This window comes from Peromyscus eremicus, chromosome 8a (genome assembly GCF_949786415.1).
Source record: "Peromyscus eremicus chromosome 8a, PerEre_H2_v1, whole genome shotgun sequence".
Taxonomy (NCBI): Eukaryota; Metazoa; Chordata; class Mammalia; order Rodentia; family Cricetidae; genus Peromyscus; species Peromyscus eremicus.
This window is the reverse complement of record NC_081423.1, coordinates 60,054,753-60,126,841: the sequence shown is the minus strand read 5'-3', so window position 1 is coordinate 60,126,841 and position 72,089 is coordinate 60,054,753. Positions and strand designations below refer to the sequence as shown.

At 45.6% G+C, this 72,089-nt stretch overlaps 2 protein-coding genes across 2 annotated transcripts in view; both read right to left on the bottom strand.

Moving 5' to 3' along the window:
- Slc6a4 (solute carrier family 6 member 4) overlaps window positions 1-3,952 on the bottom strand; it is a 23,299-nt gene extending 19,347 nt beyond the window's left edge. The window contains exons 1-3 of the mRNA XM_059271245.1: window positions 3,504-3,952; window positions 184-318; window positions 1-49 (exon numbers count right to left, since the gene is read on the bottom strand). The exon at window positions 1-49 is cut by the window's left edge and continues 171 nt beyond it. Coding sequence (XP_059127228.1) covers window positions 1-49; window positions 184-318; window positions 3,504-3,849 — 530 coding nt within the window. The 5' untranslated portion in view covers window positions 3,850-3,952. The remainder of the gene's footprint in view (window positions 50-183; window positions 319-3,503) is intronic.
- A 23,927-nt stretch (window positions 3,953-27,879) lies between these two features.
- Blmh (bleomycin hydrolase) lies at window positions 27,880-71,298 on the bottom strand. The gene is made up of 12 exons (XM_059271244.1): window positions 71,099-71,298; window positions 70,552-70,749; window positions 66,981-67,090; window positions 66,058-66,199; window positions 64,640-64,728; window positions 63,342-63,434; window positions 49,807-49,962; window positions 48,814-48,972; window positions 48,646-48,713; window positions 47,017-47,134; window positions 43,699-43,768; window positions 27,880-28,779 (listed from the first exon to the last, which is right to left on the bottom strand). The coding sequence occupies exons 1-12, from the start codon at window positions 71,109-71,111 to the stop codon at window positions 28,628-28,630; spliced, it is 1,368 nt and encodes a 455-aa protein (XP_059127227.1). The 5' UTR covers window positions 71,112-71,298; the 3' UTR covers window positions 27,880-28,627.
- Between the last annotated feature and the right edge of the window lie 791 nt (window positions 71,299-72,089).

The following is a 72,089-nucleotide window of genomic DNA, read 5'->3' as shown; positions in this document are numbered from 1 at the left end:
TAGTAGGAGGCGATGTAGAAGGCAATGATGCAGATGGCGTAGCCAATCCCTGGACAGTGGGCGAGAAAGGCCATGTTCACAGGGCAGCTCACACCCAGAAAGCCAGAGAGATTGAAGAACTAAGTCCCAGGTCCCAGCCATTTATGTACGTTGCCCGGCACCTCCTCCCGACCCTTCAGTTACCTTTGAAAATCGGGCAGATTTTCCTCCATATAGAAATGCACCCATTTCGGTGGTACTGGCCCAGTGCGAGCTCCATGTAAAAGAGCGGGATCCCCCCAAAGATGGCCATGATGGTGTAGGGGAGGAGGAAGGCCCCTGTGGCAGAAGGGAGACAATTTTACTTCCTGCCCACATCCATCCCCAGATCAGCCCATTGATGTGGAGACGAGCTCACAGTAGGTCACCTGATCTTAGTGCTTTGTGGGAGATGGCAGTAGGCCAAGTGCCCAGCAGTAGGCCAAGTGCCTGGGTACTATCAAGTGTGAGCCCCTGTCTGGTTAGTTAGCATGACTGTTGACATTGTAGAGTCACCTGGGAAGGAAGTCCCGATGAGGAAGTCTTTTTGTTTGTTTTGGTTTTGTTTTTTGAGACAGGAGTTTCTCTGTGGAACAGCCCTAGCTGTCCTAGACCTCACTCTGTAGACCAGGCTGGTCTCAAAACTCAGAGATCTGCCTGCCTCTGCCTCCTGAGTGCTGGGATTAAAGGCATGCGCCACCACACCGGGGGAAGTCTTGATTGGATTGGCCTGTGAGAGACTTTCTTTTATTTTTATTTTTTTATTTTTTTTGTTTTTTTGAGACAGGGTTTCTCAGTGTAGCTTTGCACCTTTCCTGAAACTTGCTTTGTAGACCAGGCTGGCCTCGAACTCAGAGATCCACCTGCCTCTGCCTCCTGAGTGCTGGGATTAAAGGCATGCGCCACCACTGCCTGACTGAGACTTTCTTAATTGGTTTAATGGAGATGGGAAGCCCCACCCTGAATGCAGGCAGCACTCCTTCATGGGTTGGTCCTTGGACTTAATGGAAAGGAGACACTGAGCTGAGCCACCATGCGCACATGCACGTGACTAGCTGCCTCAAGTTCTGCCATCTAGAATTTTCAGTGGTGATGGACGGTAACCTGGCACCTTGAGCCAAATAAACCCTTTCTCTTGAAGCTGTCTTTGTCTTGGTATTTCACTGAAGCAACAAGAAACGAAACTCAGATACTGTCTCAGGGAAAAGCAAAAGCAAAAACAAGCCAAACAAAAGACAAACCAAGCGAACAGTCCAGAAAGAGGAGCCTGAGGGAGGAATGGAAAGAGGCTGGGCTGGAGTCAACAGAGCAGGGGCCAGGACTGTGGTGGGTCTGGGGTTGTTCAGGGAGTCACCAGTCTGACTCAAGTTTGGGTTTTAGTAAATTTGAGGCTTTCTATTTTAAAAAGTCTGGCCAGGACTAAACCAGGGAGAGTTCTCTAGGTAAGACCCTGGCTATTGTTAGCCAAAGGATTATAAAGGCAAAACCCACAAAGTTATAATTCTGGGGAGCCAAATGAACTCATATGCTGTTTGGGTGCGGGCAAGACTTGATTTTATAACAGACGTCCAAGCAGGTGCTTCAGCCATCCAAGCAAGCAGGCATTTCATACAACAGCAGAACTTAGCAGTTAGCCTCTTTAATTTTGTGACCCATTACCTTATAAGAATAGCTGAGTCAGTAAAATATTTTACAACAATCAGCAATTTTTTAAGAATAGCTCAGTTGCACCAGGAAGCGTCCATCTCGGGCCAGCTGATAGGGTACATTCAAGGGAGGAGCGACTTCCTCATGGCTTACACAAGTTACAAACAATTTAGATTTTTACAAGCCTAGCACAGTACATTTATCCTCTAAACATAAAGTTCACCATCACATGGAGACATCCACTTTTGTCTGAGCTCTGATTGCCTCTCACATAGGATGAAGGTGCCAGCAGAGTCACACATCACAGTCACAGGTGACTCTAAAAACTGACCTCCAGATTCAAGGGTCCACCCCAGGCCTCATGAAGAAGATGTCCAGGTGTGGGAACAATGCTGAAGTGTCCGGTGATCTACACAGATGTAACCATCTATAATTCATGGAACCCGATCCTCCTTCATGAGCATTACCTATGACTCTAGACTCTTGACCACTGATATTTTGACTGCACGTCCATAATTCCACTGAGCCAGAATAATTCCTCACAGGCCATCACTGTTTGAGAGCGTGGCTGAAAATGGTTGTTTCTCACAGAACGAGATTGCTCACCTGCAGCTTGAGATTTAGCCCAAAGGGCGAGTTAGCTATGATTTCCCCTGATAACCTTCCTGCCTAAAAAGTGCTTCACCCCTAAAAACCTAAAGTCAGTGTGACTCAGAAAGCTCCCTGTAATTACAGTCGCTTTGAGCAAACCCAGCTTGAGAATCAAAATCATACTGTGTTTTTATGGTGGCCCTCAACTCATCCAAAGGATTTACCCGATTGGCTTTATAGTAGGAAATGTCACCAAAGATCCAGCCCCTCGTATAGGCTCAGCCTAAAGGTCCTGCCAAACAGGAGATAAGAAGAATATGATTTCCAATCCCCCCACGCAAGAGATGTGCAACCTCCCACGACCCAAGGAACTGCCTTCGTAGCCAGAGCAGCCACTAAAAGACGAAGAAACTTTGTGTTAGGTCACAGAAGTCTGGATGACATAAATGAATTACCTCCCAGATCTCACTATAGTTGCCTCTCAAACAGCTTGTCAAAATACACGTCCACTGATTTGATCTTGCCCAGTGTCCACACAGAGGGTCAGTACCTACTCACCCATCTCCCCCAGTCTGCTCTGCTCTCTCTCTGGCTCCCCAGCTCACACATACAGTCAACATTGTAACTACTCTAGGGCCTTAGGGTCACTAGAATGGACAAGACAAGGCATCTACAACACAAGAGATGTAAATGTAGGTGTGCGTGCTCTGGGGTTGGCACTAACGTCATACTGAGGCTGGGTTCAGCTTTGGATCACATCAAGTCTGATAACTTAGGACTTTGGACCTACACTAGTGCTATTCTCTGACCTCACACAAGCCCAAAGTCCCAGCAGGGGCTGGAGCCTTACAGGCCCCTCCCAGTGTTTCTTCCCACAGGCCTTACACCTCGGGACTCTGCCAGCAGGACTTCAGCACAGCGCGGCGAGTGTTCGCTTGCTTCTGACTCACTAACGGAAGCCTGACCAATGCAGGACGAGAAGGAAAGTCCTTCAACAAATGTAGCACAGACAATAAACCCATGTGTGGGAGAGCTCAGGTCCGGCTCCACAAACCCAAAGCCCCACACAGGCTACCTTAGGCTTTTGGCTGAAAGGAGACTCGACTGGCGTGAAAGCCTAGGTTTCACATTCTCAGACTCATGTCAGCTACACAAGACAGTGAGGACATGACTTGTCTTAAGGCTTCCCAGGAGGGTCTACAGCCCACCCTGGGTGGGAGCCTCTGCTGGTGGCCCATGGTACTAACCTCCGCCGTTCTGGTAGCATATGTAGGGAAAACGCCAAATGTTGCCCAGGTCCACAGCATAGCCAATGACAGACAGGAGAAAATCCATCTTCTTGCCCCAGGTCTCTCGTTCCCCTTGGCGAATCTCAGCCACCAGGGTGGTGGTGGCGGCAGCTGGCATAGAGTGTGTAGCTTCGTCTCCTGCACTCGTGTTGGGAACTGCAGAGTACCCATTGGATATTTGGCCAGGCTCTGCCCTGTCCCCTGGGGTGGGGACGCCCTTCTGTAGAACACCATTTTCTTGACAGTCCTCTCTGTCCTTGCACGCTGACAGCACTTTCTGAGAATTCAAGGGTGTGGTCTCCATCCTGTTGGTCAGTAAATGATACCGATGCCCATCCGCCAAGGACCGGAACTAATTCTTACGTTTGGCTTTGAGTCCCCTCCCCGTGTTATGGTGATAAAACTGAGCTCTGTTGGAAAAGCATACAGAGAAAGGAGAGAGACATTGGGGATTTATTTGTTTGGGATCTTAATCATTCATGTTATTTTTCTGTTTGTTTAAGAAAGGTCTCACTCTGTAGCCCAGGTTGACCTTGAACTTGCAGCAGGAAGGCCTCCTATCTCCGCTTCCTGATTGTGGGGATTACAGGCTTAAGCCATCATAACAGCTCCATCGGATAGCTTAAATGATCTTAGGTGACAGGGTTACAAATGCTCTTATCTGTAAGCCCAGCCCATTTGCTCAGAGTCAATAAAAATCACCTAAACTTTTCAACAAATGGAGGGTGTCAAATCACCATCAAGTAATTTGAAAAGGAAACAAAACAAAAATAGCAAACCATCAAGACTGCGCACAGGCCTTACTTAGGAACCAGCACGTGCGTCACTCGGAAGGACACAAATGCCCCCTGTAGTTTATCAGTAACCCAGAGGAATGTCAGGAGAGGTTCCCTGCAGAGCCACAGAGCCCTGTCCTGGATGCCATGCCTGGAAACAGCAGCACGGCCAGAGCTTCTGTCTGTCTGTCTGTCTGCCTGCCTGCCAGAAGGGACAGTCCTCTCCATTTACACTGAGCACCTGATGTTAGATTTTTACACCCTAGGTGGTCTACAGAGGAGAAGAGAGGCAGAACACCACCCTTGGGCGGTGCCTGAAGCTCTTTATTCTGGGTCCTTTCTCACCCTTCCTGACTGGCTCCAGGAAGATTCCAGCTGCCATTCCACCCTTGTCCATTCCACCCTTGTCCATTCCACCCATGCTCCACCCTTCATCCTTCCCAGTGAGCCTCTGCGGGTCCCAGTGGCCCGGGTCTGTCCCTGCTCCTCACCATTCATACTTCTTGCCAGCAACTTCTGGGGCTAAGCCGCTTGCCACTGAAGCCATGAGCACGCCAGTGTGCTTGTCCAGAGGGTCAAGGAGAAAAGTGTGCAGGCCACTGAGCCCAGACTTGCCTGGTGACCCCGTTCTCACGCACCCCTGCAGAAGGCTGGACCCTGGCAGCTGTGCCTTTATTTCGGGGCCCAGGGGTGCAGGGAAGCAGCTGGGATCTCTTCTGGACCAAGGATGAGATTTCTACACGTGGAGTAGAAATCTGAGCCCTTTTGGACTTTAAACCTCCTGCCTGCTATAAACTTCGAAGCAGCCGAGACCTTCCAGGTCATTCTCATTCCTTTCACGCTTCTGACAGGAGTTTAGGAAGGAGACTATGCCTCTGCCTTGTTAAGATCATGTCATACCTTTCTAGAGATGGACTCAGCGCTTCTCACAATGGCAGAGATCCCACGCCAACCTCAAAGCCCAACTGTGGGAGGAGAGCAAAGGCTCAGCTCCTTTCTGCTAGGGTTTTCAGGAAACCTGGTAGTTTCCCTTTCTTTCCCTTGGCTTCCTTGACAGGCAACCAAAAGGCCCAGGCTGGCCTCGAACTTACCATGTATGTAAGGATGACCTTGAATTTGTCTGACTTTTCTGCACACTGGGCAAGCTCTCTACCAACTGAGCTACATCGTAACTCTCTACAGCCCATAACTCTCTCTACAGACAGATGTGAGGACAAAAATATCGCGAGGGGCTAGGCATATATCCGAGTAGTAGAGCATTTGCTTAGCAGACGCAGAGTTCCCACACACATACACAGAATGAAAAACCCAAACACACCGTGGATATAAATATTGGCAAAGATTAGACACAAGCACCCGGAGATGAGAGTCATTAGAGTTCTGTGCTCAATGTTTTGTTTTGTTTTTTAACTATAAAATGGAAAGTTTGGGTTTTAAAAGGATTGATTGTTGCCAAAAATATTTAAAGAAACAAGGGATAATTTGGTTACATGTAGATAGGGTATACATGCATATTGTATGAACATGTCTTTGGGTCTACCCTGCCCAACTGTTTGGCCCTCAGACTCAAGGATGCAAACACCACTGAGAAGAACAGGGATTTCTGACACACCAGTGTAGACAGAGCCTCATCCGGCTCACTGGTACCCATGTCCAGACTCTGCCTGCTCTCCACTGTGTGACCTAAACTAGACTTGATAAAGACCTTTTTCTTCGTGGTACTAGAGAGCAAACCACGGCTTCACATGTGCCACATATGTGCTTTACCACTGGAGCCCCAGCCCTGATGAACTGGAAACATAGCCACATATTTCCTCATCATCCACACATATATTTATATATAGATATTTGTACAAATATTTAGATTTAAATTTACTAAGCACATACATTTGTGTGTGTGTGTGTGTGTGTGTGTGTGTGTGTGTGGTGGGGAGGGGCGGGGAGAATGCTGCTATAACAATATAGTTAAAGAGAAAACTATGTTGAATTTGAACTTGGTTTTCCACCCTAAACACAGAAAAGCCTGAAGACCAAACAGGGGGTGTAGAAAGCGTCCCCGGGGGTGAGGACGGCCTAGAGCTGACAGCGCCTGCCCACGCGTGGCCCCTGACTCTCTTCTGTCTTGCCTAGAGGACTGCTCCCCAGCACCAAGGCCAGAACTTTTCTCACACTTAATTTCGGGATGGAGGGTGGGTCAGCTCAGAGGACAGACCCTGGGGAAGAGGGCAGCCACAGCCTCAAGAGCCAAATTGTGTTCCAGATCCCGCGTTTTTGGTTTTTTCCCCCTGGGCATCTTGTAGCAAGGATGGAAGCGTGTGGGTTGGTGCTTTCAGGGGCAATGTGTATTTCCCAGGGTGCCAGGGGCTCAGCCCCTAAGGTACGGTCTTCATTTCTTGGCAGCCATGACAAGCAGCTCCTGGAAGGATGATATCCTAGTCTCTATTTTTATCTCACCCATCATAAAGCTCTCGTTTCCTGAAATATCTGCCCAGTGCTTTCTAACTTGATAAAAATAAAATAAACCTGGTCTGAGCATTCCTCGGGCAACAAGAGATGCCAGGTTGCTTCTCCACGGGGGTCGGTCTCTATCCATCAGCTTTACTTTCTAGGGTTCGATTGCGCCCCTACTTTTGATCACAGCACCTGGGGTACAAAGTTACAACCCCTTGAAGGCACAAAACAAGCCCCCATCAACTCATTCCCCTGCCTTTCCCAGTCAGAGGAAAACTCCTTCCAGCTACCAGTCCGGCTCCCGAAGGCGCCTGGCCTGGGCTCCTTCCCGGTGGTCCCGACTCCCTTCTGACCTCACTGGTTGTCCAGAGCCCCCCTCTGCCTTTCCCAACACCTGCCTCCCGTAACAATGGTTGAGAGCAAGCTGGTCCAGGGTGGAGAAGTACAGGTCGTTAAGAAGGTTGGTTTCTAAGAATTCTCTCCTGAAAGCTTTTCTAAAAGATATTTTTATCCCGCGGGGTAGGGAGACAGCAAAGGAGGTCAGTATTACAGTGCAGACCTCCTCCTGACAGGCTTTGAATTCATCCACGGACAGAAAGTGCCCCAGAAGCTGCCCTCAGCACATAAGCGCTGTGATCCCAAGCTGAGCAGGTAGCCACTTGTGTGTGGCACCTCAGCACCCAACTGTGCCGTGAGGCTACGGTCTGCTCCCACCCCCACACCCCCACACCCTAACACCCCACACTCCCCACCCCAGGGACAGCTTGGCAGCTAGCTGATGGTTCACTTTCTGTTCACATTCCCATTTCTGACGAGTTCTCTCAGTTTGTCCCTAGTTAGTCAAAAAGACAAGTGTTTCTGGGCTGGGGGCTATGCTAAGTGGCAGAGTGTTTGCCTGCCTAGTATGAGCCACAAGGCCCTGGTTCCATCCCCAGCACTGAAAAAACCTGGTGGAGCCTGGGAGGGAGAGGCAGAACCTGTTTCTATTTAAACTTCTGATCAAATCTCCATTTTTCTTTTCACCAACTGTCTCTGTAGCCAGGGGAACTGGTATCTGAACAAGCAAGTAATTATAACAATTAGTCATAAAATACCCAACCCTCTGGAACTGGCCGTGACTCTTATGTTTAACGCTGATCAACACATTCTAAGTAAATATTCTGGGAGTTTCAGACTCTGACTTTACCTGTCAAGATCAAAGCGAGCTCACTTCTCAGGATACTCCATTTCCATTTTCAAAACCAAAACAAACCTTCAGCATGAATTATGGGTTGAACACTGAGATAAGATTAATTACAGGTCATCAAGCCAAGTGGAAATTTGCATTCTCTGCGCGGGAGGAGGCGCTTCCCAAGGTTGGCAGCACTGTGGGACTCCAGCACAATAAACATCGAGCCTACTCCAGAGGCACGGACTCTACCCAGCAGTAGAGTCCTACCATCCTCCAAAATGTAGGGCCATGTTCCGAGAGAAGCTGTCACTTCCTAGAGAAGCCAAGGAGCCCAGGGTTCCTGTCCCTCAGGCTAACTTATGCCACAGGACCTTGGAACTTCTTTGATTTCCCCCTCTCAGGCTCTAGGGTGCAAAGTGCTGGCTGGCATTTGTATCCATCCGGGGCTGTGGAGCATGCTAAGGTGGGTAGCGTCACTGGTGGAGGCCATAAGGACCCCCAACTTCCCCCTCAAGTGAAATACAGAGATGTGGAGTACCAACAAAATCTAGTTTAGATGTGACCTCCACGGTTACCGCCATCCTTATGCAAAGGAGTCCTTGTCCGAGAGACACCCTTGTTTTCTGGAATGGGATGGAGAGGGGACATTCCTTAGAGTGGTTTGGGGGACAGTTACTGGGGAAAAGTTCTGCACTGGCAACAGAAAAGGGGCATCCCAACTTCTCCACACAGTGTACAGAACAGAGGAGCCACCTGGATGGATCTAAATGTGCCCACGGGCAGCCAAAAGTGTAATGGGCTTGGCACGAACAGGCAAGCTTAGTCTCGGTGAGCATGAGCAGCCATGCCCAGACAGCTACCATCTCCAGTCATTTCACAGTTCTGTGGCCCAGGGTACTCCTTCCTGTCTCACACACCTACGCTGACAACCCAGAGCCATCACTTACTGGCTGTGTGACTTGGACCAGGCCGCTCAACCTCTCTGAGCGTCTTTTATTATTTCCTCCAGTTTAGAAGCAGAACATTGAAATTAAAAGGCTCTTGGGAGGATTACAGTACGACAGGTGCTGGATTTACACCACCAGCACACAGGCATTGAATGACGATGGGCATTTCCTGCCACCAACACACTGGACACCCATTCTGCTTTCTACTTCACATTCTAAGCAGGGAAACTAAGGCCCACGGGGCTTGTGACTGGGGGGACTGGAGGCTCACTGGCTTTGTGCCTCTCAATCGAGACACGTGGTCATCTGGGAAACTTGTAAACAGATACTTGGGCTGTGATCCTAGAAATCTGTGTTGGAAGGCACATTAAAAAAGCACCCCAAGGCCGGGCGGTGGTGGCGCACGCCTTTAATCCCAGCACTCGGGAGGCAGAGCCGGGCGGATCTCTGTGAGTTCGAGGCCAGCCTGGGCTACCAAGTGAGTCCCAGGAAAGGCGCAGAGCTACACAGAGAAACCCTGTCTCGAAAAACCAAAAAAAAAAAAAAAAAGCACCCCAAATTATTCCAGGGTGAGCCCCAGAACATGCCCATACATCTTCACACTATATCCTGGGAGGCCTGGTGACAGAAACTCCGCCTCTTCCATAAGGCTTCCTCTTCGCACCCTAGCCCAAGATAAGCCCTGAATCATTACTCACTTGTCCTGATGTCCTTGAAGATGTGTTTGTTTCAGGCCCTCTGGAAGCAGGGGCTATGGCCTCAGGTCTCTGCTCCAGCAACTGCTTACTGGAGTGAGCCTTACCCAGCTCTCCACCTGGAGGGCCGACCTCAGATTCCCCAGTGAGATTGCAGCTCCGTGCTGTGCTGTCCTGCAGCCCACTGGAGCCCAGAGGAAATGAGCGTTTCTTCCCCAAGGTAACTCGCACAGGCCCAGGGTCTCACCCTAAGGACCCTGCCTCTCCCACCCACCCCACCCCCATAGGATAGACCCACAGTGCATCCCTAAGTGGGGGAGAGAACTTCACAGCCACATTCCAAGGTTCCAACAGATCCAGGGCTGAAGAGTCAGGATTGGAGATGAGCCTGGAGGCTCTGGCTTTTTAAGACAAGCACAGGCAGGTAAGGCCTCCATGGCCTGTGCTCAGATTGCCCACTTGCCAGTTGGCTCTTTGAAACTGGGAGTGTATTTCCTACTCACAGAAGTAGACGTTATTGAAACAACCCCATAAAACACAGCATGCAGCTGCCAGAACCCACCAGAAACCAACTGCTTATTTAACCCTCTTTCTGTTTCTCAAAGGAAAGTAAGAGCAGATAAATAAGGCAGCTGACTCCCACGCAGGCCTGGGGAGGTGTCTTCTAGGCTCTGGAAGGGCTTTTGAAGTAGCCAGGTGGAATTCTTTATTCCATTTAACTCAATTTCAAACCAGCCCCGGTGGCTCACACCTGTGATCCCAGCCCCTTGGAGGCTGAGGCAGGGAGAGTGGCCGGAGTGAAGGGCTAGCCTGGGCTAGGGGGAGATCTAGTTTAAACACACAAGAGGGAGATGAGATTCCCTCCACCACACACAATTTTTAGCAGAAGACAAAAGAGCTTTGTTGCTGTCATGTATTTAAGTGGACGAGGTCAAAGAAAAGTGAGGTGTGAGGGGCAGGAATGTCACTTTAAATTCTTGAAATCAGGTTTGCTTTCCAGTGCTGGAGATGGACCGGGACCTTGCACACACCAGCCTAGGGCTCTATCACTGAGCCTCACCCTGCCCAGAAATCAGGATAAAACAGGGATGTCCCTAGTCCCTGCAGCTTTTCCTCCATATGAGCATATTAAAGACACTCTCGTGTGGCACAGACACACTCAAATGCACAACAGTCAGGGGAGGGAGACGGAAGACAAGCAGTGAGCAAGGGGCTAGGGAAATGGCTCCGTGAGTCAGGTGCTCGCTGCAGAAGCAGGGGATCCCCAGCACACGCATGAAAGCGGGGCTGGGTGGCCATCTCCAACTCCAGCACTGATTTGGTGGTAGTGGGGGAAGCATGGATACAGGAACATCTCAGGGAACCCCCTGGCCAATCTAACCCAAACAGCAAGTTTCAGGTTCCGTGAGAGACTATCTGAAACATTATTCGAGACAGGGTTTCTCTGTGTAGCTTTGCGCCTTTCCTGGGACTCACTTGGTAGCCCAGGCTGGCCTCGAACTCACAGAGATCCGCCTGGCTCTGCCTCCCGAGTGCTGGGATTAAAGGTGTGCGCCACCACTGCCCGGCTTGAAAACATAAAGTTAAGCGATTGAGGAAGACACCGTCATCAATCTCTGGCCACATGTGCCCACACAAGCAAGTGCGCGCATGCGCGCGCGCGCGCGCGCGCACACACACACACACACACACACACACACACACACACACACACACACGCATGCACAGGGCAGAGAAAGAAGAAAGATAAGATAAAACAAGACACATGTGGCACCCCTCCCCCACCCCCAGTAGTTTACAATCACAGAGTAACCCCACCCACTAAAGAGGATGTCATTGAGACAGGCAAGTGAACACCAGCTGGATGCTGGATTATGGTATCATGCTGAGCCTCCTACAGCATGACAGAGAAGTGTGCTCATGGAGGTCACCTTCATTCTTCAGAAAAGCACACTGAAATATATCGGGGTGAAGCATTTGGGCTTCTACAGACGCAAAGCTTCAGCCAAAAGTATTATATTTGAATACATAACTTGCACAATCACATTAATGATCTTAGTATAACCAATGTCACATTCTATGATTGAAAAGAGCATACTTGGCAAAAAAGGATGATTTTCAATTTTTTTTTTGACTTTGTTTTTATTTTGAGATAGGGTCTCACTACGGAACCCAGGTTAGCTTCAAACTCCCAAACTCCTGCCTGGCTTCCCCAGTACTGGAATCGCAGATGTGCATCACCAAACCCTACCTCAGCTGAAATCTGCAAGAAGAAACTTGATTCCAGCCCTTAGACTAGGACTGGGAGGCCTCTAATCAGCCCTCGCCCAGAGCTGGGGACAGGGGCTGCTCAGAACGGCTAACCCCACCCTGGGTCTTCCCTCCTCCTCAGTCCAGCTCTGTTCCTTAGAAACAAGGCAACAGCGAACATGGCCAATGAGACACTTAGCCGGGGGACAAGTTCTAGGCCTGCAGGGTCCTGAGGGCCACGGCACAGGTGGCATCTCCTCCAGGGTCATTGTGTCTGCCCCACTCCCTCATTTTCGGCCCTTCCTTGGGGCGCGGGGGTGGGGTGGGGTGGGGGGTGGTGTCATTTAGTTGAAGAACTCGGGTTTCTCCTATTTTATTCCATGGGTCAGAAGCAAAGGAAATAAACTGTTTTGGCGCTTCCCCCTTGAACAGGTCCCAGAAGGCCATAGGAAAACATGAAGTAATCATAGCACCCCGACTCCATCCCCCTGCCTCCTCTCACCTGGCCTGGGCTCCAGAGTCCCAGAGCACCCAGTGTTTCCTGAGCTCTGGAGAAGCACCTTAGGTCACCACATGACCCATGAGGCCCCTCTCACCTCTGCCTTCCCTCCTGCAAACCCTGTCAGGAAGAACTGGTCCTTGGGACCCTCGGCCACCTTCCTCTTGCTCCCCTTCACTCGTCAGTGCCTGGAAAACTGGGACATCTCCTCCATAAAGCCACGTGGCCAGGGTGCTTCTCAGGCTTTGCAGATTTGTGGAATTCGTCCAGTTGTGGAGTTTAACAACTTATGATTTCATACCTAATAAGTCCCCCGAGTCCAGCTGGGTTGGGTGGGAGCTTGGGAGCTGCTGCCAGCTTCTAGGGGAAGCCAAGCGCAAAGAGGGACATGATAAGGAGGCATTCCGAAGCCTCACACCAGCCTCATCTCTCTCTACCGATTTGGTCACCCTGTTAGACACAGACTGGGAAAAGCACTTCCTGGTTTGTGTTGTTAACGTTCAGTAAACAAGTATCCAATTTCTCAGTTACCACCGAGAGGAACACACACACACACACACACACACACAGGCTAGAAGAGCTGACCCTGACGAGGTGTTATTCACAGATTAGCACTTTCTGAATGTGGACCAATGTCATGGCCAAGAGTTCAGCCTGGAAATAAAATGGCTGTGTCAGCCCGTGGTGGGTCCCATGCCCACCCTAGCAATGTGCTGCCCCTCTGTGCTCTGGGATAATCAGGCATGCCAGGTTTCTTTTTAAAGATTAATTTGATCTATTTTTTTCCACCTGGGTCTCTCCTAGGAAGATGTATTTTCTTTAGGATGCTGTTTTGTCTGAGAAGGAAGGAAGCAGTTTCCTTGAAGTGACCCCCGAAGGACAAGCTGCAGCTGTACCACTTCCTAAAGGAGGAATACACAAGCATTCTGTCAAATGTGGTTCTCCTACCCATGCCTGTTTGGCTGGACACTGAAAACCTCAGAGGGAGGGGCCCAGCCTAGAGACCAGCACAGAAGTCAGCCTGTCTGCACCTGGAGGTCAGCTAGCACGGATCACTAAGGAAGTCCAGGAACTCCATCTGCTAGCTGGGTGTGGTTTAGGCACAGAACTTAACTTACAGGTGTCTGAGCATTCAGAGCCTCTGCCCTTGCTGAAACACCAGGAGATCTCAGGAGGACTTCATTCACAGTGTCCGTGTAGGGTCTCAGCCCTTAGGTATTTGGCACGGTGATTACAGTTTGTGCTTTCTCCAAGAGGGAAGTTTAGGACCTCAGCCACAGGAGCTTGAACGTCATGTTTCCCAGGTCCCTCATTGCCTCTTACTCAAAGCCTTGGTTCATGAGCCCCAAAGGACTGTCACTGTTACTGAAAAACAGCTAAAGTCCTACTTGTCTTCCCAACATGAAATGACTGTGTAATTTCCCATCTGGCCATTGGCATCTTAAGTTAAGAGTTAAGCCATAACCACATCCTGCTAATGCAGTAATCCAAAGTAAAATTCAGGCAGCCTGTGCACCCAAATGATATCACTCCAAGCATGATGTAGGGATGGCTATGAACTGCCTTCACTTCCAGAATTACCTGTGTTCCTCTTGGGCAGGGGCACCCAGGCTGTTTTGCAAGCCTGCCGTGGGCAGCACCCAATCCAGCTACCTAAGCCCTGCTGCTCACTCAGTACCCTCCTTCCATAGTCACAACCCATCTGGAAATTCTTCCACTTGCCCTGCCGCCCCCCTGCAAGCTTCATCGAAATGCTCATATGATTCTAAAAATCCCCCAAGAGGAATTTCTGAGATCTTCCATTAGGGTGTCAACATAGTCCATCTCCTCACCCTGGGGAGATATATAAATATAAATATATATGCTGGAAACTGAAACAGACTTGAATGCACAGGCTGGGAGTTACCACTCTGAAATGTCCTGGGAGGGCCACCAGAGTGAGGTGGATCCCAGGTTTGTTGTGGAGGAGTATCAATCTGCTCTTGTTTAGGCTTGGTAAGGAAAGCTCCATACCCAACTGAGCAAGCCACTTGGGGTGTACCGCTGCTTTGTTTCTGAGGCAAGTCTCATGTAAGGGAGGCTAGCCTTGAATTAGCTAAGTAAGGGAATATGACCTTGAACTCCTGATTGCTACAAATGTGCTCCATCCCACCAGACAGAGCCAACTTTTCTTCTGTCTACTTTACCATGCGAAGTCCCCACAATGCTTCACCTAGGTAGGACATTTCAGAGATTACCTGCCAGGCTAGATATGTAAACACCTTTCTTTCCATGTAGCTTAGTGGTAGGATGCCTGCTCAGGGTGCAAAAGACCCTGGGTTCAAGCCTCACAGCTGCCCCAAATAATTAAGTAATACTGCCTGCACTGCAGAAGACCCCGCCCATCAGCCGTGGCTGGAACAGTCAGTCACTCTAACCGGGGGACCAGGCTGGGAAAAGGAAAATGTACCTTCAGATGTCAGCAGCGCCACAAACAAGTGAAGGGCCATAGTCTGAGCCGTTTCCCCCTCTACTCCTGCCCACCAGCCATTAACGCTACCCCGGCTCCCTACTACATTTAAACAAACCCCAGTGTTACCTTCTTAGACATTTTCCCTATGTAACTGAAAACACATTAAATATTTGATCTCCCCTTACTACGTACGATGAGAGCTAGCAGGTCCATAAATAATCCATTGACCTGGTTTATTTTTCTGGACAAAATTGATCATAAAAATACATACACACAAGCATTTGTGTTGTCTGACTCTTAGAAATTCTTCCCTTCAAATTTTTGAGCACTCTGAACTGAAAAGAATAATTCAATATACAACCCTACCCCCCCACCCCACCCCATGCAAAAAAGGAAATCTCCTTCGTGGACACCCAGTTTTTAGAAACAATTTGTACACCCCAGCCCCCACCAACTGCTGGTCACACACTTCGGTGGTGAGACACAGCCCACTGGTGTTTCCATAAATTCTGAATGGCCTGTGAGCCGAGTTGGAAGGCCATCTGAGCGCATAGAGGCTTGACCCTCTTAAGCGTCACTCAAAGGTTTCTCCGGTTATTTGAGCATTTGTGTCTGCCAGAGTCTTTGCATAAAGCCACCAGCCTGTGTCCCAAAAGTAAAGCCCAAGCCCGAACCACCGCTGGAAACTGCAGCAACTTTTGCGGAAGAGCTAGCTAGGCTGCGCTAGGCCAGCGCCGGGTCCCCCAGGTTTCCATCGGGTCCCACGCCAGGACCCTGCGCGGTGAAGACAAAGGCGCCCTAAGCCGCCGGGAGAGTCAAGGGAGGGACCGAGAGCTTCTGGAAAGAAGCGTGGGTTAGAGACAAAAAAAGAAAAACATATATATTTTAAAAAAAAAAAATGGAAAGCGACCCACCTGCGGGCGGCGCGGCGGCGGGTCCCGGGCTGCGGAGGCGGCGCGACCCTCGCGCCCTCGAGGCACCGGCGCGGCCGCTGGAGTGGCGCCGCCCGCCGGGGTATTTGTACTCGCGGCCCCTCACATGGTCTGATCTCTAGATAGCCGCCGCCAAAGAGCTCCGCAAGAATTTTTGCGTCACTTTGAGACCGAAGAACTTTGTTTCTCCGCCGCCGCAGCAGCTCTAGCTGGAGGCGCGGGAGGGGCGGGGGGCCACGCACCCTGGCTGGTGGGAGGGGGACAGAGCCCCCCACGCATTCACACTCACACACTCGTCCACACTTACACGCTCATCCTTACTCCTGCACACACGCTAGCCAGGGCTCAGGGCTGGGACAGGGCCAGGCAGGGCGAAGGATCTGATTCTTCTGCTCTTGGACTTGTGTGGCGGGAGGATGCTCCACTAACCGAAGTTAATTTCTCCTTCCCTTACCAAATCTGCCCCAAATTGTGTTTAGGTCCTGTTCTGTGTCACTTCCTAAGAATGCTCGTTCTTGATCCACAGCCAGGTACCTCGCGACAGATCCGGACCGTCTTTCCAAAGACTTAAAGGACCCCCTGACATTGTTCTGGGCTCTCTAGGTGGGATACGAACTCAGCCGGGAACCTCCCCGTGCCGGGAGCCGCCGGCAGCTGCCTGCAATAAGTATCCCCGGGAAGAGCGGAGGGTCCAGCGGTCTTGCTACCTAGCCACAGATGAAAACATTTTGCAGAGAGCATCGGTGCTGATTGGCGAACCCGCCTGTGCCCGTGGGGCTGGGCACCCCACAGACTACCAGCCTTTGAAGGCACTCGGCGTTTCAACGGGAGCACTTTGTTTTTAAGTGTGTGTGTGTGTGTGTGTGTGTGTGTGTGTGTGTGTGTGTGTGTATTGTTTTGTTCACACAGACAGGCTTCAAAATGAATTTAATATTGTTACATTCTTTTTTCACCAAAATTACGAGAACTTTTTTTTTTTTTTAAAGAGCAGATGCAGTACTTGTTTTGGGCTGTACCTGAGGCAGACAAGCCATGACCTGGAGGGACCAGCCCATCTCTCCTCATCTGGCCAGGGAACAGGCGGAGCAACATCTAAGCTACGAAGGAGATAGTAATGGCGAGTCTGTGGCTGCGAGAAAGCTTCTGCCTCTTTGTTTCTTCCAAACGGACTTGAACTTAGACATCGGAACCCCCAACTGGGCTGAGCTGACACCAAGGGCTGAATGGCTCTCGGTCCGCAGGTGTGGGCGGCTCCCGGCCTCAGGGAATACGAAGTACGAGGCTTTGGTGCCATCTAGGCGCCAGGGCCGGGGACTGCAAGGAGAGGCCGGAGCTTTTCCCGAGCTCTGGAGAGAGTGGACTGGCTAAGAGACCCTGGGTAGGCTTGGCCACTCCATGATCTAGACGAATGCCAGGGTCGCAGCGCCTTCACGGGGCTCCTCCTTTCGAGTGAACACAGTGTCTGTATGCTGCCCCCTCCTCGCCCCGGGGAGACTGTAACTACTTTGCAGACACAAGGCTGCCCAAAAATAAGGTCGTTTTGAGGAGGGTTCCGGGCACAGAGGAGCAGGGGTGACCTGGCAGCAGCTAAGGCTCTCTTGTCTTCACTCTGGCTGTCCCCATGTGGATTCATTCTCACGAGCTCACTTCGGACCTTCCTAGGCCTTGCCTCCTCCTGCCCGGCTGTTTCCCCCTTCTTGGTACTACTGCCAACTTGTATGTGCTGGGTGTCGGCGACATTCCTCCGAACTGGATGAGATAGGGGACTGCAAACCTTCTACTGTTTGAGGGTTGGGCCAGCCCCTTAACCACAGAGTCCCAGGCTTGGAGAATGAGAGCAATGTTGGTCCAGTCAGGCTGTGGGGAATGGAGAGGCTCTCTACTCGGAAAGGAGAAGTTCTCCTCCCTTCAGCTGGGACTTAACCCCAAATGGCCTCACCTCTGACTCACTGGCTGAGGGCTGTAAGAAAGGTAACTAACGCTGCAGCCCAGACTACGTCCATCCCTCACTCCCCAGAGCTCCCCTGACCAGCGTGCACACATATCCTCTCTCCAAGCGTCTTCTTTCCTCTTACCCTGGAGGCCACCCTGCCAGAGCAACTGTCCAACGTCCTTTCAGCAAGTCTGGCCCCTCTCCTTGCAGAGCTCTGTTTGGCTATGCTGCCCTGCCTTCCCACATATCCTGCCTTCCTCCCCCACCCAGAGCCCTGTTTCTGATATTTGGTGGGGACACAGGGAGGAAATGAAAGCCAGAAACCCACAAAGGCATTGCATTGGGTTCGTCCATAAGAACTGTAGAAAGGACAAAAGGGTTGAGACTTGGATGGAGGGGAGGAATGCCAGGCATCTCTCTCTTTGCTCACTAGCTCCATCCCAGAGACACGGGGCTCAGCTGCTAGGTGCAGCCATCTTCCACAGCACCAGACACCACCACCACCATAACCAAGAAGACTAGCTGGAGTCCCAAAGCCCAACAATGATCCACTGAGGATCTGGCCAGGACAAAGCCCTATGAATGCCAGCCACTCCCTCTGGAAGCTCTCGGTGCCATGTCTGTCTGTCTGCCGGTGATCTGTTTACACAGTGACAGAAGACAGAAGCCCTCCCTTCCTCGTGGGCTTCTTCTCCAGCCCAGGAAATGGCTACCAGCACCCCCCCCCCACCTCTTCAGCTGTCCTGAACGGTAGGACATCCTGGTGTCTCTCCAGCAGCCATCTGAGGCTGATCCAGCTGATGAAGATGGAGCCAGATGAAGGGGTGCTAGGGAAGGCTCCATCGATGTCAGTGGGCTGACCTTGTCAGGCTGTAGGGAGATACGGGGAAGGACCAGCTACAGCTTTGAAAATGGCAGGAAACACAGTCAATGGACTTTGTTTTGGCCACTTCCCCCCCCCCCCCCCCCGTGTCTTCTCAGCCATTTTTTAAGAGTCTAATGCCTATGAGAAACACAACCTCCTCCAAATACCACACCACCCAGCGTTCATACTGTCAGCAGTCAAGGCAAGGGCAGTTCTTTGCCCAGCAGGCCATTTTGTGCCAAGAAGAAGACAAACTTCCAAATGGAAATGTTAAGAAGCCCAACATTCTCTCGGAAGTAGATCGGTGCTGCCAGGAGCAATCGTGTCTCATGTCAACAGAATTCTAAGTTATCAAAACATTTAAATGCCATATTCTCTAGGTCCATGAAGTGTTTGAAGATTACCTATCCATCTGACATATCTTTCTGTAAATCTGGAGAACCTAACTAACATAACTATAGAAATGACAAGCATGGGTGACTGTAGCTCTGTAATTCTTATCTACCTAAATAACCTAAGGACTAAGGCTTCACAGTAACAGGGTAAACAGTCTGTAAACAGGTGTAGTGTATAAGGACAATGACCTCAAAATTGTGACAATACACAAAATATCTTAAATGGAGGTAGAAATGTATAGTGCAATATGATAACAATATCCTTAATACATATTGATATGCAAAATATCCTAAACAGAGGTAGAACATACATGCAGTATGATGAATATAATTTTACATTTGTATCAATATACAAAATATTTCAAATAGGAGTAGGAACATGTGAACAAAATGACAATTATAGCTTTGAATTTGTATCAATATACAAATTGTCTTAATTAGGAATATAAAAATAGTTTACATTTGTATCAATATACAAGAATCCATCAGTGCAAATTATCTAAGGCTAATAGTTTGCTAAATTAATTTACTAGTAGATACAATAATCTACAGAGCTGGGCAGTGGTGGCACACACCTTTAATCCCAGCACTCAAGAGGTAGAGACAGGAATATAAGTTGGCTGGGATCTCGGGCCCATTCAGTCTGAGACAGGATGCCCTATTCAATCTGAGAATTCATAGAGGTACGAAGTCTCCAGTGCCTGGCTGCTCTGCTTCTCTGATCTTTTAGTTTTTACCCCAATATCTGACTCTGGGTTTTTATTATTAAGACTAATTAGAATCGAGCTTCACTCTGTAGTCCAGGCTGACCTTGACTTTGAAAATTTCTTGCCAGGCAGAGGCTGTGTCCCTCATGCTGGGCTTAGACATGCACCACTCAGCTTTGAATCAGGTTTTTTGTGTATGTGCAGGTGGAATGGAGGCCAGAGGTTGATATCAGTGTCTTTCTTAATTGCTCTACACAGGTTTTTGTGAGAGAATCTCTCCCCGTTTGACTAACTGGTCCTTCAGGGATCCTGTCTTCCCGGCACTGGAGTTACAAACGTGTTTGTTTTAACACAACTTTATCTATCTATCTATCTATCTATCTATCTATCTATCTATCTGTCTGTCTGTCTGTCTGTCTGTCTGTCTGTCTGTCTATCTATTTCAAGACAGGGTTCCTCTTTTTAATAGCCCCCGCTGTCCTGGAACTTGCTTTGTAGAGCAGACTGGCCTTAAATTCACAGAGATCCTCCTGCCTCTGCCTCCTGAGTGCTGGAATTAAAGGCATGCACCACCACGCCTGGCTATTTATTTATTTTTAATATAGATTCTGGGGATTGAACTCTGGGTCCTCTTGCTTGAGTAGCGAACACTTTGCTGCCTGAGTCATCTCTCCATCTCTGGAGCTGAGGGTTTTTTTTATTTTTATACTCATCCTACCATCTGTAAGCACCCCTAGTTAGGGTCACATTCTGGTGGCAGCTGGTTTCCTACTCTCCAGAAGCACAGAGTTCCAGGAGGGCCCTACCCCTGTGTGTACAGCTGTGTACAGCACTTCTGTCTCCCGTTGCCCTAGTCCCCCACAAAGCTCCGAGATCTTTCTCTTAGTGAATCTCAGCACCCGCCATTGTCCACAGGCTGCTGGTGCCTGGCATACAGGATTGTCCGGAGTGGTGGGGCAGCCACTTGGGAGTCTGATGTGGAAATCAAAACCAGCCTTTAGGGCTAGAAGGGAACCCATGGTATAGCAACAGTCAGCCTGGGGCCAGGGCTGGGGGGTGGGGTGCATGCCTTTAAACCCAGCCTAGGAGTCTGAGGTAAGGGCTGCACAGAGAGACTCTGTGTCCTATAAAGAAGAAAGAGAGGGGAGGGAGTCTCATACAGTGCTTAAAACTTAAAGCAGTTTGACATGACAGTACCCCAAGATTTACTGATATGTGGGGGGGTAGGTGCACACAATAGGGGTTATGTGTACTCACTCAGGGCCAAACTAAATAGAAAAATCAGGACACAGTTGAGGCTTTGGTAAGAAAGATGCTGGAGGTGGAAAGAACTCACTGTTCATGGTACATCTTTTTAAAAAAATCATTTGTGTGTATATATATAAGTAAATTTATTATATATATATTATGTGTGTATATAAACGAAATTATCTATGTGTGCGGGTGGGTGAGTATACATCACATGTGGCAGGTGCTCACCATTGAGGCCAGAGAGGGCATGCGGTTCCCTGGAGCTGGAGGTGCAGGTGGTTGCGAGCTGCCTGATGTGGGTGCTGGGAGCCCACACATCTGGAAGAGCCTGAAGTGCTCTTAACCACCGAGCCATCTCTCTAGCCCACCGGGCACTTCCCATACTATTACGAATTTGCAGCAGGGGCTGGAGAGATGGGTCGGTGGTTAAAAGCACTTGCTGTTTCAGAGGACCAGGGGGTTCCCAGCATCCATAGGGCAGCTCACAACCATCGGTAACTCCGGTTCTAGGGGATATAATGTCCTTCTGGCCTCTGCAGGCACCAGGACGTGTGTAATGCATACACATAAAATGACAATAAGCTAGGGCTGTTACACAGAGAATCCCTGTCTTGAAAAAACAAAAATAAAATAAAATGAAAATAAATCTTTAAAAAATTTGCAGTAAATGCTTTCATATTTTCTTCCAGAAAAGCAGGTTTTTGTACCTGCTAAGCAAGCCTTCTACCAGCATACCATGGCCCTGCCCTCAAAGCAGCTTTCTTTATTTAAAATAATACATAAATAAATAAGAAAAATGGGGAGGAAAGAAAGGCATCCTAAGGGCCCAAGCTTCCTGTAAAGCAAGCAAGCCCTGGACAACTGCCAGCTCCCCTCACCACCACGTAGACAATAGTTCTCCACATGAGCAGTGATTCCTCACCTGCAGTGTGTGTGTGTGTGTGTGTGTGTGTGTGTGTGTGTGTGTGTGTGTGTATGGGGTGGGCTCTGAGCCTAGAGGGAAGGCCAGAGCTCTGCTCAGCAGCTCAGGGCTGCAGAAGTGAGCAGGAGCCATTTCCCTGTGTCTCTGTCTCCTTCCCCTTTCCCCATCTGAGCTCTCTTGGACTCTTCTCCCCCCACCCTGCCCCCACATCATGATAACAAGGCCTTGTGCATCTGAGGAGTTCCCCCACAGCTCCTCCTTGGTAAGCTGGTCACCCTCCTTCCTGAGGTCTGCGGTCTCTGTGGTCAGAAGTGGCCAAGCTTTCCCCTCTGCAGCTTCAGGCTGTCACAGCCCCCATGGTGCTGCATGGAAGCCTCATGGTTACTTTCCTTTTTAACTGCCCATTTTCCACCTCAGTGACAGACTTAGCTGGGGATCAGGGAATTGTCGTAAGCCCCCAGGGACCCTTAGTGCCACACCAGGCATGCTAGGAACGCTTGGGAGAAAGGGTTTTAGTGAAACCCGCCGTTTGTGGAGCAACTTCTAAATATGTGTCTGCATAATGTTCTGTCCTCTTCCTGTTATATAGGTTAAATGCCAGATTATTAAAAATAAATTAGTGTTACTCATGTTCAAGCAGAGCTTTCATACTGAATGAATTTTAAGATAACTTTTTAATATGAGAAACATAGAAACCAAGGCTCAGGGAACATCAGTGGCTTCTCAGGCTTCCAGCACCTCCAAGCTGAGTTGCCAGACCAGCTTGACGGTCACATCTTCCCTCTGCTCTTCCTTTGGGCTTGGGCTAACTAAAAACAGGAAGGGTTCAGGCCAGAAGAAAGCTGAGCAGGCTTTTGCTCATTTCCCCGCCTCTCCTCCCCCGGTGCCCTCCGCTTGTGCAGTCCCAGGCACTTTAAGCATGAAGATGGAGTCACGGGGGCTTTTCTCCAGTTCAACTTGTCCCCACCCAGCTGCTTACAGGGAAGCAGGCTTCAGATCTCTGTATAAACTTGTAACTGACTACAGCCATCAGAATGTGAGGTACAATCAATCAGTCAGTCTCCGATAGTTACTTGGAGCCAGGTGTTGAGCATATATACACCGGGGGGTGGGGGGGGGGGTGAGGGCGGACAGACAGTTCCTGCCCTTGGGAAGCTGGCAAGGAGTACTGACTCTGGGGAAACCAGACAATAAACATATAAATAAATAAATAAATAAATTCAGAAGGCCTTAAGTGCTGCAATGAAAATAGACTTCAGTAACAGGACAGAGTGACAGGTGTCCAGGGGAAGTGGCGGGGGGAGGGGGGGGGGAACGACTGGCTCCTTAGATGAAGTGATCTGATGGCCTTTGACATTATCTATAATCTGAAAACTGAGAAGCCAGCCAAACAAAGACCCAAGGAAGAGCATTAGGAAGAGGGAATAGTAGGGAGGCAGAACAGATGCGTATTGGAGATAAACTGGAGCCAGGTGAGTAAGAACATCGGGTTTGGAGAGGTGATCTGGGTGTGACTTTGTGTCTCTGTCATTGAAAATGTCCAAGTAGAAGTTAAGGACTTCTGCAGATTTTAGGAATGTTTAGGTCAGGTGAGCCATAAGACCCCCTCAAGGACACTGCAAATGGAACCCAGAGAGAGCCTCACACATGCTCAGGAAGCACTCTATGGACGTTACACACCTCAGCCCAAGGATGTCACTACAGTCCTTCTGCCTCGGCTGTCCTACCCTTCAGCAGCTGGTCTCAAAAAGCAACTGTCATGGGACAGCTGAAAAGAAAGGTCCAGAGTCCACCCTGCCCATTTCCTGCTGTCTTCTGCATAAGGGTCCCTCCAGGGCTAAGCAAGAGTTAGGTGAGCTAAAGGGGATGGCCGCACCCTCCCTCAGGCTGGTAATACATGTGCCCCACAAATCCCACACAGTAAGCGGCATCTCCATGAAAAGCAGGGAAGTTATGAACATATTGTCCTAAGTATGAGAGGGCTCATCTGGAATCGCTTTAAGAACAAGATCAACAAATGACGAACTGCAGCCGTGGAGCATCGAGGCACTCCCTTCCCAGAGGAGGCACTTGAAGAGAGTGCCTACCCGCTATCCACAACCACATGGGAAGGCATGTCCCATATCGGTCTTGGATTCAGACACAGTCAGCATGACTCTCAAGAGGATTCAGCACTGGGGGCCTTCCAGAGTCACCAACTTTGAAGGGCAAGCCTTCACCTTCCGTTCTGGGCACCCAGAGGACACAGTTGCCAGTCTTTGCTACTACTTACTGGATCTTGTTTGGGGTTTTTGTTTGTTTGTTTTGAGACAGTCTCACTATGCAGCCCTAGATGGCCTGGAACTATGTAAACCAGGCTAGCCTCGAACTTAAGAGATCTGCTGGCCTCTGCCTCCTGAGTGCTGGGATTACAGTGTCTCACTCTAGCCCAGGCTAGCCTTGAACTCTCAGCAATCCTCTTGCTACAAGCCTGGGATTATAGGTGTGTACCACCATATGGACTCATCTGGACCCTGTTTTTGTTTGGGGAAAAAAATGGCTTTTATTGTTTTTGGGTGTTATTGTTTATTTGACAAATGGCTGAAATTTACATGGTTCTTTTGTTATCACTTATACCAGACTTAAAAAAAATTCTTTATGCCCTAAGATAGTTTATTATGTGTCGCACACCTGACGCGCGTGCATGAGGAGACCAGAGATTGATGGCAGGCATCGGCCTCTACCACTCACTCTCCACTATAGTTTGGGAGACAGTCTCACTGAGCTGTTTCTGCTGGACTGGCTGGCCAGTGGCCCTCAGGACCCGCCTGTCTCCTGTAGCAGACTGGTATAGCCACGGATGACCTCAGACTCCTGATCCTGTTGCCTCTACTTCCTCCCCAAGATTTTCAGCTACAGGCATCAACTGCTACAGCCAGTCAGGTGTCCTTTTATTTTTATTTTTTAAAAGCTTTCGAGTCTTACAAAAGATTTGTTAATTTACTTTCATTTTTTAAAAAGAACTTGGCTTTGTAAATCCATTAGCTTCTGCTGGTATTTCTTCCTTTCGGCTTATTCCTTCCTGATCCCTTTTGATATGTAGTGGTATAACTAATCTAATTATAATTCAGGTTATATTTCCTGTGCAATCTCTTCTTGGGTCTTGAGTTAATTTTTAAACACAGGGACACACTTCAACTAGTCTTCTAATTTTGTTTCTTCACCTAAGTGTCCTGTGGTTGGAGTGTGGGCCGCCTAACAACCCTGCGACATGGGAGATTGACTAGACTACAATGGTGGGATTTTAATAAAGTTTCACATGTGGTCTGTGGACATAGCTCCCTAACAGCATTTGTTAGGGCAGGACCCCAAGTTCAATGCTTGATGCCAGAAAGAAAAAAAAAAAAAGTCCCACACATGCTCAAACCGGGCACGCAGCTGAGAGATGAATCCCCAGAACACCCTCACAGCAAACAGACTAGACGTTCTATCTTTTATATACTCACCAACTGTTTGATTTCTTGATAATCACGAAGTTTGTTAAGCTCCCATTACGATGTGGATTATTTTTTCATATAGTTTTCAGTTTTTTCATCTATTTTGAGGCATTATTAGGAGCACAGTAATTTAAGGTCTTCATATTTTTCTGGGAATTTGAGTAAAGCCGTGCAATGAGCCCAACTCTATGGACGATTTTGCTTCAGCACCTTTCTAGGGCCGCTAGGTTCCCCAACTCCAGAGAGGCAGTCACACTGCGGCTGGACACATGGGCTACTCTGAATGGTCCTCATTTTGTGGCTTGTGGCTTCACTAGGCTTATCTTGGTTAGTACACTACCTGATGAGAGTTTCTGGGAAAGGGCCTCCTGTATCCCAGGCTGGATTGGAACTGGCTATGTGGCTGAGGATGGCCTTGAACTCTGGGTCCTCCACCTCCCACATCTTTGATTACAGATGCGCACCACAATGCCTGCCATTTTTATACTGAAAGTCACCCACGTGTCTTATACTCAGCACATAGCTCAGTTTCCTTCAAAAATGCAATTAAATATTACTTAAAGGAACATTTAATCCATTTATATAAAGTGTGACTTACTGACAGTCAGATATGCTTCTCTTTTGTTTTCGAAACAGAGTCTCACTGGACAGCCCTGGCTGGTCCGGAACTCGATTTACAGACCATGGCTGTCCTTGAACTCACAGAGATCCTCCAGTCTTCACATCCCGGGTGCTAAGTGTTAAGTCATAAGCCACATCAGACCTGGTCAGGTACCCTATCTTGATATTCTATTTCCCCCACCCTGTCTTCTTTTTAAATGTTTAGCCAATGTTTATTATTGTGTGTTGTGTATAGCACTGTATGATGTGTGTAGTTAAACACAGACATGCTCATGACATTGGAGGGTCAGACGCTAACTTTCGGTTGGTCCTCTCCCTCCACCCCGGGTCCTGGGGACTGAACTCGGGTGTCAGGCTTCCCCAGCACACACTCTTCTCAGCTGAGCCTTCTCAACAGCCCTCTATCCTCTTCGGACTGTGTTTTCTCACGCTATTCATCCGTGTCTGGGAACTATCTTACGTTTACTTCCTAGGGATCCAGAAAGTCTTGAGATGTGTTAACACACTACTATCTAAAATTAACACTTTTATCTCCTACCCAGATGATAAGACTTGCGATGTAAAAAAAAAAAAAAAAAAAAAAAAGCCAGGCAGTGGTGGCGCACGCCTTTAATCCCAGCACTCGGGAGGCAGAGGCAGGCGGATCTCTGTGAGTTCGAGGCCAGCCTGGTCTCCAAAGTGAGTCCCAGGAAAGGCACAAAGCTACACAGAGAAACCCTGTCTCAGAAAAACAAAAACAAAAACAAAAACAGACTTTCAATGTATCAATCCCAATGACCTGCCTCTCCAGGTACTTTTATGATTTTAGGTGTTTTGAGGGGAGGGGTCGTTTGTTTATTTTCAGACAAGGTCTTCCTATGTAGCTGGCCTGGTCTCAAATCCATAGATATCCACCTGCCTCTGGGTTTTCGTGTTCTTAGTTTTCTTGTGAACTCTGTGAGACTTGGCCAGTCATGATCTGTTCAGATGACCGCTGTATTTAGCAGTCTTTGCTTTGTGTTCATTGATGCATTTTAACCCTCCCATGCTGGATCACCTCCTTCTTTGAAGGAAAACTCAATTTTTCTTTTTCTAAAAATGCCCTTTATTTCATCTCACTCTTGAAAGGCAGATTTATTGTGTACAGAATTCTAGTGATCGTCTTTCTCATCCTTTTTCTTATTTGTTTGTTTTGTTTGAAATAGGCTCTTGAGCTCAGTCCAGGCTGGTCTGGAACTCATTATGTATCCTAGGCTGACCTTGAACTCTTGGCAATCCTCCTGACTCAGCTCTTCAGTGCCAGAGCCATTATACTCCACCTCTCACGGCACTCCAAGATGCACTCCACTGTTTCTGGTATATAGTTAGAAATGACAAGTTCGCTGTCAGCTTCCTTGGGTCTCCTGACCTCAGTTTGGAGGAGACCCGTATTTTCAGATCTGTGGTTTCACATGTGTAGAGATGGATTATTACCCTAGAATAGCAGGACTCAAATACTGTGGACACACTGGCTAAGGCTTGAGTATTTATCTAATTTGACCTTGGGAAGTGCCATGACAAGCAACATCCCCTGCTAGGACTGGGAACAATTTTGGGGAGCCAGAAAAATCTGGGGCACAGACACTGATGTAATGCTACATGGAGACCCTGCTCAGTGTTCACTGAAATAGATGTAGTCTGTCCACCCATGCTCGTTAGCCCCCAAGGCCAGACACATTGGAGACCCCACCTTGGAGAGACACAGGACCTGTGTGGGATGGAAGCAGGTTTGGTGGCAGGGACACGGGCTCTCAGATCTGGTGCCCGCAGGCCCTTTGCAGAAGCCATGAGAACAATGAGGGTGGGCAGGCCGCCGCCGCTGGGGCATACCGTGCAGAGCAGCGGAAGGGGGAAGCATGGGCTCTGCTCCTGGTTCTTCACTTTGAAGAATCTCAACCATTGGCTGCTCCCGATGTTTTAAATGTAGCTAAATACACACTTTTTAGAGTTTACAGAGCAAACACGCTGCTTAATCTCATTTAGCAAAGTATTTTATTCAAAAGCTTCTCAGCACCATCGAGTTATCAGAAAGAATGAGCATCACTTTCTCTCCCCACCCAACTCCCAAGGCAGAGACACAAGTTGAACCTGCCAGTAGGGCGCCCAGTGATGACGGCTGAGGCCCCGACAAGGTTTGCTCTAAGCCTCTGTTCAACCTGACCCACAGCGGAGCTGGACCCCACAGGAAGGAATCATGTCAGACCTGATCAACCTTCCCTTCTCAGGCTAGTAGAACCAATGAAGCAACCCTGCAAAAGTTGAATTAGTGACTGCCATGGAGGAAGGACAGGGACCTGTGAGGCAGCATGCAGCGCTGAGAGTTCAAATCCTAGCTAACCCTCCCCCAATCTACTCTAGGAACAGGAGCACGGGTCTGTTTGTTCTCCGTACACCTCAGCTGCTCATCTTCTTCTCTTATTACAAACACAAAGACCAAGACAGTTAGGACAATTACCTCCGATTCAAATGCTAAGAGATCCTAAGAGATGAGGAGAGCAGACTGTGACCCGATCTTTCCCCCCCTTTTTTTTCTTTATGAATATTTGTTTCAGCATAAAGCATCTTTCCCAAAGAGGTTCCTGGAGGAGACTGGGAACCCAAGAGTCTGCCTGTGTCCTGTGGGAACAGCCACCCATGTAACTTTGGTTTCAGTCCCTGGATCTGTCCTTGGCAGCTACATCCGATCCCATGGGAGGAGGAAAGAGCTGGAGGCAGTACCACTCACTCAGCCAAGGCCCCCATGGGGTCCCATGCCGGCAGGACGATGGGCTCCTGCTCTAACACAGCCAGCACCTCTTCCGGGACATGCTTCCTGTCCACCACCACCTCGTAGACATACTCAGAGAACCACTCATCGGTCATGCACAGGTAACCTGCGGAGGAGAGAAGAGGCACTCATGAGTTCGGGGGTGGGGGGGGGTGGGGGGTGGGGGTGGGCAGAGAACCGGGAACCTTCTGCAAAAAGGCCTTTTACACAATGTCTTCCAGCTTTAACCTACAACCTCATTTGAATCTCAGTCTTACTAGCAATCCTGTGAAGCAGACAAGATAGACATGGCTGTATTTTTACCAATTATGAAACGGGGACTCAGAGCAACCGATGTGCCGGTACTAGGGAAGTTCGGTTCAGAGAGACCTATGGCTCGGCAGGTCCCATGCTGCCTCACACTCAGCTGCCTCACTGATGGTGAGTGCTGACTTGTACACCAGCAGGTTAGTGGAAAGCATCTTGTCCATATTCAGCCCTGGGAGGACTAATCTCTAGGCAGCAGAGCAAGCACAGCGGCTCCATTCTCCCCTCCCCTCACCCACACCCCCTGTATCATCGGCGACTCTTCCTTTCTCACACACTTCTGTAGCAACCAGCTAAGCTGCCACAGGCATGCAGATGGGCCATGTCACCAGGCCCTGCAGCCAGCCACTCATTTGCAGTGACACTGAGTGATCACACAGCCCTTGCTTTTCTGAAAGGGAATGTGTAGTGCCAGAACACTTGAGACACCAAGTGGCCCACATAACCCAGCACGGCCCTTCCACGGGGAACTGCATAGAGGTACCCACACTAGCAACCTGCCTCTTCCCATCAGAGAGATTAACCTGAATCTCAGCCTCCACAAGGTCCACACAAGTTCCTCTTCAGGACCATACTTCCAGCAAGCTCGTGTGGGCAAATACTCTGCCTGAGCCACTAGCAGTATGAAGAACAAAATGAAAATGAGAGGCTAATGAAGTGTGTGTTAAAAACAAAGCATGAGCTGGGCGGTGGTGGCGCACGCCTTTAATCCCAGCACTCGGGAGGCAGAGGCAGGCGGATCTCTGTGAGTTCGAGGCCAGCCTGGTCTACAGAGCGAGATCCAGGAAAGGCGCAAAGCTACACAGAGAAACCCTGTCTCGAAAAAAACCAAAAAACCAAAACAAAACAAAAAAACCAAAAAAAAAAAAAAAAAAAAACCAACAACCAAAAAAAAAAAAACCAAAAAAACAAAACAAAGCAAAACAAAACAAAAAAAAAACAAAGCATGATTGTGAGCTAGGGAGGGAATGCAGAGCACAAGCATATGCAAAGCATGTCCCTTAACAGGAGCACTGCCTGCACATCAAAGGATCTGCAGGAAAGAACATCCACTACCCATGAGATAAAGCCGGCACCTGCTCTGGACCCTTAGTTACCTTTCTCTCTCTTTATGTAAACCTGGGTCTGTGGTGTTAATTCCTACTCAGGACCAAGAGTAAGGGAGAAGACATAGATGTTTCTCCCAAGAGGGTCTTCTAAAGTCAGGTGTGGTAGCACACTCTTATAATAGCAGCATTTGGGAAGTGAAGGCAAGAAGATCAAGATTTCAAAGCCATCTTCTGCTATATAGGGAGTTCAAGGCCAGCCTGGGCTACATGAGACCCTGACTCAAAAACAAAGCAAAGCAAATAATACATGATGGAGACATAAAGACAAATGTGTGCATGCATGCAGGCAAGCACACACACCCCAAACTCCAAAAGGTTCTCTAGTTAAGCAGTTTCCAAACTTCTCTGACCTCAAGACCTGTTTATACTCTTAAAATAATTAAAGACGGCTGGAGGGATGGCTCAGTGGTTTAGAGTACTTGTTGCTCTTGCAGAGGACCTAGGTCTAACTCCACCCACTCCAGTTCCAGGGGATCCAATGCATTCTTCTGATCCCCAAGGGCACCAGGCACATGCAGTACACACCCATGCCTGCAGGAGAAACTCATACACACAAAATTAAATAAACAAATCTAAAAAATAAGTTAGCTTACGTGGGTTATATCTGTAACCAATTACTATGTATTATACTAAAAATCAAGTCTTTAACAGTTCCATGGGCTGGGGAGAAGGATCAGTGGGTAAAGTGCTTTCAAATATTTTCATAAATATTTGAGTTCAGATCACCAGCACCCACATGGAAAGCTAAGCATGACTGTAAGCTCCTGAAACCCTGACCCTGGTAGGTATGGAGAGAGGTGGATCCCAGGGCCTTGTTGGCCAGCCACAGCAAGTTCCCAGTTCAGTGAGAAATACTGTCTCAAAAAATAAGGGTGGAGATGATAGAGGAAGATGTAGCTCGATCACATGTGCATACCAGCAAGACTACTCCCTCATGAGAAAACGTTCTAATGAGCTCAGTGGTGAGCACTTGCCTAATGTGCAGTGGACTCTGGGTTCCATTCCCCAGCATCACAGAGGCATGCGCACACGTGGGTGTTCTCAGCGGTGCTGAACCAAGCCTTGTCAAGGGCTGCTCACCTGGTGAGTACCCTCTTGATGCAGGGCTGCTTCTTCCAATGGTGGGTAAGGAGAGAGCACAGAGCATGACCTGTGCTGCTTCTGATCTGCCCTGATTCCACACTCGGGCCTATGGTTCTGCTCTGTCGGGTACTCAGGCCCTTACTGTTACCTGTATTAGTGTACCCAAACCCATTCCTGCTACATCTGAAGTATGTACTCCTGAGAAACTCAGCATTTGCCTTGTCAAAGAGATGCACTGGCTAATGCCTGGAATCCTAGCATATAACAGGCTGAAGCAGGAGGATTACTGTAAGTTTGAGGCCAGCCTAAGCTACAAATAGAGACCATCTCAAAAGCTTCCCAACACCATCGGAGACATTAGCCATCATCCCCTCACCACAGTGCAGGCTGAACATGTCCTAGACCAGCTCTGGGCAGCGAAGCAGGTAAAGGGCGGAGGCAGACTCCTGTAATAAAGTTCTGTGTGCTAACAATACTATCGGCACACAATCAAATGAGTCTTCAGAGACTGCCCAGAGAGAATGGACAGAAAGTACATCTGCACTATCTTGTTCCAAAAGCAGATCAGATTAAGTCCTCACAAATTAAATCCCCTATCAATTGTAGCCCACCCTTTCCATGTCCCTGCCAAGAGGACCTGCCTTGATTAGCCTCTCTCTGCAGGATATGAGTTCTTCGGAGGCCCACACACCCTCACAGTGTGAAAGCTGCCAAGTAATTGCACCCTGGGAAGATAACGGACGTGGCCGCTCCAACTGTTGACACTGCATGTCTTGGAGTTTTATCAAGAAGATGAGGACCAGTGAGGCTGAAACCAGGAGTGTTGAGAGTCTGGAGCCCTAGGGTGCTGTGGTGCACTCTCACAACAGATTGTGGGTGCGGGGCTCTGAACTGAACTCAGCTCCCAGCCCAAGAGAGAATAGCAAATTGGGATCCCAAAGTTAACATTTAGGGAGACAGACAATGCAATGTATAATGAAGTCAACTTTCAAGAGATACAACTTCACTTAAGCTTATTTACATTCTTTGAGCAAATAAAATAAAATAAAATAAACAAGCCATTTCTAAAGCAGTTGGCAATGCCTCAGAGTTTTGTATGGGAAAGGGTAGGACCCACTGTAAAGGGCAGGCAGGGTCTGGAATAAAGCTGCAGAGCCAGGTGCTAAGACTCACTCATGGAAGAGTTGCAGATGGCTGCTTTATGGACAGGAGCGCTTACCTGAGTTTCTGACCCTGCCAGGGGTCTGAGATTTAAACCTTGCAGACTATATTAAAACAACAAAACATTACCATTTTTTTTTTAGCTAATATATATTTTTTAATTATTTATTTTATTTCTAATTATATGTATATATGAGGGTATATATACACACAGTGTAGACCTATGGAGCCAGAAGAGGAAGTTGGAGCTCCTGAAGCTGGGGTTACAGGTGGCTGTGGGTGGTCTGTCTGAAGTGGGTGCTGAGGACTGAGCCCAGGTCCTCAGGAAAGAAGCATGTGCTCCTAACTGCTGAGCCAGCTCCAGCCCCAATATTGTCATTTATAAATTAGAAATATTTCCTAGTTTTTTTGGTCATCTTTGTTCTAAGATATACTTTAACTCACTGACAATTTGTAGTTAGTTATTATTTTGCTATTAAAAGGGTTGGGGGCTGGAGAGATGGCTCAGCGGTTAAGAGCACTGGCTGCTCTTCCAGAGGTCCTGAGTTCAATTCCCAACAACCACATAGTGGCTCACAACCATCTGTAGTGAGATCTGGTGTCGTCTTCTGATATGCACATAGAGCACCATATACATGAAATAAATAAATCTTTTTTTTTTTTAAGATTTATTTATTTATTATGTGTACAGTGTTCTGCCTGCACACCAGAAGAGGGCACCCGGATCTCATTACAGATGGTTGTGAGCCACCATGTGGTTGCTGGGAATTGAACTCAGGACCTCTGGAAGAGCAGTCAGTGCTCTTAACCTCTGAGCCATCTCTCCAGCCTGAAATAAATAAATCTTAAAAAACAAACAAGTATAGTAAAAAACCCAAGTCATTGAGCTAGGTGTGGTGGTGCACACCTGTAACCCCAGCACAGAGAGGACCAGAAAGGAAGCCCACACACTTGAGGCTGGCCTCAATGAGACTCTGTGTATAATGAACAGTGAGATGTTACCTGCTCGGCTCTGGTGAGTGTGTCCAACTGCACTGACCTAAGGATGCCAACTTGTCATCTAATGCCCTAACTCAGGGGTGCAGCAAAGCTCCCAGAAAGGAAACCGAAAGCTGCCTGTCTCGTGTTCCAAACTGTCTAAGACAGAGTGAGAGACACCTTACAGAACGTTAGCCAGCCACTGTGATGATACTGCAAAGAACACACGGCAACTTGGAAAAGTAAGAGTAAAGCACACCTACACGGATATCCTCCGTCATTTCTATGCTACAAATGGAGGACTCCACACACAGGGCATCACTGTGCACACACAGTCCAACACATAACAGTAACTGAACAGCATGTCACACCATGAGGTAATCTATGTTCTCTCCCAGATATCTGAAATGTTCTACGATTTTTTTGGCTACTTAAAAAGTTACTCAAATGATTCAAGTTTACTATAAGAAAATATTTTAGAAACAGAGTAAGAAGAGGAAGAAGAGAAGGGAGAGGTAATTCCAAAGCTATCTACACCACTAGAGAAACCTGTTAATTTTCCACTGCAGCTTCAGAAGTCTCTACCTGCAGAGTGCATCCTAAGAAACCTACAGTTACAAAGCACCGCACACTGCTTTTCCGGTTCCTGTCCCTTCTAAGTGTCAGATCTGTGTGAACCACCCCGACCACTGAAGTCTGGGCTGTTCGTTCATGCTCAGTAATAATACTAGTAACACTAACAATACTTCTGGACCCTGCATCTGCATTCTCAACCTCCACGTGTCTTTCCTAGAGCTTGGAGAGCTAACTGCCAGCTTTCTTTTGGGTCTATCTGAACCATCTTTAAGTTTTCTTGTATCTGACGGCTCTCAAGATGGCTTAGTGGGTAAAGGCACTTGCTGCCAAGCTCAGTGACCTGTGTGTGGTGCCTGGAACTCACATGGTAGGAGGAGGGAACGGAATCCTTCAAGTTGCCCTCTGCCTTCCACATGTTGGCTGTGGCATGTGAGCACACACACAAACACACATGTGTGTTTAAAAGAAATTAAAAGAAAAGCAGTAGAGGCTGGAGAGATGGCTCAACAGTTGAGAGCCTTTGCTGCTTCTCCAGAGGGCCTGAGTTCAGTTCTCAGAACCCATGTTGGGTAGCTCATAACCGTCTGTACCGAGCTCCAGGGGACCCAATACCCACCCTCTTCTGGCCTCCAAAGTTACCTGTACTATGCACACATACACATAGAGAGACACACATTAAAAAAAAAAAAATCAAAAACCTCTTAACAAAGAGAGAGGCAATACATTATTTGAGCTCTGTCTCCCCGTCATAATGAATTAATGTTTCATAAAGAAAAAGGCAGAGGGAGGTAAAAAAATAACCACTTGCACTATGGCTGTCCCTTGGACAGAGACCCAAGAAGCTGCTCCTCTCTCCAGACTAGACACAGATGTCTGGCTGGGCTGAGGACACAGTCACGGTCATGAACCTTTGCTGATAACAGAAGAGATATCCGTAGAGCCGGATATTACGGGTGGCCTCTCTCAGACACGAAGGCTAGAAAAGACAAGGTGGTGCTGCTCCAGGCCCAGGAAAAGCGAGGCATGGTAAAACAGCAGACACAGAAAAGGGCCGCTTGGCTATCTTTAAAGTGTTTAAACTACATTTATTTGAAAGCGCAAACACGCCATGGGGTGGGAGTCAGAGGACAACTAGTGGGAGACTGTTTTCTCCTTCCACCGCGTGGATCTCAGGAACCAATCTCACGGTGTAAGGTCTGGCAGCAAGGTCCTTTACCCAATTTCACTGGCCCCATTTATACTTTTCCCTCCGTTTTTTGAGACAGCCTTACCTGTCCTTGGCTGTTCTGGAACTCACTCTATAGACCAGGCTGGCCTCGAACTCAGAGATCCATCTGTCTCTGGCTCCTGAGTGCTGGGACTGAAGGCGTGCGCCACCATACCCGGCTTCCATTCAATAAGCAAAAGTGCACCCACCCTGAGGAAGAGCCCTTCCCTAAGTGGCCCAGAGACAGCTGCTTACCTCAGGGCTCGAGGCTCCTCTCCCCAGACCTTGAGCAAGCCTGAGACTACACGTAACTGGGTCAGGCCAGGGTCTCTCCTGCCCAAGAGTCTGATTTCACAGGTAAAGTTTCTCGGTCCCTCAAACCATCACCCCTTGTTCTAGGGTAAGTCTCCTGGATGGCAGCCACATTACTGCTTGGCCACACTTCTCTGACCTATCCAAAGCATGCTCCAAATGCCAAGAACTGCTATCTGAGCTACCAACTCCCTAGCTAGCCTCTCCACAGCCCTGGCAAGAAGCCCTACCCTTCATAAAGCTGCCTCCTCCTGGAGAACTCCTAAGGAGGGCCCACAGTTCACTCTCCCTACTCACCATTCTGTTACCCCACACTTATTCCTATGTTTGTTATACACAGAGAGAGAGAGAGACAGAGAGACAGAGACAGAGACAGACAGAGAAAGAGACAGAGACAGAGAGAGACAGAGACTTACAGCCTCAACCATGCCAGCTTCAATACCCCGACCCCCACTGTACTAGACCAGAAGACACAATGCTGACATGCTGGTTTGGCACACAGGACAGAGTTAGCATCCCAGTCTCCTAAAGTTTCCGAAACCGCCTGTGAATCTAAGCCCAGAGCATCTTCCCTCTGCTCTGACTGCTCTGCCATTGCATGACTATGGCCCCTCAATCCCCAAACACAACCTGGCTGCTGAGGTAGCCTTTCCACCCTCACCTTCTCAGTGACCTCAGCCCTGCCTTCCCACATCTCCCCACTGAGGTGCCATGCCCAGCCCTTCCTCTCTCCAGTCACCTCCTCTTGGAGAAATCACCTTCTTCTCTTTTCTCGGTCTATTTGTCCTGTATCTTCCAGTCTGAGGAGCACACCATGAATCCCACTTCTATCACATCACAGCCCTCTTCAAATCCTGTTCGCAAGTCCCAGGAGATTAAGTAGAAACTCCTCTGAGGGTCGGGGACTACACTCCATCACGGTCTGTGCACAGGTCTCTGCATCCCGTTGATAAATGCGAGCTGAAGTCACTGCTAAGGGCTTCTCCTCAGCACCGGGTTTACTCCTCTCCACTGCCTTTTCTCACGAAACTGGGCTCACACTGGAATTGTGACGTAGGAGCAGTCATGCTGAGATCTGTATTCTCAAAGCTCTGAGGCCAGAACCACGGCCAAGTTAGACAGTCCTTTCCAAACGAGAGAGTGAGCGAGCCGATGCTCCCGCACCCGTCAGTCTAGAGCATTAACGGCAGCAGCCAAGGCAGAGGGAGGCATGCTTCCTTCGCACTTCACACACCAGTTACACAGCAGCTTTACAGATGAAAGTCACACTCAGGCTCAACACCACCACACCGCCATGCACAGCCAATGGATGGTGGGACACTTGGAGGCGTCTATACAGCCTAGCTCCAGATTCTGTGCTAAACCTTCATCCTTAAAACAGCACATACATGCCTTAGGGCAAAGTAGATTCTTTTACAGGAAACTGCACAAAAATACACATAACATTTTGTTAAGTACAAGAGGAATTCTCTCAGAAGCGGATGCCTACTTACAGGATTGACGCCTTGGACCTGTAGTGTGTCCCTGTGCCCACAAGGGTAGCTGTCTCAAGTCCTGCATGTCAATAAGGACGCACCACTGACCCAGACACCTGTGCTTCCTCTACTCACTTGTACTAGTTGTCAGCCCGAGTCATTCAGGCATTTAAGTCAATAAAAACAAGCAAGGAAAAGTCCTTCTCAGAGAACTGAACTCCCCAGATGGGATGGGTAGCAGCTAAATCAACCAGTCATGGAGAAACATGAAACACTCTGCCATAAAGTAACAGACTTGACCAATCCCAGGAGATCAAGGACCTCTGCCTTTAGCTCATAAAATTACTCTTATTACAGCCAGTTCAACTTCACGTCACGTATCATTTATATTATTTGAGTTTCTAGCTCTCCAAAAGTGAACCTTAGACACATCAGCAAATACCAGTTGTTCTCTGAAAGTCGTCTATCACTAAGGAATCCATGAGACCTGAATCCCAACTCTGCCCCAATCCTGTGCAACCTGTACACATCAAATCTCTCAAAAAGCTTCAACTGCTTCACACACAACACAGGTGCAACCACACACTCACTCCTCCCATGACACCATGCTGTGGAATGAACACACACACATAAGCAGACCGAATTTTGTAAGGCAAGGTGCCATCCAGGGGTCTACATTGGGTACCTCTGACAGAAACAGAGTTTGAGTAACTGTCCTATACAGTCTGAGCCAAGCTTTACTCCTCACGTCCTTGGACAGCTGAGAGAAACCGTAGCACCTCTTACAGGAAGAGCAATCAGCTGTGCTGCTGGGTGAGCTGGACACCTGCTTCCACAATAGAAAATCATAGGAATACAGAGAGTTTTGTGCTCAACTTTGAATATACTGCTTTCAAAACTATGTGCTATCTGGCCAATAAGACACTTACTGATCATGATGTTGGATATAATAAAGGATTAATATAAATTAGCAAGTAAGTTTCTTTCTGATTAATGCCCAACATGCTGAAGTTTCTAACTGGAAACACAGGGTTCCTTTTTAGGAGGAAGTCTAGATATTTTACTACAATGAAATCAGGAACAGGCAGATTTATTTGTAAGATAAAAAATGTGGGTTAAACATGGTAAATGAAGACCACATGAGAATAGGAAGAAACAAAGTGCTAGAGAGGCCCACAGAAATCCACAAAGATACCCCCACAACAGACTGCTGGCAATGGTCGAGAGACAATCCGAACTGACCTACTCTGGTGATGGGATGGCCAAACACCCTAATTGTCGTGCTAGAAACCTCATCCAACTACTGATGGATCTGGAGGCAGAGATCCATGACTAGGCCCCAGGTGGATCTCTGGGAGTCCAATTAGCGAGAATGAGGAGGGTTTATATGAGAGAGAATTGTTGAGACCAAGGTCGGATAAAGCACAGAGACAAATAGCCAAACAAACGGAAACACATGAAATATGAACCAATGGCTGAGGGGTCACCAACTGGATCAGGCCCTCTGAGTGGGTGAGACAGTTGATTGGCCTGATCTGTTTGGGAGGCATCCAGGCAGTGGGACCGGGTCCTGTGCTCATTGCATGAGTTGGCTGTTTGAAACCTGGGGCCTATGCAGGGTCCCTTGGCTCAGCATGGGAGGAGGGGACTGGACCTACCTGGACTGAGTCCACCAGGTTGATCTCAGTCTGTGGGGAAGGCTTTGCCCTGGAGGAGATTGGAATGGAGGGTGGGCTGGGGGGAAGGTGAGGGGGGCGGGAGGGGGGAGAACAAGGGAATCTGTGGCTGATATGTAGAACTGAATTGTATTGCAAAATAAAAATTAAAAAAAAAAAAAAAAGAAAAAAAAATGTGGGTTAAAATTTTTAAAAGCTCATGTACCTGAAAGATGCAAAGCAATTTTATCTTGGCTCAAAATGAAATTAAAAGATTTGTTTTGTTTTGTTTTTCAGGACATTGTTCTTTGTGTAGCTTTGGCTGTCCTAGAACTAGCTTTATAGACCAGGCTGGCCTCTAACTCATAGAAATCCACCTGTTTCTGTTACCTGAGTGCTGGGATTAAATGTGTGAGCCACCAGTGCCCGGCTAAGAGGCAATTTTTAAAAGATAAAGATTTTCATTCAATGAAGAGAATTTGTAGTATTGGAAATACCATCTCCTCTCAAGGGTTACATTATTCTTTTACTTTTTTATGTAATCTTAGCACTTAGAAGGCTAAGACAGGAAGATCGCTGAGAGTTCAAAGTTAGCCTGGGCTACAGTGTGGGACACTGCCTCAAGACACACACACACACACACACACACACACACAAGAAAGCAGACTGAATAAGCACTAAGAACTATGTTATACGATACCCTGCCCTGTCTCAAAACCACAAAGAATAGTCTTATGTCCCTCAGCCACTGTTTCTGGTCACCAAAGATCGACATTGTCTTAGTTACTTTTCGACTGCTGTGATAAGAGACTATGTCCAACGCCACTTACAGAAGAGTTTCTCTGGGACTTGGGGTTTCAGGTTAGAATTCATGACCATCAAGGCAGGGAATATGGCGGCAGGCAAGGTGCTAAAGCCGTAGCTGAGAACTCCATCTTGAGACAAGCTCAAGGCAGAGAGAGATAACTGGGAATGGTCTGAATGACCAAGCACTCAATCATGCACTGTCTTGTGACTGGGCCAGATGTTTCCAAAACAGAATTCAGAGAAAGCACAGCTGGGCAGTCAGGAAACCCAGCTCTGCTGTCAGGCTGGGTTCTGATTCTGGCTCCGTCACAGATCACTGAGGGCCTGCAGTCACTCTGGCTTAAAGACTATGCTCTCTCGGGTAAATTTCTGACTAAGGATGAGAGGAACCAGGGGCGATTTCCTCTATTATTTTTTGGGGGGAAGGGCTGATACTGGGTCTCATATGGCACAGGATGACCTTGAACTCCTAATCTTCCTGTTTTCACCTCCCAAGTACTAGGGTTATAGTATAGGCCACTACCCTCAGCACTATTTCCTCGAACTTACACTTCTAAACAGCTTATAAACTATTTTACCAGATCACCTTTTTAAAATAAAAAATAAGGTGGCAAATCCTACACTCTTTTTCCTTATCTCACTATGGGATCCACTTCTGATACAATCTAATAACGAGGATCAAATGAGGCCAGCATTTCAAGCGGGAGGAAAACACCTGTGTGGGATGCCTGCTCAACATGATTCCATTTCTCTGTAGCACAGCAGACTGAACACTCACACTGTCCAGCACCAAGTAGTCCAACTGGTACAGCAAGGTAAGACCCAAATCTTCCTTCTGTCTCTTTTGGTCAGAAGGAGCCTCTGCCCAGTCTGTGAAACAGATTATCTGATTTACTCTGCAGTCTCTGGGTGGGAAATGCCAGGAATATGACCAGTGGAGAAGACTGAAGCCAGACCAAGGCAGAGAGCAAGGGCAATCTGCCTACGTATCTTTGCTTGTTTACGTCTAGCTTATAGTACCAAAGCCACTTTTCAGAATCATGGATCTTAAGAGACAAAAATCCCAAAGAGAACAGTAACAAACTGTTAACAATGTCTACAGAAACAAGACTCCAGGGTCCCACTTCACACAAATTACAAGGCCTGGCTCCCCAGGGCCCGCCAATGCCCACCAGGATGACAGACAGGAGGACCTTGCTGGAGTAAACATACATTGTCAGCAGATAACACACTGGTGCTCTCCAAAGGCCAGGCCAAGTGTGCCAATAAAATCAGATCATGTTTTCCTTCCTTCCTGGTAAGTCAGAAAGGACATTACCAAGAAACACATAAGAGTTATTTATTTTGGCTTTGAATGAACTATTCCTTGCCCATCCCCAGTTCAATCTTATCTTTGTGGCTCTACAATCTCAGGCATTTTAGCTATTTGAGAACAACCACCAAAACAGCATTCGGCCTTCGCTAAACAGTGAAGATTCCAGACAGTGTGAGCATGAAGACCCTGGTTCTCTCAACAAAGCAGAGGCTGTGGGACTGAGAAGTTCAACCTGCACTGCACAGGGCACAAGGGTCCAACTGAAGGGGAAACTAGCAAAGGGCCAGAATCCTCTGGCTTCAGAGTAGTGACCACACAAAACACAGAACACTCTCCAGCCTTTCTTATACCTAAAACCCAGTGAGATCAGAATGAAAAGGCCCAAAAGCAAGCTGTAACTTCAGTCCCTTCCTTGGATGTAACCCATTTACAAAGATGAGACAGGAGTCAGAGCCGTTCACCTGAAGCAAGAGGCAATGACTTGAACCCAGTATTTTAGGTCCGCTACAAGTAATCCGATCCTTTTAAACATAAGCATCCCTTTCTTTTTTAAAAATTTAAAATAGGAGACGCATGAACACAGTCCCAACTGCTACAGATTATGCATGTGAGTTTTCTGCATTTGAGGAAATTGCAGGGGATCAACACTGGAGTACAAAGGATGAGCCTTGCTCTGGGAAACCATCTTTGTGCATCTCCCCTGCCGATAACATAAGCGTTCATTTGTTGTGGGATATTTGTACAATGTGTGAAAATGTATTGCTGTGACTGGCCTAATAAAAAGCTGAATGGTCAATAGCTAGGCAGGAGGTATAGGTGGGAATTATGGGGAGAAAAATGAAGAGGAGGAGGAATCTAGGCATGTGGGAGACATGAGGGGGGGAATAGGAGGTGCAAGATGGAAGAGAGGTAACGTCACTTGACAGGATGTAGATTTATATAAATGGGTTAATTTAAGTTATAAGAGCTAGTGGGATAAGCCTAAGCTAATGACCAAGCTTTCATAACTAATAAGACGTCTCCATGTCGTTATTTGGGAGCTGGCTGGCAGTACAGAGAAAGACATGCTACATTCGCTTCTTAACTATCACAGATTTAACAGTCACCTTCACTCTTTTTGCTAGCTTTGTTAAGGCTTAAAGCCTCTACTCAATACTTAAAGCCAATTGTATTTGTATTAACATGAAATTTACCTAATAAGAAATCATACATTTTAAAGCACTGCATTGTAATTCATAACAGTGAACTTAAAACTTATAGAATCATAGAAGAGGGACATGTGATCACCAAATACTGACAGAAGTGTACTAGCAGGGCTTTATTTGTTTATATAAACACAGAGCTGCCAGACTTCACACAGTCCCCAGGGCTGGTTAACCAAAATCTACCAGTGATCATTTTCACAAGGAGAAGGAAGAGAGTTGGAAGGACAGTTAACAGTCCTCAGATGCTGGCAATCATAGACAGACTGGGCTATGCTGCTCAGACACTGAAGTCCTGTCAAGCTCAAAGCAAGTTCCTCGGCTAGTCTCAGGCAGTTTCCAAATACAAGCAAGAGAAGCACCATCGGGTCATCTCCAACCTCCTCACCTCCTTCAGCTTCCAGCCTAGGAAATAAGCATTCCAAAGAACACAGTTGGAAAGTCACTATTCTAACACAAGGAAGGCTGAGATCAACCCTCCCTTCTTCTGAGCTGTTTGGTTCCTGTTGGATGAGATGTGTGCTTAAGCTTGGTTCTAAGTGTCTATCTTGTATCTCTGGTTTCTACACTCACACCTTCCATTCTTGTAAGTAGTCTAATAGGCTGTATGGTTAATGTTTTCTCCAAAAGTAAGGAAGACAGACGACGAGAAAGAGCTGGCCACAAAATACCACCAGTCCACACATGTATGTGGTCCTATCACACGTGACTATAGCTACTACTTCTGTTTTACGGTACTGCAGACTGACCTAGGTAGGGCCTTGCGCATAGGTGAGCACTCTCCTACTGAGCTATAGCCCCAGCCCACTTTGGGGATTCTGTTTTGAAAAAGGGCCTCACGAAGTTGCGAGGCTGACTGTGTGCTACTGCACCCAGCTTTCCCCCCTTTCTCCCTCCCTCACCTCCCCTGCTCTGTCCACACTGAGGACTGCCTGTTAAGCAAGCACTCTACCACTGAGCTATATCCCCAGCCCCCATTTTCAGCTTGAAGCTCTAAAATTTAAAGCATAAAAACAGCCTTTAAAAAGCTTTTATATATCAACAAAACAATCTCATGGTTTCCAAGAACATTCCCAACTATTAATCAGTGGTGAGTTAGAGATCTTAATTTTTTTAGTTATCCATATTTTAAATTTTCCTACAACTTGTACATACCTACTTATTTTGTTTAGCCTTGCCACTGTGACTTATTCTGATTTCTACCAGGGTTTGAAATTGCAGTATAAAAAAGTTTTAAGGGGCTGGAGAGATGGCTCAGAGGTCAAGAGCACTGGCTGCTCTTCCAAAGGTCTTGAGTTCAATTCCCAGCAACCACATGGAGGCTCACAACCATCTGTAATAAGATCTGGCGCCCTCTTCTGGCCTGCAGGCATACATGCAGGCAGAACACTGTATACATAATAAATAAATCAATCTTAAAAAAAAAGTTTTAAATGGTAACTTTAGGCTTCATAACTTAAGAGAATCCTAAGAGATCCCTACAGAAAGTTTCGTTTTGCCAATTCCATTCTCCCCTTTGGAAGGCTTCTTTCTCTAATATGCTGGTGCAGAGACAAAAATGTATGAAATGACACACACCAAGGACTCGCTACCTTCCGTTCAACCAAGACGTTCTGCCACCACAGTCCCGCAGAGTCAGTGTGGTTTGGAACAACACATGCTGGTCTCAGTACATGCAGGCCATGGGACCTTGGAGCAAACAAGAGCCCGCTATTTTCCTGAGGAACCGCTGAGCCAGAGGGAGGAGGACTGACAGATCCCTACACTGGGACAGCTTTCCACCCGGAGAGGCCGAGTGCAGCAGACCCCAGGTTCGCTGAGTCCGTGGTCGAATCTTACCTTTGTGGCCGTGGTCTTCACCCCAGGAATTCTCTACTCTCCATTTCAGAAATACACCATCCTGATCATCCTGCCAGAAAGTGAACAACAGTGGACAGTGTGAAATGAGATTCTCTTAGCTGGTGTCACGTCACTTTAGGTCATCTCAGGCTGCTTAGAGGACTGTAAGGAGCAGGGCCATATGTCACCAAGAGGACATTCCAATATTAGTGGAATTTTAATCTCTTGGGCGTAAAAATACAATAAAATAAGAAACACTACCTCCTTTTTTGTTTCAAAGATCTATAAATTATTTGTGTGTGTGTGTGTGTGTGTGTGTGTGTGTGTGTGTGTGTATATGCACACGCATGTGTGTACACATGTGTGGGTGCGAGCAGGTATGAGACCCTTTGGAGCTGGAGTAACAGGCAGCTGGTTAGTTTCTGAACCCCCAATCATGGGTGCTGGGACACAAAATCTCATCCTCTAAAGAGCAATAATCTCTCTTAACCACTGAGCCATGCCCCTGCCCCCGAAATCTCCTCCTTTATTTTCTATTCTACACAGAAAAGAAAAGGCATATAGGGCCGATTGGAGGGCTCAGTGATGGAGAGAAGCAACCCCTCAAAGCCCAAAGCTGTCCCTAAACTCCTGCTTTCACTCACATTCTTTGAAAAGCATCCCACTGCATTCATTTTAGGAAAGATTCTAAGACCTGGTCAAAGTTTTTAAAAAGCAAAACAAAAATATGATACCCAGTTTTCTATTTAAGGAAACTAAGTAATGATACCTTCCCAATGTGTTTTTACTGATTCAGTTACATGAATACTGAATTTAATATGAGATTGAATGGCAAAGCAAAAATAAAAAGAGCAATCTCATACCAAAGCCCAGCCAGTTCAGCTGTTCTCCCTCTTCTGTCCTCATTCATAAACTAAGCTCAGTTTTCATCTTCTTGAAGAGACGGTGACACTCACCAAAACCTTCATTCAGTCTTTATTAGAGACACAGAGAGGGACAAAAGGCAGGCCCTATTTAGGAAAAATGTTTTCCTCGTGTTTACCCAGGACATTGCTAGTGTCAGAACAGTTCCCATCTCTGTAGCATGAGAAAGGCACTGACCCTCGTATCATCTTCCAATGATTTCAACTGTCAGCTCCCACTTGCATATCCCTGCCCGATGAGTGTCACCCATGTGGGATTTCATGTCCTTTGGCTTTGCCCACCCCAACACTCTACTCTTAGCAAGTTTCTTAGATCTCAGATTGAGCCAACAAACCAACCGACCAGCATCCAATACCTGTGCTAATAACACCGAACTAGCCATGCTCCCGGCATGTTAAATGTCTGCTCTGCTCTCTACCCCGCTCACTGTAATCCCTCTTCTCTTCCTCTGAAACATCACTGTCACAACCACATCTGTTCACCTGTCAAAGTCTGACAATGTCTGCTGTTCTCTTTATCTTACCAGCGCATTCTTGTATGCCCTAGGTCAAGTTGTCATCTAGATCACGTACAAATCGAATGATACATGGTCCTACTTCATCGAGATTCCATGAAATCGTCAACACAGAAGGATATTTTAGGAATATATCACTAGTGTGCATTTACCTCAGTATGATTATTAAAATATAGTTCAAACTGGTTTCAGTGATCAAAAACTCGTAGTGGTAGCAAAGAAAACTTTTTTCTTTCTCTCTCTCTCTTTTTTTTTTCTTTCTCTCTTTCTTGAGATAAGGTCTCTCACTATAGCCAGGCTGGCTTCATGGCAATCCTCCTGCCTCTATCTCTTGAATGTTAGAATTACAAGCATGAGCTACAATGCTTGGCAAATGTTCTCCTTTAAACAAAAAATTATGTGTAGGAATGTACTGCGGCATGCTGTGTGAATGGCTTTCCTAATCTGCAAAGGCAACAGCGATGTACTCCACACATTTGTCTGTATCTTGGTGTGGCAACCTCTCTACCTATAGAGCTAAGAAGATTCAATGATGAAGAAAATAGCTCCCTGGCTGAAGACCTCCCCTTCTGTACCAATTTAGGGAAAGCACATGAGGATCAGGAATGAGTACTGGCTGTCTAATTAGTTCAGGGTGCTTTACACACCACACTGCACTTAAACTCAAAAAAAAAACAAAAAAAAAAAAAAAACAAAAAAAAAAACAAAACAAAAAAAACAAAACAAAAAAAAAAACCAAAAACAAAAAAAAACCCAGAACATCTAAGAGTCTTATTACTTAAAAGACCAAACCCTATAACTTATATAAATGTAATTAAACCTCTAAGAGTAGGTTTGGGTTAGAATTTTTCCATTTTGAGGCAGAGTCTTGAGCTATAGATCAAATTGGGGCCTAGCACTCAGTCTTCCTGTCTCAGGCTCCCCAGGGCTGGGAATGCAGGAGTGCACCACTACAGCCAGCTAAGATCTGGATCTAAATAAGAGAGCACAAGGTTCTGGAACACTGTGAGGTCAAAAGAATACCCTCCAATGAAGCAGCTGGAAGAGACGGAAGGAAAGTATACAATGGAGACTCTATCACCCTCAGTTTGCCTAGAGAACACACAAAACAATTCAGACAAATGGCTCAGAAATATCAGGACTTCTAGGAGAATGTGCCAGATATTTCTAAATGCTTTAGTGATCATGAATCTAGTGGGCAGCATAGCAAAAACAACCACAAAAGATTTCCTAAAGTAATTTAGGTAAGGTAGCTAGCCTGTGAGTGCCTTTCTGGGGATGGTGCCGCAGACAGAACACGTTTGCTTGTGAGGGTAAAGAGCCAATGTAGCTCAAGTCTTCTCTTTTCTGTGTTCCCTGACCATTCCACAGCCTAGAATGGAGTGTATTTGTGAGAGTCCAAGAAACAACAAAACCACCATTCACAGAGAGCTCAAAGCATTTTCATCCCATTTCCTACAGCTATGTAAATCCAGTGATGGGCATGGAGGCCACAAATTATTGTGAATGTCATTGACTAACGCAAAGAAGGTGAGTCTGAGCAAGGCCATCCAAATGCTTACTCTAAGAGCCTATTTCAATTTCTTACATCTTTTCCTAGGTTCCTTTACTAACCCTCCAAATTACAGAAAAGAAGTTACCTCTCTGCTTCTTGCTGGCCTAAATTTTCATTCTCACAGTATATTATTGTTGTTATTACCACTGAGCACGTAGCCAAACACCAAGTGACTGACACAGGAACATCTTATTTGGAAGCTAACATTCAACAGAAATCAAACACAGAATGCCTACGGCTCTGCTGGACTGGCAGTCTGCAGGAGCATGTGGATCCACTTGTGCATCAATAGCCCAATCATTTAGTGGCATGCTGGGGGGCCTACCTTCTCTGAGACAGCAGTGAAGGTCATGGCGTGGGTCATGAGTGACTCACCGAAGGCCAACCTCTCAGCTTTATTCATGTTCTTCAAGGAGACACCGAACACTAACTCATGGTCATAGCTGTAAAAACAATGACAGAGTAAAATAAGGAGAGTGTAGCCAGCTTGACTTCACGAGGACACTGAGCCTGCCAGCTCCAGAGGAGCGGCTCTGCAGAGCACCGGCACACACAGAACCACTGTCAGTGACTAACATCGTGACTCCTAACATGTCACTACGGTGTGCAGGACAACAGAAGACGACTAAATAAAACTCTCAATAACAAACGTTGACGAGTTCAATTTGTACTGTTATTTTGAAAAGAAAACTTAATTTCTTTGTTTGTTTTTGGTTTTTGTTGTTGTTTTTGTTTGAGACAGGGTCTCTCTACATAGTTGACTGTCCTAGAACTCACTCTGTAGAACAGGCTGCCCTCTAATTCAGAAATCCACCTGCCTTTGCCTCCTGAGTGCTGGGATTAAAGCTGTGCACCACCACGCTAGGCAAGAAAACGTTCTTTTAAAAAATGAAAGCTTTTAAAATAACTTCTTTGTTATAAAAATGGTCTCTTTCAAGTTGGTAGACCCTCCCAGTTACTGAATCAAACCACTGACTGTGGAATTAATTACTTTATAGGCAGGATCTTATGTATATGTATCCCAGGCTGACCTTGAACTCACTATATAGCAGAGCTTGACTTGAACTCTTGATCCTTCCTGCCTTCATTCTCCAAGTGCTGGGACTACAGGCCAGTGCCACCACGTTGCTTTGAATGTGACATTTAAACATATAAATGCTAAAACATTGGAGACTAATTTCAAATATAAAACCACAAAGTCTCACCATTAGAAGTTTCTTTCCTTTCATTAAATATTAAGACATTACTCCTACTAGTAACATTTATTTATGGGTAAATCTAAAATGATGTATTTTATTTTATTATTTTTGTAAAGATTGCATTCGTGTGTCTGTGAGAGTATGTGCCACATGTCTGCATCAGATCCCCTGGAGCTGGAGTTACAGGTGGCTGTGAGCTATCTGACATTAGCTGGGAACTGAACTCGGGTCTTCTGCTCAGCCATCTCTTCAGCCCCTAAAATGATGTTTTTTAAAACCAAGGAATCTTCTCTGATTCAGCTTGGAAATGAACCTTCAATGTCACCAAAGATGAAGGAGAATGATTTAAGGTATAAATTAGCCCAACTTGTCCTGAAGAGAAAATATATAAGGCATCAAAGTAAGAGAAGCATTTAAAGAAAGATCATTAAAGAGCTCTGGAAAGTCTCTCATTACACTCCAAACGTGCCCAGCCGCTTTCCCGACGACCCACTGCATGTTCAGTGTCTTTCCACATAGGCCAGCATCTTAGGAACACAGTGACTTCTGCTCTAGTACATCTTGGTTTCCTGGGTTACAGCAGGTACACATGAGCAGTCTCTGCCAGGAGCCACAACTTTACAGATGCAGAGAAAGACCCACCCTTAGGCCAACCTCAGTGTCTTGATGAACCTCAGCAGAGGCATTTCGTACACGAGTGCATTCCAACAGCAACAACCCACAAAGAACTTTCTATTTGAATTCCGGGCACTCACACATTCATGTCACTGAGGCCCAGCTTGCCATTGAAGTGTTTTCCAACATCACAGCCAAACCACACAGCCTAGAAATAGAAGAGAGTCAACATAAACCAAACAGTGAAAGGAAAGCAGCAGCTATGTTAACCCCATGTGGGAGACACGGAAACGTAAGGCAGTACTAACCTCTCCATCTCTGATGGAGGCAGCAACCATCTTTTTCAAGAAGTCAATGGGCTGGTTGTTATACAGCGTTTTTCTCCCTCCAACCATATTGCTCAAGTAGTCTACCGTGTACAATTTATTGTACTTGTGCTGGGGCCGTGGGTCATTCACAAAACAAATCTTTTGAGATCAAGAACATGTGTATTAGAGCACAAGACCAAGGATGTCAAGCAAGACACAACCCTCCCTGCTAGGCTGCTATGGTTACAAGCTCATCACCTCCAACTACAAGAATAAACACTACAGCCACAAGGTAAAAGTAACAAGCAAAAACTGGCCAAACACATATAAAGAAGGGTACTGCATATTCTAATTAGCACAAAGAACACACTTGAGAGCTGTCCCTACTTGTCTTCCCTACTGGTAAAAACCGCCCCCAAATTAATTCTGTCATACTGCATAGAATACATAAGGTGCCAATCATGGAACATTGCCACAGGCCCTTCCTCAAAGTGTAAGAGAGGCTCAAGCAATGCAATTTTCTTGGAAGAGGGTCAAAAAGCCCATCAAGGAAGGAGGCCCTGGTCATCCTGCTAGGCAGATGCAGAAGAAGGAAGAAGAGCCAAGAGTGGACGCCTCCTTTAACAAGAAAGTTCCCAGGAAGGCCAGGAGATTAGGGTGCTCTGAGCCTATATGCAACATCCAATAGACCACCATTTTCTTTGTCCTGAGATTGATCTGGACCCTGCATTACAGGGAAGAAGGTTGGGGATGTGGGAATAAGCTGGCTCTTGGCCTAGAGTCAGACATTCTCTGAAGAGAAACACTGGGGGAAAGTGATCCTGGTGTGCCTACTTTTGTTAGGTGCATACAAACTTCAGAGACTGAAAACAAAAAGTGTCTTTAACATCTAGTTTGACAGATGCGCACATTAACCTGGACATCTTATACCCTGTGTGTAAGCAACAAACACTTGAAAGTAAACAGCCAGCAGCGCTGGTACCAGTCTCTAACCTTATCTTCCATATTGAAGAGTGGCTTCACGTGTTCCTGGTAAAACTGCAAGGGTGTGATGGGGCCAATCTTATGATAATTTTTATCTTTGTCTCGATACTCCCAGGTGAAGGTCTCTGGTGGGTTACCCAAACAGATGCACACCACTCGGAATATCTGTAAGAGAAGGGGTGATTAAGGGTTTCATTTCCACAAGCCTAAACAGCATTGAGGAATTAATAGCCATGTTTCAAACCCAGAAATTGCAAAAGAAATCTTCTACTGCTCCAAGATTCAGAAGTTGTCACAGTCAACATCTAAGGGTTCAAGCACTCTGAACAATACAACTCCAAATGTGAATACAGTAATATTCTTAGCAATGTGCTGCAAATTAAATTGCCTTAGCTGAGAAACTTGCCCACACCAGGCATGGTGGCACACACCTTTAATCTCAGCACTCGGGAGGCAGAGGCAGGTGGATTCTGTGAGTTCAAGGCCAGCCTGGTCTACATAGTGAATTCCAGGCCAGTCAAAATAGTGAGCCCCTGTCTCAAGAAAAGAAAAGAAAAGAAAAGGGAAAGGGAAAGAAAGGAAGGGAAAAGGAAAGAAGGGAGAGAGAGAGGGAGGAAGGAAAGAAGGAAGAAAGGAAGGAAAAGAGAGAGAGAAGCTTATCCACCACTAATACCCAACAAAATCCAAGTTGAATTGCTAATTGCTCATTTGGAACCTCCAGCTGCCACAGCACAATCCAGAAAGCCCCATTCCTGTCTCTCTCTCCAAACCCCACCTGCTCAGAGAGCCTCTGAACAAAGGGAAGGTGCCCAAAAGCCCAGTTCTGCATTCTGGGAGGCTACTGTGGGGAGGGGGGCCTCCCCCCGACTTGCCAGCTGCCCAAGTCCCTGCCTAAGTGCTCCGTTTTTAACCATATGTGGGCACAAACCCACAAAATCTCCCTGCTTTCGTTTGGGGGCACAACCTCTTTGGCCTCTGTCTCTGGGACTGGAGAACCCACCCAAGAGTTGCTCTGCTCAAATAAACCAGTTATAGTTTCTCAATTTGGATTGATCTGGCTTACTGCATCAGCAGAGAAACTTATGGGGGCAGGAGAGCGGGAAAAGGAAAACCTATTACTAATGATCTGATTTTTTTTTTAATGTGTATGGATGTTTTGCAAAGTTGTATATGTTTGTACCACATATGTACCTGGTGCCCACAGAGCCTAGGAACTGTCAGATCCTATGGAACTGGAGTTTAGACAGTTGTAAGTTGCCTCATAGGTAATGGGAGGAGTATTACCTGGTTCCACAGCAAGGGTAGCTGAGCCATCTTTCCAACCCTGCTAAAGATTGTTTAAAAATACTGCATTGTTTCATGATCCTCTTCCACTCTCATTCCTGTGCCTCCCTTTGTGTGTGTGTGTGTGTGTGTGCGTGCATTACTGAGGACTGAACCAGGGCCTTATTCATGCTAGCTAAGTACTCTGAACAATACCACCAGTCCCCAAAGCATTTTTTAAATACTTATTTTTACTTTTAATTATGTGCATATGTGTGTCTGTGTAGGGAGACACAGGTGCTGGAAGAGACTAGAGGCATTGGATGCCTCTGGTACCAGAGATAAAGGAACTTCTAAACTGCCCCATATAGATACTGGGAATCAAACTCTGGTCTTCTGCAAGAGCTCTTAACCAGCCCCAAATAATGTATTTTCTTAAAGCTATAATACGACCTTTGTGTTAGCATTAATAAAATTTAAAAATATGCTGTGTTACTTTCATTTTATACAAAGAAAAAAGGAATAAATACTTTGTACAAGGCCAGAATATATAAAATATTTCCTTCTCCTCACATTTCTTTGTCTTCTTTTTTTTCCCTTTGAGTACACTGCTGTGGTGGTTTGAATAAGAATGGCCCCCACAGGTGCATACATTTGGACACATAGTCACCAGGAAGTGGCACTATTTGAAAGCATTAGAAGGATTAAGAAGTCTGGCCTTGTTAGAGGAAGTGTGTCACTAGAAATGGGCTTTGAGGTTTCAAAAGCCCATCCCAAATCCAAAGTCTCTCTCTGCCTATGGATCAAGACATAGCTCTCAGCTACTGCTCCAGTGCCCGCCTACATGCCACCTTGCTTCCTGCCATGATGATAGTGGACTAAACCTCTGAAATTATAAGCAAGCTCCCAACTAAATGCTTTCTCTTATAATAGTTGCCTTGGTCATGGTGACTCTTTACAGCAATTAACAGTGACTAAGACAACTATTCTGGGTCTACTGGCACACAGTTTTAATCCCAGCACTAGGAAGGCAAGTAGATCTCTGTGAGTTCAAGGCTAGCCTTGTCTAGGCCAGGCAAGTTCCAGACCAGCCAGAACTACATAGTGAAACTCTTGTGTCCCCGCCCCCTCTTTCACACACACACACACACACACACACACACACACACACACACACACACACACACAAAATCAAAACCGTAACAATTTGCCTCTTCTTTCTCTACCTACCAACACCAGCCTGTTCCAGGCTCCTTTCTTACTCGGCTTCTCTCCTTGATCCACATACTTGTCTGCCCCATTACAGTCAAGAGAAGTGAGTCTTTCATTTACTAAGTATGGCTGTCTTAGACCAGACTCTACAGATACTTACTAGGTTTACTTAGTTACCGTAACACTCTCAAGGTAAGCTACTCCTTCCCTCCCTTTTCTCAGATGAGATTGTGACTCAAAAAAATGAAGTAATCTACTTAAAATCACAGAGCCGGTGCTATGAGATCACGATCTGAACTGAAGTCACGTGCAATTACAGAAAAGTATTGTTTCTTTTTTTTTTAAAAGCTACAAGCTTTAAAAAGAGACCATCTACTGAAGGCCTACTGTGTTGTACTATAATCTGTATACTGTAGCTCTCAATCCGCTCAACAAAGAGGGCAGCTGTTACTGTCACTTGAGAGAGAAAGCTCAGGAAGTAAGTGGCATGCTTGAAGTCCCAGAGCCAGTAAACGGCAGATCAGAACTGAGTTCAGACTCAACTTTCCAAAATGCTATAAATTTACCTCATGGCTTTCTGGTTTCATAGACCTTTTCTCCTATAACAGCACAAGGTTTTTAAGAATAAAAACCAGTAAACTGTCCTCTGACCTCCACACCTGTGTTGCGGAATGCTTGTGCCCACATGTACATGTACTCAGGGAAGCGTACACATGTTCTCTCTCTCCCTGTTAACAAAAAGAGGAAGTGGGGGGAGGACCACTGTATCATGGCTATTTTGTGTCCCCTAAGCACCTCAGCCATGCTGAGCATGTGACCTGGATACAGCAGCACACCTGGCTCATTCTCCATGTCACCTCAGGGTAAATAATTTTAGAAGCATCACTTTCTTAGTCACTTCCTGTTGAGAATTCAATGAAACTTGCCTATTACCTCCTATAACAAATCCAAACTCCATGACCTAATTTCTTTTTCTTACTTTTTTGTTCATACGTTCAGGAAGTAGCATGCACTACTCTTAACTGTATAGCTCAATTCATTGTTTTTAACATACATGGAAGTACCCACAATCCAGAACAGAATGAATTGAAAAGGGGTCCCTGGTTCTTTTTTAGTAAATAACTCACATACTCTCCCAAGGTAACTGTCATTCAACTCCTAGAGTCATGGTTCATATCTTGCCTACTCTCAAACTTCATACAAATGGATCACAAAGCACACTCTTTTGTGTCTGGTTTCTTCTTGTCAACATGCCTGTGGGCTTCACTCATGTTCCATGCATATAAGCAGTTTGATCTTTATTGTGATGATTCCACTATCTTTACAGGAGATTAACCTTCAAAAGAGATGTTACACTTACTTTTCATCCTGTTCTGTTCTGTTTTCCGAGAGAGAAGAGTCCTTTATTAGGATTTGCTGTGTGCTTTATGAGCTTGCAACGGCTGGAACATCAACCCCCATCTTCTAATACTACATTCTCAAGCTGGTTTCTGCACAGCAGAGAGGCAGAGCAGCTACAAGCAATTGTAATTGAGTTGCCCCAGCCATGGACTATGAGCTTTGCTTGGGATTCACATGGATCATACAGCATCTTGGAGTTGCTCAGTGTGAAGACTACAGAAGGCAACTTTAGGACTCTGTCACCATGAGGACACTACCACTGATAACTAAGGTAGAGACCATGATTTGTATGTTCAACTGTTAACTGCTAACATATATGTATAAATATCTATCAGTAAAATGGTTCTGGTCAACTCCCAAGTTATCCAAGGTGGTGAATCCACCACTCTCTGGCCAAAATAAAACAGAGTGAAAGATTAAGACAACTAAGTGAATTTCTGGTTATTTCTAAACATATTTTAAAGATAAGTAAGAACAGTTTCTTCTCCAAAGTGCATTGTACCTTATAGTATATTCTCTCTCCCTACCTGAATATCCAAAGTATAAAGTATTAAATTACTACCTCCTCCCCAAAGCTGCACCTTAGGCAACACACACAGACACAGACACAGACACACACACACACACACACACACACACACACACACGAAAGCATCAGAAGAAATTTGGCACTGGTCAAGATGGCTCAGCAGGTAAGGGCACTGGCTGACCAAGCCTGAGGATCTGAGTTCTATTTTCAGAACGCACATCAAGGTGGAAGGAATCATCCATGAAGCTGCCCCCTCCAGCCTCCTTATGTACACCATGGCATATGACCACCCACAAACACAGCATACACACAAGCATTAATAAAATAATAATAAACTGGGCGGTGGTGGCACACACCTTTAATCCCAGCACTTGGGAGGCAGAGCCAGATGGATCTCTGTGAGTTCGAGGCCAGCCTGGTCTAAAGAGAGAGATCCAGGACAGGCACTACACAGAGAAACCCTGTCTTGAAAAACCAAAAAATAAATAAATAAAATAATAATAAAGTTTTTTAAACTTTTTTAAAAAAAAGTCTGCATTTATGTTATCAAACTGAATTCTCTAGTAAGCCCCTTTTCAAGACCATAGCTACCCAGCTGCTCACCTCTTAGAAATCTAAAGCTTTTAATCAAATATACATGATATGGCTGACAGCACTTCCTTTTAGATTCTAGAAAATTTCTTCAACTTAAGACTCATAGTTTTGCAAGCCAGGAGTAGCACACACCTTTAATCCCAGCACTGGGAGGCAGAAGCATGCTGATTTCTGAGAGTTTAAGGTAGGCCTGGTCTACACAGTGAGTCCTAGGACAGCCAGAGCTACATCAGTGAGATCCTGTCTCGAAAAACAATCAATCAAAAGCACATGGAGTTTTACCAACTAGTTGTTTGTCACCCCTGAACCATCTGTACCAATGTGGAGGGGATAATTTTAAGGAATATTCCAAAGCATAATCTCAAAGGCTCATGAGACTGTATTTTCTTGATATGTAAGAGTCTCTGTTTTGAAATAATGCTATTTCCAAAGGTACAAAAATGACTGACTATCCAAGTCTGCTCTCTGGTGGACAAAGCAGGAGTGTCACCCGATTCTCACAAAATTTAACTGACATTCACGACATAGAAGACGCACAACAGCACCACCATATTCCTCAGAATAGAATTACACGTCAGAATCCACATTAAGGCACTGGGGAGACGCACCCCGCACCTCTGCTCCTCCCTCTGCTCTCTCCATGGGCATTACACTTTGACATTGTCTCTGCCTACTAGAAAGTCAGCTAGAGGTGGGAATTCCTATGACTTGTTCATTACGATGTCTCTAACGCCTAGAGAAGTACTATGTACACAGAATTTACTGCGTGTGCCTTCCAATTGTGATTTCAGAGCAAATGGGTGTACAATCCAACCTGATCTAAAAAAACAAAACAAAAAACTAACACAGTCAAGGCAATGAGCTTAAGCAATGTTGGCTTTCCAAAATACTGGAAAGCTAAAGGCTTTCAGCACAGAGACCCCTGGACCTGATTCTACTCTCCGAACCCCCCAGCCAATATTTATGTGGTCTTGGTCATTTTTATTTTTATGTTAAAAAAATAAGTCAATGCTTTTAGTTATTCTTCTCAGTAATAAGTTATTGGGAAAATTCTCTCACGTCTTTGATCCACTGAGACCGTTTTCCCTCATACCTTTGGAAGAGGGCAGTCAAGAGAAGCCATGCTGAGCATGGCTACACGTGTCTCTTAAGTCCATCAGGCTTTTAATGCTTGATTAATTTAACTGCTAATTAAGTCGGAAATTTAAAGTACTCTTACTCTGGGAATGTGTAATCTTTGTCTACCAACCTATAACCCTTCAGAAAAGCTGAAGTCTGTATAAGAAAGATCAAATTCCTATCTCTAGCTAAATACATCTTCTAAGGGGGCTCAAGAGATGGCCCAGTGGTTAAGAGCACTGGCTGCTCTTCCAGAGGACCCAGGTTCAATTCCCAGCACCCACATGGCAGCTCACAACTGTGTTTAACTCCAGTTCCAGGGGATCTGACACCCTCACACAAACATACATGCAGGCAAAATACCAATGCACATAAAATAAAAATAAATAAATTTTTAAGGGGCTGGAGAGATGGCTCAGAGGTTAAAAGTACTGGCTAGTCTTCTAGAGGTCCTGAGTTCAATTCCCAGCAACCACATGGCGGCTCACAACCATCTATACTGACATCTGGTGTCCTCTTCTGGTATGCAGGCATATATGCAGACAGAACACTGTGCACATAATAAATAATAAAATCTTTAAAAAAAATTTTAAATACATTTTCTGAGGCTAGAGAGATAGTTGTTCAGCGGTTAAAGAGCATTGACTGTTCTTCCAGAGGACCCAGGTTCAAATCCCAGCACCCATATGGCAGCTCACAACTGTCTGTAACTCCAAGATCTGACACCCTCACATAGACGTATATGCAGGCAAAACACCAATGCACATAAAAATAATAAATAAATAATTTTTAAAAATACATCTTCTAAGAAGACATAGTCTAAATTTCAAGTCTCAGTTTGTTTAAAAAAAAAATCCTATTTTAATCGGCTTCTAAAACTATTTTCCTATAGCAGAGATTTATTTTCATTGACTTGTGGTCTAACATGGCAAATGGCATAAAGAGCATAAGGGGAGGAAAAGGAAAAAAGGCACAAAAAGCATCGGATTCCGAACAAGAGCACAGCCCACCTGCCTCAATTTAAAGACAACCAGATGGGGCCAAGTCAGTTCTCATGCACATGGCTGCATCTGGAAGACAGAGAAGCTGGACAGGTGAGGGAGAAAGGATGTACGAGGAGGGCAATCATAAATATTCCCAAGGTGAGAACTAGAGAACTGAAAGCCAACCAGAGGTAGATGAGGAATGAATAAAAGGTTAGGAGACAGCAGTTCAGAGAAAACTGGTAAATCTGAAGATTTCAGAGGTTGGAACTATGTAGAGGTGGCACAATCTTAGAAGCAATGGTTGTTGAAAAAAACTTGGAAAAAATCTAGAGCACAGGGAAACTTAGTTACTTCCACTGTTATAAAGTACAAAGCTACAATGCTGTTTTGTTTTGAGATATTGTCTCACTATCTAGTAGCTCAAATTTGCAATCCTCCTGCCTCAGCCTCCCAAGTGGAGAGATTACAGGTATGTATCACAGTGTCTAGCTTGCTACAATGTTCTTAAGAAATCAATTACCGGAACTTCCTACTTTTACTGATGGAGAAACGAGGTTTAAAGGTAAAATGAACCATTGATCAGTCTGGCCATAAGTCTTCATAAAAGCAGTGAATTTGAAAGGCAGTTCAGGAGTTCAATGAACTAACTATTGAAGAGGTATGGAATGGACCTTTGTGACGAAGCCACACAGAGGAAGAGGACAGGAGAAAAGCACTCTCTACTGCTTCCTGGTGGATAAGATGGAATAAGATGCTTAAAAACAAAAAATACTACCTAAGTAAAGAGAGCAGATACACCCTAGAGGCATTACATCTATCTTCAGACAGAGGAAAGGCATGTAAGGCACATGCTGGTATATACAAGGTAAATGCTGCTCTGGGATGCTAAGAGAATGAGCTCATGGGATAACAGTGTTCTTGAGATGGCTTCTAGAGCAGTATGTGAATTCAACAACTAGAAATGCAGACTTTCCCCTCCACTGCAGACCTACTCTGTCCGTAGTTTCTGAACTGCTTTACACAGACTGTGAAACTTTGTAAGTACTTCATTAGATCAATCTATCTCCCTCCTCTCAAATCGTCTCAATTACTATTTCTCTCCTTTATTCTTTCCCACACAGTTTCCCTACTCCTGATTTAACTGATAAAAAGCTTTTTCTCATATCTACAATCTTCCCTCAAGACATCATGACATCACCAAGATATCTCCCCTTCCCTGTCTTCCACACAGCTCACTGGCAAGTCCTACACCATCCCTTCCAGACAAACCCAGAGATGTCACTGCTCAGGAGTCTCACTCTCTAGCCTTACTCAAACTGCTATAATCTCTAACCTGTGGGTTACAATGAACTTTCCATCTAGTCTCTCTATTTCTACAATCTGTTCTCAAAATACAGAGTGAAGGTGTCTCTCTGTCCCCGTCTCTCTGACCAACACACACACACACACACACACACACACACACACACACACACACACCTTCCTTGAAACAGGGTTATATATAGCCATACTAGCCTCAATCTTGTGATTTTTCCTGTCTCAGCCACTCTAGCCCTACAATTATAAGTGTGTGCCACTATGCACAGCTTCAGAGTAAAAAATATTTAAAAAAAAAATATTAGCTTACACTCCCTAAAAGCTACCTTACTTAGAGTAAGATGCAAGCTCTTCACCACAGCTCTGGGTCCTATATTAAGCCAGTTCCCATTTCCACTGCGATCTGTCCCACTGGACCCCATCCTCACTTCCCAGACTCAAGCCACAGTGCTGCCGCCACCTTCTTCCTCCTCCTCCTCCTCCTCCTCCTCCTCTTTTTTTTTTTTTCCTGTTTCTTTTTTTTTTTTTTTCCTTTTTCTTTTCTGAGACAGGGTTTCTCTGTGTAGTTTTGGTGCCTGTCCTGGATCTTGCTCTGTAGGCCAGGCTGGCTTTGAACTCAGAGGCCTGGCTCTGCCTCCAAAGTGCTGGGATTAAAGGCGTGCACCACCACCACCCCGCCACAGTACCTTCTTTCTGTTACTCAGGAACACCAGCTTCTTCCATCCTGGGGCATTTGTCCTTGCTGTCCCCTGCCTGGTGTACTCTTATTACTCTTAGCTCAGCTCAGATTTTACCTCAAGAAGACCTATCCAAACAGGTAAAATATGAATCCTGGGGCTGTAAAGATGGTCCAGTGGTTAAGAGTGCTTGCTGCACTTGCAGAGGACCTGCTTTATAGGCTTCCAGCACCCACATCCAATGGCTGATATCCACCATATCTCATCTGACGCCCTCTTCTGGTGTCCTCCGACACTACACTCTTATGCACATATCCACACACAGACATACACATGTACACATAATATGGTTTTCTTAATAGTAATTTTTAGGACCTGGAGAGATGGTTCAATGATTTAAAGTACTTGCTGCTCTTGTGGAGGACCCAATCACTTTTAACTCCTGTTCTAGGGGATTCAACAGCCTTTTCTGACCCCTGCAGGTTCCTGCATACACATGGTATACAAACATACACTCAGACACAGACACATACACACAAAATTAAAAATATATATCTAAAAATAATTTTTAGGATATTAATATAGTTTATAAAAATGCTCAGCCTCATCCAAAATTATATATGGGATAATGTTGTTTACCTATCAGATTGGCCCAAATCTAACTGTCACTGATAATACGAACGGACATCAGTATAATCCCCAAATAATTGGGAATATGTTATCAGCTCCTCCCACTTCTCTTCCTCTGCACACTCAAGACCTTAAGCATGTTAGACAAATACTATACCACTGAACTGTATCCTTGGCTCAATGTTTTATTTAAGGTTTTTGAGATAGGGTTTCTCTGTGTAGCCCTGTCTGTCCTGGAACTTGCTCTATAGACCAGGTTGGCCTCCAACCCAGAGGTCCTCCTGCCTCTTTGATTAAAGGTATGTGCCACCACCACTTGACAGGTTTATTTATTTTTATTTTATGTGCCTAAGAGTTTGCCTACATGTGTGCTTGGTGTCCAGAGGCCAGAAGAGGGTATAGGATCCCCTTGGAACTGGAATTACAGATGGTTGTGAGCAACCAGGTGGATGTTGGGAACAGAACTGGGGTCCTCTGGAAAAGCAGCCAGTGCTCTTAACCATTGAGCCAACTCCCCAGTGCCATTAATGTTTTTAAGAACCCCTGCTAGCCGGGCGGTGGTGGCGCACGCCTTTAATCCCAGCACTCGGGAGGCAGAGCCAGGCGGATCTCTGTGAGTTCGAGGCCAGCCTGGGCTACCAAGTGAGTTCCAGGAAAAGGCGCAAAGCTACACAGAGAAACCCTGTCTCGAAAAACCAAAAAAAAAAAAAAAAAAAAAAAAAAACAAAGAACCCCTGCTATATTGCTGGGTGGTGGTGGCGGCGGCGGCGGCAGCGCACGCCTTTAATCCCAGCACTCAGGAGGCAGAGGCAGGAGGATCTCTGTGAGTTTGAGGCCAGCCTGGTCTACAGAGTGAGTTCCAGGAAAAGTGCAAAGCTACACAGAGGGAAGGAAAAAAAAAAGAACCTCTGCTATAGAATTTCCTAAGCCGTCAAAATTACTTCCTGTCCCTTTTCAGGGCCCTGGCAAGTTTTAGTGGTCTTTGTTTGAGGACTTATTTTTAACAGAGCAAGTTTTGGAAAAGAATACATTAGTAATCCTAAAGGGATATGGAGGCTTCAAAAATGAGCACATGGAAAACACCTGTAATTGAGGTGGCCACATGATTCCAAAAGATCTGCTCAGTCTGCCTCATCCACAAACCACCTACGCTCCTCTCTGAAAGAATGCCTTTGGCATAAACAAGTTCCATTCAAGCTACCTCGGCTTCATGGTTACTCACTGAAGTCATCACTGAGACTTGCTCATAAGGCTAGGTAAATCATAGGTACTAATTTGTGGCTTTAAGTGAAGCTAGACTCTTCATTACAAAAGAGTTGGGTTCAATACTAAGGAGTTATTTGGAAGATTGTAAAAATGTAAAAACCTACCACACAGATTCTGTAGTGAACAGATGAAATAAGTCATTAAGTAAACAACACTACAGAACACCCAGACTCAGGACATGGTAAAGTATTCTCTTTGGATTTCAAGGTAGGTAGGAGAAGAAAACAAAACATGTAAAAATGTATGGCTATAATTCTGTATCATTTATTGTCCTCTACTAATACTATGGTATATTATTAATCCAAGGATCACTAAAGCAAACACCACAGGCCAATATGATACTTATGATCTATAAGTAGTATATCTGGGGGCTGCAGAGACGGCTTGGGCAGTTAAGAACATTTGTTCTTGCAGAGGACCCAGCCACCCACATGGTAGCTCACCACTGTCTGTAACTCCACTTTCAGGGGATCTGATGTCTTCTGGCCTCTGTGGGCACTTCCTGAACTCACATACATGCAGGCAAAACACTCAGAAGTAAAAATAACTCCTAAGAAGAAAAAGGCAGGGCGGTGGTGGCACACACCCTTGATCTCAGCACTTGGGAGGCAGAGGCAGGCAGATCTCTGTGAGTTGAGTTCAAGGCCAGCCTGGGCTACAGAGCGAGTTCTAGGACAGTCAAAGTTACACAGAGAAACCCTGTCTTGGAAAAAAAAGCAGCAATAATACTACTACTCCTACTCTCTGGACCTTTCTTTAAAGTTATTAAATTCACTCATTTATTTGTGCATGCATGTGCGGAGATCAGAGGATAACTAGGAGGAATCCATCTTTCCCTTCCACCATGTGGGTCCCAAAGACTGAACTTAGGTCATTAAGCTTGGAGGCATTCGGTTGGTACCTGCTGAGTCACTTGCTGGCCCTGACTGTACAGTCTTCATCCCTGCTACATTCCCATTACCTTAATCTAATCACAAGTTAAGGCAAATTGTCAGGAAAGATGGCCTCAGTAAGAGCCACCATTCCAAACAGGAAGAGAAGTCAACAAACGTTTACTGAGTGTTTGCTATCTATATGCAGGACACTAGCACCAGGCATTCTGACATTAATTCCTTATTTGACCTCCCTCCACTCTCTCCCTCCCCATCATTCCAAGGAGGGAAGTATTTTAAAATCTCAAACTGAGTCTTAGGTTAGTGAGCAGATCACAGGATTTAAATCTAACCAAGTCAGATTTAAATCCATGGTACATCTAACTCTAAAGTCTCTTTCCTTCTGTACTAAAAGATGGTTCTTCAACAGAACATTTAAGAAAGTTGAATATAATTTAAATGCATTTGGCAAATAAGCACTGTGCATTCATTCATCTATTCAAACATGTAAGAAACAGCTACCATATCAAACACTGATATGTAACCATGAACAAACCGAGACTTGAAGGAGTAAGGAACTTGTCCTAGGCCATGTGGTTGAGCAGGAAAGGCCATCAATCTGACTCTGTAGACATGCTCCACCATGCTGCACTGTCTCCCTTAACATTCATATTTTCCACTGAAGTGACAAAATGGGAAGCCACTCTGCTCCTGTCTTAAACTGTGGTCTCACCAATGTGCCCACGGGCTGGAGAAGATAACATCTGTTCTTTTCTCAGAAAATTTCGGCTTCACATCTATTAGTATTGAATATGGATAGTATTAATACAGACTCTTATCTGCCTTGATAGTAAATACCTATATTTGGTGAGTTTTCAATTTTCTAGGTGTTCAACACACATTACTTTTAACAGATACAACCATCGACAGCTCCTCATTACAGAATAAACCCAGCTGCTCGGCTGTCTATCCAAGAGCCCTTTCATCCCACCTGCTGGCTACAAAACTTCCTTTGCCTGGGGGTGGTAGTCCCTGCTAGTCACACAGTTCAACTATCTTCCCTGAGTCAGTCATTTCCTCTCCATGACCAGAGAACTCTGTTACACATTTAGCACCCAATGACTATCATTGTTCATGGTTTTTCTTTTTCCCAGACTAAACTTGTAAAACCAGGGATACAGCTCCATGGTAGAGCAAGAGGCCCTGCCCCAAGTTCATCTCCAGTACCGGGAGAGGAAGGATGGGAGGAAAAACCTGAGCTCTTTGAAAGCAGAAACTTGCCTTCTCATCTTTATTCCCTCAGTGCCAAATTCACAGAAGGTATTACTTATAAATGCAAAAAAAAAAAAAAAATGGTTTTATATAGAACCTAAACTAGGAATTAGGAAACCTCAGTACAAGTCCTTAAAATGCAAGCAAGCATAAATCTCATTTTTTTTTTCAGCTTTAAAATAAGTAGTTTTTGTTTTACTGAGACAGGGTATCCTGTAGCCAAGGTTATACAACTAAGGCTGACCTGGAAGTCTTGATCCTTTTGTCTCTACCTCTTAAGTGAAAAATAAGTAGCTTTCATTCAATTAAATATTCCCTTGCAGTGACTGCATTCCATAATTAGTTTAGCAGGATATTTCCAGGAGCTTTTTAGACAAGCCACAAAAAGTCCAAAGACTCTTATTACCTCCTCCATCATGGCATCTTGTGTAGATGAGATCTCCCCTTTGGTTGCTCCACTGTGTACCAGGTTCCGTAGTCGTATACAGAATTCTCTCATCTATGATAGAAACTTATTCAGCATTTCAGTAGTTACACAAGCGGTTAATAAGCCTAACAGATCACCACTAGCTACGCTTGAAAGTACAACACAGCTAACACCCTGGGCAAAGTTTATAGAAACAAGTGATTTTCCCCAACTGGTCCACTAAGACAGATAGTGAAAGGTACTTTCAATAAGGACACAGATGGGGATTATTCCCCAAGAATACTGGACAGAGCTGATCTTTCTCTGCAATTGACAGTCCCCTGTGTGTGTGCATGGGAGAACATCTGGTCCTGGTACCCACCACCCCTAAGAAAGCAGGAGACAGATCACAACAGCACTAAGCACTCTTAACACGTTCTCATTTAGAATTCTATTTGCTGTCCACTTTACCTTCTCTGCCAGTCACTGTAACTGTGACTACATCAACCTCCAACATGGTTTTCTGTTTCTTTCAATTTTGGGAGAAGCCCAACATTAGAGAGATTCTGAAACTGAACTGCAGTGCTAAAGTAACTTGCTCTCAATCAAAATGAAATCCAAAGCTAAGATTTATGATAAGAGATCTAGAGTTCCCTGGGTAGGAAACAGTCTACATCTAATATTGGGGAAACATAACTATGCTTATTTTTAAATGCACTCTTTTCCCTGGGGATAACATCTAATTTCAGCCGTGAAGATCTGGGCGGCAGATTTTGGCAACTTCCAGTTCTCAAAAAAGAGATCTGGCAAGCAGAGCACCACCGCACAGGGCTTATAATCATCCCTGGGAAAATGTGGAGGAGAATGATTCATTAGGGTAACTTAAGCCATAAAAAACAGCTCAGTGACTACATCAACTCCTCAGTGGGTGGCTAAACCACACTGATGTGGTCTGGGTAAGCCTAAGAACAAAGCACACTTTTAAAGGAAGTCTAACAAATTGCTCTGCTTGGTTCTGCTAGTACATGAAACAGCCTCAGCACACCTCTACTAGAATCAAGTGAGGAGCACAGAAGCCTGTGTGTTCGAGACTCAGGTTAACTGACCCCAGAACCTTTTCCCTTGAATACGTATAAGAAAATACTAAAATTGACAGAAACAAAACACAGTAATCTTAATGATTTCTTGAGGTTAATGTGTAGCCACATTGCTTTTGATAGACCTTGACATTAATAGTTATCCTGTCCCTTTTTAAGGTCCAGTGCACTAACCCAGTCCCTCCTACTCATATTCCGTACCTTGTGATTCAGAATATCATTCATTCTTCTGCTTGCCTCTGTTGTATGAGATTCGGGGAAGCATTTCTTGGGGACAACACCGTATTTTTCTAAAAGACAAGAAATTTTAGTGTTCGATAAAGTGAAGATAAATTCTAGTATCAGAAATCCTGTCCAAATTATTGGCTTCTTCAAATAGGCTGTATTAATAAACAAGGGTAGGATTTCATGTAGTCCAGGCTGCCCTCAAACTCTCTATGTGGCTAAGAATAACCTTGAACTTCAAGTCTTTCTGCCTTGACCTCCTGAGTATTGAGATTACGGGCATACACCACTAGACCTGGTTTATTCAGTGCTAGATTGAACCCAGAGCTTTGTGCATGCCAGGCAGCACTCTACCCACTGGACTTCATCCCCAGCCCTTACCAGTCTTGTTGGATTGTTTGATTCTAAGGACTGAATCTAGGGCCTCCAGCACACTAAGAAAGTGCCTTACTACTACTGAGTTATACCTTCAGTCCCAGACTTTTTATATGCACAGCTATGTACCTTGAAATTAATTCTAATATTTTGACCTATCATACTTTATAAATACTTAGCATGCAGTCTCCCAAAAGAAAATGTTAGGATAAAGACACTTCCAAACAAATGCAGGGTTCTGTCTGCTTGCCTGCTCTGCCTGTTTGTTGTCTGCACTGCTAGGGATCAAACCCACAGCCATGTGCATGCCAGGCAAGCACTCTACCCTGATCTACACTACCAAACCAACCATCTTTTCTTTTTTCAGATTTGCTTTGCTTTTATGAGTATTTTGCCTGCATTTATGTATGTGCACTGTGTGTGCCTGAGGAGACCAGAAGAGTGTCTGGAGTTACAGATGGTTGTGAACCACCACATAGGGACCAGGAATTTAACCTGGGTCTTCTGTAACATGCGTAAGTGCTCTTAACTGCTTACCCATCTCACTAGCCCTAGTAATATGCTTCCTGATTCCTCGGCGCTTTCTTTTAAAATTAGTGAGTACGGGTGTTTTGCTGGCATGTGTATCTGTGTACCATGTAAGGGCTAAAAGAGGATTTAATACACTAGAACTAGAGTTACAGATGGCTCTGGGCCACATGTAGATGCTGAAATTTGAACCTGGGTCTTCTGGAAGAGCAACCAGTGCTCTTTAACCACTGAGCCATCTCTCTAGCCCCTCAGTGTTTTTTTTTTATGGGAAGTTACTTCTAATTAATTCTTCTCCCAGTCAAGCCTTCCCAGCATCTATTTCTTTATCAGTTATTTAAAGAAAGGGACTTCACAGTGAGAATGAGAGGTAAAGGTTTGTAGAGCTAACTATGCAGTCTTCTTGAAAGCCAGTTCCACTGTGTACATAACACCAAAGAAACAGCCTAGTCCTACCTGCAGAGCTCGCAAATTCAGAGACAAATTCTTACCAACAATATTGACAAGCATATCCCATTGTCCACCATCATTGGTAGGGTTCATAAGCAAATACTGCACCAGTCTCCCATCTTCAGGCTCTTTTTTCTGGGCTGTGTCCACAAAAGCATTCAAGAAGAAATAACAGCGTTCAACCTAAAGTTAGAGAAGATAAATAAATAAATAAATAAATAAATAAATAAATAAATAAATAAAGGCAAAGAGAGCCAATCACGTCACTGGCATGCATGATCAGTAGAATGGGAGTCTTGGAACAACTAAGAATTTAATATATAAGTTTTTTAAAACTGAAGTTGGCAATTAAATATTGGTATTTGTCTTCAAAAGAATATCTGGTCTTTTCTTATACATGCATATATATTGCAACATACTGCATCCATGTGCTCCATATACATTCTAATGTTCAAATAAATTCTGTTAGTCTTTAATCAGTAAACATCTAATGAACAGTTATATTTTAAAGATTTTAAATTGAAATAAAAATTTTTACTGCTTTTTTTTTTTTTTTTTTTTTTTTTTTTCCCCCAGAAAGGTGCTACTGAAAGAAACTGGGCGCTTAAAAGACCCAATGGCCTAAGTAAAGACGCCGGTGAGGGAGGTTGCTGGAAACAAACTTTTACATTTTAAATAAAGAAAACATGGGCAGTGAGTCAATAGATTTGTTATTTCCTCAGAGAACGCAGCCACCTACCAAACAAAAAGCAGCTGTGGGGCAAGAGGTCAGGGTTAGAGCTTCGTCAAATCACGCCAGAAGCCCTGGCTCTGACCCTGGCACCACAGAAGGAAAAGTACTTCTGCTTTGAGAAGACAGACTTCTGAAAGGTACACTACTATGAGAAAAGCAGAATAATATAAAGGCTGCCCCTAACTAGGTTGCTATTGAAACAGAAAGAATCATGCAAGGTCAGTCCCCTACCTTGTCCCAAAAAAACAGGTAAGATTGACTAAACTCAAATTCTTCAATATTAAATTTTTTCATGAACGGAAGTCTCATAACATTCAAACAAGAAAAGATCCAGCATCGTCCTAAAATGAGAAAGCAAACCAAGAAGTTATGACTGTTTATAGATCCCACTGACCCAACTGTACCTCCTAACCCCAAATCCATAAGATCCGGACACCAAGACTAGTAAGAAAGAACAGAAATACTAGATTCATTTGTTTTTGAGACAGACTCTCATAGAACCCACTATATATAACCAGAGTAGTCTTGAACTCCTGATCCTCCTGCTTCATGTCCCAAGTACAATATAGACATGTGTGTGTCACCATGCTTGGTTTTATGTGATACTAGGAACTGAACCCAGGAATTTGTACATGCTAAGCATTCTACCAGCTTAACTACATCTTCAGTCCAGAACAGAAATATTGAAAACAAAGCAAATTGAAAGACATGTCGTGATTATTACTATATGGTATATATACACACACACTCATTCACTCAAATACAAAATCAAAACAAAACAAAAACCAACCAGAACCTTTTAGGTTGGGTATGGTGGCTCGTACCTATAATCCCAGTACTTAGGAGATTGAAACAAGAAGATTGCTATGGCCAGGCGGTGGTGGCGCACGCCTTTGATCCCAGCACTCGGGAGGCAGAGCCAGGTGGATCTCTGTGAGTTCGAGGCCAGCCTGGGCTACCAAGTGAGTCCCAGGAAAGGCGCAAAGCTACACAGAGAAACCCTGTCTCGAAAAACCAAAAACCAAAAAAAAAAAAAAGAAGATTGCTATGAGTTCAAAGTCAGCCTAGATAATATATGAGTTCTAGGATAACCTAGGAACACTAAAAGAAAATGAGAGATCATGGATAAATTACATGATGTCCAAAAAAGACACAGAGAATAAAGAAACTTTTGTTTTTTTAAGTTCTTCATAAGACATTAGTGAAGTGGGAAAATATCCTTTTTCTTCTCGATAATGCCCAATAAGCATTCCACTTCTGAACAGAGAGCTAAGGAAATACAAATCACCTGAGAATGATTTGGAAATCAAAACCTTAATTTGAAATGAACAGAAACCTTGATTTGGAATGCACAAGAAACCTTGATTTGGAATGGACAGTGAGTGCATCCTTCAATGAGTGCTAAGCTTAAAACACTTGCCTATTTTCCCAAAATTGAGTTGTTTTTAAGGGAAGTATTTGACTAACTGGGCTATATAAATATTTAAATACAAATGAAAGGCTTGGGAGGGCTGAAGTAGGAGGATCACTTCAGCTCAAGAGCTAAAATATATATAATTTAAAATTGAGACATAAATGAAACAACAAAGTATTTTCCTCTTAAAATCATGTTAAAACAGTAAATTTACTTAGAAGCACTATTGTTCCAGGATGGAGATGTTGCTCAGTTGATAGAATGCTTAACTAGCATGGAATAAGCCCTGGATTCCTCCTTAGTACCCTATACATCAGACACAGTAGTACATGGCTGAAATCATAATCCAACACCTGGGAGGTGGAGGCAGAAGGATGAGAAATTCAAGGTCATTGTTGGCTACAAAGAAGGACTATTTTTCTACTTTTCTATTCTATTTTCACAGCTTCACACTCTTTATATGCACCTGGCCATCAGTATCCACATTTTCAACCACAACACACCATCATTCTTCCACTTAGTAAGTTTCTGATTAGCAATGTTTTAAACCCATACATGATGCTGTCCCTGCAGACTTTATAACAAGCACTGAGAATACAATCATGTCTTCGTTTACCCCTATAAATGCATAACCAGAGCTTCTATAGTTCACAGCTTTCTGTAATGACATCCAACATTTCTATGTGAAGTCATGTCCAGAACATTCAAATATTTTGCCTCTCAGAAACTGATGGAATCTAATATCTGTATGCATTCCAACTATTGTGGACTAGGCAACTTCAAAACACAACTCTACTGCAAGATAAACTCAGCGTGTCTATCCTGAAAGCCTTTGTGAGCCTTGAATAAAGAGTAACGCTCTTCTGGAGGAAAATTCAGGGGAAACTTTCAACATATTTGGATACAATGTTTTTACAGATAAGAAACCATGTCTATAACATATGAACAAATGAAGAGGTTTATAAAAGGCACATATAAAAATTCTTCAAGGATGATCTCATATTAAAACCACTTGTACAGAGAATAAAGGCTTGATGGGTAAACAAAAACTACTCCCCTACTGGTACTTCACAGATTTTCTACACTGAACAAGAATGATTTTGTAACAAAGAAAGAAAAATTAAATGGTGTTTCTGAATAGTGTCATCTTGACTTCAGGCTTATCTGTACACGTCCTCTCTCCTGTACACTAGTTCTATTTCTGCTACTTCCGGGTGAACTGTTAAGATGAAAACGTCACAGGAACAAATTACATCGCTCATGCACTGTTAGTATTTAGAGTAAATTAAAGAGATACACCACATTTCTCAGGTTACCCTAGGAGACCATTGCAATCAGAACACGCGGGGCTACTGTAATATATTAACTAGATAGTCTGTAGCCTGGCAGACCTCACCATCCCAAACATTTCTGAACTAAGGGCCTGGGCATGCTAAGTAAGCACTTTCTACTACATAAAAAGATTTTTTTGCAAGGTCATAATTTTTTCCCTTCAAAATTTAAAAATCAATCCTTAATTAATCTTTAACCTATAATTTACATACAGCAAAACACTACCCATGTTAAATGTATCCTTTTGAGTTTTGAGTTGCTCTAAGTAGCACTAATGTGTTTACTGTAAGTACACATGGACTTGGAGAAGTATCAAAACGAAAAATAATGCAAGGTCCTTTTAGTGCAATTTTGTTGTGAGAATATTTCTTCTCTTTGGATTCCTGGATACCCAATCTCTCAGTGTAGATGTATTTCTAACAGTGGTAACAGGACAGTGTACAGCAAAACAAGAATTCTTAGCCAGCCAGGAATGAGAACTCAGGAGTACTAGAAAGTAGCCTACTGATGGGAACTGACCTATGAGCACAGTAACTCCAGCTGCAACCAGGGAGCACATTTTAAAATAATAGTCAATGACACTTTGTTGTAATCACATTTTTTTCTATTTTATATATTTGGATTTTAGTGTAATTCTGGGAAGTCTTCTAGGGCATGGATATTTTTGTATGGACTATTTGTGACCAAGGGCATAGCTCATCTTCAATTTTTGGTTTATCTTTGTATGCAACTTCTCCCCTCTAACTGTTTCTCTCTTCAGCTACTTCTAGATGAACTGTTAAGATAAAAACGGCATGAGAACCAACCACATCAATCCAATATCACATAATATCAAGACAATATGGCGATGTGCAGTCAATGGCCATCACCCACTTGTCACTTTAGTGTTCAGACTAAACGCTAACAGGCCACCACACAAGCAATGTTCTTGTGCCTCTTTTCTGGCTTATTACAAGTTCTTTCAATGTGCTACAAAGCTCTGTTCTCCCAAGGCCATTTTTAGGACAATAAAACAGGCTGCAGTCAGTAAAGTAGGCAAGAAGTCGAAGACCTCACCAGAGCTCTTCTGGTTGGTGACTGGCTTGCCTTCCTGAGGCACAACGTGCTGGAACACATGCTGAGCACCCTGGACCGTGGCCCTCTTCAGACAGATGTCCAACAGATCATGAGTGGTCCCAACATTCTGGGCAAGTACGAACTGAGGGTCAGAATTTAGTTTATGGATCAGAGCAGCTACCTTCTCCGAATTCAGTCCTGCGGGGAGATCAAACGCCATTATAATTATAACCTCCCCCCCCCAAAAAAAAAAAAAGAGGCTGATGGGGGAGCGGGGAGGCAGCTTTAGGAAAGAGTCACTGTAGATGCTGGATTTAACTTCGCAAGAGCATCCTGGAGAGTGCTGAAGTCAGAAAGCCCTCCCCCCGTCATCCTCCTGCAAGATGCCGTCTCCCTCCTGGCTCTCTGGCCCTCCGGGAGGGCTACATCCCCGCCCTTGCCTAGGTCTCACCCCCGCACCCCGGCCTTTCACGCCGCCGGGCCTCACGGGTCCACGGAGCCTGGAAGAAGACCCTGGGAAACACTCGCGGGAAGAGGGGCGCCTCACCCGCGTTGTTCATGGCGCCCACGCTGCCTCGTGGGGAAACGTTAGTTTTCGGGGTCCTCAGGTGAGCTCTGGGGTTACGCTACAGTCCGCTGCCTAGCTGGTCGGACCTAGTTCTTGCACCCGGAGCGCCGGAAAAAGGAAACCCGCTCAATGGTGGCCGAGAGAAACGGGGTCCGCGGAGGGACAAAACTCCCCCCTCGCGTTGCTGAGTCAGCGCCGTCGGGGCTGGCCCCGCCCGGGGGAGGGCCGACGAGGGGGGCGGCCTTGCTGACGCCGGGGCCGGCACCCTACCCCGGGGCGCGGCCCAGCAAAGCCACCCACGTTGGCAACCCCGGTAGCCAGTGTTGCTCACTCTTCACCCCAGCGGCGCCCTCCGCCATCTGTGATCCTACAAGGGCGCCCTCCCGGGATCCCAAGCTCCCAGAGGAAGTAGGCTGAGGGTTTTGTGCTGAGCCCAGATCCCTCACATTCTAACATTGGGGAAACTAACGCCCAGAAGTGTTTTGGGAAGCCAAAAGGAGGCTCCAGGAAATGAAAAGGAAACTAGGGTCCCAAAATTAGGCATAGGACCTTAGGATGGGTCGGCGGGTCTCAAGAAATCCACCCCAAAGCTTTTCCTGTAAACACTTAGGCTGACCAATCTGTTCATTTTTCAATTGCAACTTGTTGCTTGGATTCTAGTGAGAACAAAGTTCTTGTATTTGAAAGGATTTTGGAACCAATCTCTTTCCCACCCACCCATAAGCTACTACCACGGTTCTACAAATACACATCTGCTCATTTCATCTACACATTCTGGGCATCACAAGGCTCGTGAGCGGCTGCTACTGAGCCCAGCTTGGGCTAAGGAGAATGACTAGGTCAGTTTTATGCACCAAAAATTTCCCCCCAATATCTACTAAACCTGTAAAAGAAGCACACACCCTTCAAGATAACTAATCAGTTTTTCAAGATTGGGTGGGTGGGCACTGCATATAAAATAAGTACAACT

What these genes read in the sequence shown, in the direction of transcription:
- Blmh (XM_059271244.1), bottom strand. An exon ending in AAGATGCCATGATGGAGGAG is followed by an intron (nt 49,963 to 63,341) that starts GTAATAAGAGTC and finishes CTTCTCTTACAG; the next exon opens with ATATTCCGAGTGGTGTGCAT. An exon ending in TCTTCAATATGGAAGATAAG is followed by an intron (nt 48,973 to 49,806) that starts GTTAGAGACTGG and finishes TGATCTCAAAAG; the next exon opens with ATTTGTTTTGTGAATGACCC.